The 60,948-nt window shown below is 40.3% G+C and overlaps 1 protein-coding gene across 12 annotated transcripts; it reads right to left on the reverse strand.

The window, feature by feature from the left end:
- Positions 1-12,733: 12,733 nt before the first annotated feature.
- nsun3 (NOP2/Sun RNA methyltransferase 3) lies at positions 12,734-60,632 on the reverse strand. Of its 12 annotated transcripts, none has more exons than XR_012098938.1 (8): positions 60,371-60,632; positions 57,114-57,235; positions 48,746-49,089; positions 43,027-43,181; positions 35,063-35,184; positions 26,993-27,266; positions 20,651-20,727; positions 12,734-13,000 (listed from the first exon to the last, which is right to left on the reverse strand). XR_012098938.1 is itself a non-coding variant. In XM_073045592.1 (7 exons), the coding sequence occupies exons 1-6, from the start codon at positions 60,539-60,541 to the stop codon at positions 27,005-27,007; spliced, it is 1,176 nt and encodes a 391-aa protein (XP_072901693.1). In that variant the 5' UTR covers positions 60,542-60,632; the 3' UTR covers positions 12,734-13,000; positions 26,993-27,004. The 12 variants fall into 12 exon arrangements, 4 of the variants coding, with proteins under 4 accessions (XP_072901693.1, XP_072901691.1, XP_072901692.1 ...); XR_012098937.1 differs by having other exon boundaries at positions 12,734-13,174; XR_012098934.1 differs by having other exon boundaries at positions 12,734-13,359.
- Between the last annotated feature and the right edge of the window lie 316 nt (positions 60,633-60,948).

Genomic DNA, 60,948 nt, shown 5'->3' on the forward strand with positions numbered 1-60,948 from the left:
GCAGATAGTTCAACCCAGATAAATGTGAGGTGGTTCATTTTGGTAGGTCAAATATGATGACAGAATATAGCATTAATGGTAAGATTCTTGGCAGCATGAAGGATCAGAGGGATCTTGGGGTCCAAATCCATAGCACGCTCAAAGCTGCTGCACAGGTTGACTCTGTGGTTAAGGAGGCATACGGTGCATTGGCCTTCATCAACCGTGGGATTGAGTTTAGGAGCTGAGAGGTAATGTTGCAGCTATATAGGACCCTGTCAGATCCCACTTGGGAATACTGTGCTTAGTTCTGGTTGCCTCACTACATGACGGATGTGGAAACCATAGAAAGGGTGCAGAGGAGATTTACAAGGATGTTGCCTGGATTGGGGAGCATGCCTTATGAGTATAGGTTGAGTGAACTTGGCCTTTTCTCCTTGGAGCGACGGAGGATAAGAGGTGACCTGATAGAGTTTTAAAAGATGATGGGAGGCATTGATCGTCTGGATAGTCAGAGGCTTTTTCCCAGGGCTGAAATGGCTAACACAAGAGGGCACAGTTTTAAGGTGCTTGGAAGGAGATACAGAGGAGATGTCAGGGGTAAGTTGTTTTTACGCAGAGTGGTGAGTGCTTGATATGGGCCACCAGCAGTGAAGGCAGATACAATGGGAGTTTATTTATGCAGAGAGTGGTGAGTGCATGGAATGGGCTGCCAGTGATAGCGGGTGGTGGAGGTGGATACAATAGGGTCTTTTAAGGGACTTCTGGATAGGTACATGGAGCTTAGGAAAATAAGAGGGCTATAGGTAAACCTAGGTAATTTCTAAAGTAAGTACATGCTTAACACAGCATTGTGGGCTGAAGGGCCTGTATTGTACTGTAGGATTTCTGTGTTCTATATTTAAGACAGAGGTTGATAGATTCCTGATTAGCCAGGGCATGAAGGGACATGGGGGGAAGGCAGGAGATTAGGGCTGAGAGGAGAATTGGAGCAGCCATGATGAAATGATGGAGTAGACTCAATGGGCCAAATGGGCTAATTCTGCTCCTATATCTATGATCTTATGTTCTTATTGTTTGGATTTTAGTAAAAACTTTGACGAAGTCTCACATAGTAGCCTAGATTAGATATCACTGCAAGGTTTGATCAGTAGATTTGTGAATGGCATAAAATTATGTGGTGGTGTTGAGAATGAAGAAAGTTATAGTAAATTACAGAAGGATCTAGATTAGTTATAGAAATGAGCTAAAGAATTCCTAATGGATTTCAATACAGACAAGTGTGAGGTGATGTATTTTGTAAAGTCAGACCAACGTAGTACACCAGTGGTGTTCCGCAGGGATCTGTTCTGGAACCCCTCCTTTTTGTGTTTTTCATAAATAACCTGGATGAAGAAATAGAAAGATAGGTTAGTAACTTTGCTGACACAAAGGTTGGGGGTGTTGTGGATAGTTTGAAGGATTGTCAGAGGTTATAGCGGGACATCGACAGGATGCTGAAACAAAGTACACTGCAGATGCTGTGGTCAAATCAAGACATACAAAAATGCTAGATGAACTCTGCAGGTCGGGCAGCATCCATTGAAAGGAGCAGTCAACAGATGCTGCCCGACTTGCTGAGTTCATCTAGCTTTTTTGTACATCTTGACAGGATGCTGAACTGGGCTGAGAAGTGGCAGATGGACTTCAACCCAGATAAGTGTGAAGTGGTTCATTTTGGTAGGTCCAATTTAAAGACAGAATATAAGTGGTAATGGGGTCCGTGTTGATAGGACACTCAAAGCTGCTGCAGGTTGACAGTGTTGTTAAGAAGGCGTATGGTGTGTTGGCATTCATCAACCGTGGGACTGAGTTCAAGAGCCCTGAGGTAATGTTACAGCTAAATAAGACCTTGGACAGACCCCACTTGGAGTACTGTGCTCAGTTCTGGTCACCTCTGTACAGGAAGGATGTGGAAACTATAGAAAGGGTGCAGAGGAGATTTACAAGGATGTTGCCTGGATTGGGGAGCATGCCTTATGAGAATAGGTTGAATGTACAAACCCTGTTTCCATAAAAGTTGGGATATTTTCCAAAATGCAATAAAAACAAAAATCTGTGATATTGTGGCGACCCACTTCCCAGCGCACTCGAACCGGCTCACAAATCGGCGCGCGCCGGCATTGAGGCCAGTTCCAAAAAGGGTGCCAAGTCTGCTTCACCAGCAAGGGGAAAAGCCCGCACGCGGGACGGGACTGTGAGTACGTGCCCCCTACAGTATTCCCGCCCGGGGAGGGCGGGATCAGGAAGGCTTTAAACCGAGGCCGCGAAGTTCGAATAAATCTCTTTTGCAACAGCAGCTCATCGACTACGTGGCATTATTTCAGCGCTGCGTGTAGCACACTGCTACAATTGGTGACCCCGACGGCCCAAACGATATTTGGGCCGAAGATGAACGACGCCGCATCTGTTCATGCAGTTTCGTTAAAACTGCCAAGCTTCTGGACGCTGCGACCTCACCTATGGTTCCAGCAAGCAGAAGCCCAATTCCACATTCGGCAGATAACCTCGGAGGACACACGTTACTACTACGTGGTGAGCTCCCTCGACCAGGAAACAGCGGCCCAGGTTGAGGAGTTCATACAGTCTCCCCCAGCGGACGGCAAATACACGGAATTCAAAGCCCTGCTCATAAGGACTTTCGGACTCTCACGGCGCAAGCGAGCTGCCCGCTTACTGCACCTGGATGGTTTGGGAGACGGACCGCCATTGGCTTTGATGAACGAGATGCTGTCCCTGGCCGGAGGACACAAGCCCTGCCTCATGTTTGAGCAGGCATTCCTGGAGCAGCTGCCTGAGGACATACGCCTGCTGCTGTTCGACACGGATTTCTGCGACCCCTGGAAGGTGGCAGCCCGGGCGGACTTGCTGTGGAACGACAAGGAGAGTGGGGTGTCCGTCACACAGATCACCAGGCCACGCTCCCAGCAGCAAACCAGACCAGGCCCGGCAGCAGAGTCCACTAACCCCAGAGGCAGGGGTGAGGAGACCAACAAACGATGGTGCTTCTACCACCAGCGGTGGAGCACAGAAGCCCGCGCGCTGTAGCCCGCCCTGCAAGTTCCCGGGAAATGCCAAGGCCAGCCGCTGCTGATGGCCACGGCGGCTGGCCATCGGGATAGCCTCCTGTATGTGTGGGACAAGCGGTCGGGACGCCACTTTTTGGTCGACAATGGAGCAGAGAGCAGCGTCTTACCTCCAACGAGTTACGACACCCGCAACAGGGCACCGGGTCCCACCCTGAGGGCCGCAAACGGCAGCACAGTAAGGACCTATGGCACCCGTATGGTGCGGCTACAGTTCGGCTCCAGCCAGTTCTTGTGGGACTTCACACTGGCCGCTGTAGCCCAATCGCTCCTGGGCGCGGATTTTTTGCGAGCTCACAGCCTACTGGTCGACCTGCCACGGAAGAGACTGGTCCGCCGAGACCTTTCAAACGTTCTCCCTGGGTGAAGCCCAGTTGCCAGCCCCACACCTAGACTCCATCACGCTGTCCGACAACGACTTCACCAGAGTCCTGGCCGATTTCCCATCAGTTCTGGCACCGCAGTTTGCGGCAGACATGCCCAGACACGGTGTACAGCACCACATCCCGACACAGGGACCACCCCTCCTAGCCTGTGCTCGATGGCTTCCCCTGGACAAGCTCTGACTGGCGAAGGAGGAGTTCAAGAGGATGGAGGAATTGGAGATCATACGGCGGTCCGACAGCCCATGGGCCTCCCCCCTGCACATGGTGCCCAAAGCGACAGGGGGCTGGAGACCATGCGGCGACTACCGCAGGCTGAACGAGGCTACAACACCGGACCGCTACCCTGTGCCGCACATACAGGATTTTGCAGCAAACCTGCACGGCGCACGGATCTTCTCCAAGGTGGACCTAGTCCGGGGATACTATCAAATCCTGATGCATCCGGACAACGTCCCCAAAAGGGCACTCATCACCCCTTTCGGCCTTTTCGAGTTCCTCCGCATGCCGTTCGGCCTAAAGAATGCCGCACAGACCTGGACTTCGCTTTCATCTATTTGGATGACGTCCTCATAGCCAGCAGTAGTCGTCAGGAGCATCTGTCCCACCTCCGTCAACTCTACGCCCGACTGATTGAATACGGCCTGACAATCAACCCGGTCAAATGCCAGTTCGGGCTTGACACCATCAACTTCCTGGGCCACAGGATTACTAAAGACGGGGCAACCCCTCTGCCTGCTAAGGTAGATGCAGTCTGCCACTTCCCCCGACCCAACACAATCAAAGGCCTTCAGGAATTCATGGGAATGGTAAATTTCTACCACCGCTTCCTCCCTTCAGCTGCCCGAATCATGTTCGCCCTGATGACGGGTAAGGGCAAGGACATTACCTGGGATGAGGAGTCCGCCGCCGCTTTCATTAAAACGAAAGAAGCCTTGGCAAACGCCGTGATGCTAGTGCACCCCAGAATGGGTGTCCCTACCGCCCTCACAGTGGACGCATCCAACACGGCAGTTGGTGGAGTGCTGGAACAACTCATCGAGGGTCGCTGGCAACCCCTGGCGTTTTTCAGCAAACACCTACGACCACCCGAGCTCAAATACAGCGCTTTCGACAGGGAACTGTTGGCGCTATACCTGGCAATCCGGCATTTCAGGTACTTCTTGGAAGGTAGACCCTTCACCGCGTTCACGGACCACAAACCGCTTACCTTTGCGTTCACGAAAATGTCCGATCCCTGGTCGTCCCACCAGCAGCGACATCTGTCCTACATCTCTGAATACACGACGGATGTCCGGCATGTCTCGGGAAAGGACAATGTCGTGGCAGACACTCTCTCTCGCCCTACCATTCAAGCCCTGTCCCAAGGGGTAGACTATGAAGCACTGGTGGAGGCACAGCAGGCAAACGAGGAGATCCCAAGTTACAGAACCGCAGTCTCCAGTTTGCAGCTCCAGGACCTCCCCGTAGGCCCAGGTGAGAGGACCCTACTCTGTGACGTCACCACTGGCCAACCCCGCCCCGTTGTTCCGGCAGCCTGGTGGCGGCGTGTTTTCGACTCCATTCACAACTTAGCGCACCCCTCCATCAGGACAGCCGTCCGGATGGTAGCCAAGAGGTTCGTCTGGCACAGACTCCGCAAGCAGGTCAGTGAATGGGCCAAAACGTGCATGCACTGCTAGACGGCCAAGGTGCAGCGGCACACCAAAGCTCTGCCGCAGCAGTTCCACCCCACCCACTAGCGTTTCGACCACATTCATGTGGATATCGTGGGCCCCCTGCCAGTGTTGCGCGGAGCACGGCACCTCCTCACTATAGTGGACCGGTTCACAAGATGGCCAGAGGTGGTCCCGCTCACTGACACCACGTCCGAATCTTGCGCCCGGGCACTGATCGCCACCTGGGTATCTCGCTTTGGTGTACCGGCCCACATTACCTCCGACAGAGGCGCCCAGTTCACCTCCAGCCTGTGGTCAGCTATAGCCAGCCTTTTGGGGACACAGCTGCACCACACAACTGCCTACCACCCACAGTCGAACGGAGTAGTGGAACGCTTCCACTGTCACTTGAAGTCGGCTCTCATGGCCCGCCTGAGCGGACCTAACTGGGTGGACGAGCTTCCCTGGGTCCTGCTCGGAATGCGCACGGCGCCCAAAGAAGATCTGCACACCTCGTCGGCTGAGTTGGTGTACGGCGCACCCCTGGTCGTCCCAGGGGAGTTCATACCAGCCCCAAGGGGGTAAGAGGAAGAACCCGCAGCAGTCCTGGACAGACTACGCGAGAGGCTCGGCGCCCTGGCCCCCGTACCCACTTCGCAGCATGGGCAGAACCCGACCTGCGTACCCAAAGACCTGCTAAACTGAAAGTTCGTTTTTGTACGACGGGGCGGACATCGGGCACCGCTACAGCGGCCCTACGAGGGGCCGTTTACGCTGATCAGAAACAACGGGTCCACATTCGTGCTGGACATTGGGGGGAGAGAGGAGGTTTTCACGGTGGACCGACTCAAACCGGCCCATATGGACTTGGCTCAGCCGGTCGAGGTTCAGGCACCGCGGCGCAGAGGCAGACCTCCCAAACAGAGGCTGATCCAGACTGTGGACATTGGGGGATGTATCGCCGGTTCTGGGAGGGGGTTATGTGGCGACCCACTTCCCAGCGCACTCGAACCAGCTCACAAATCGGCGCGCACCGGCATTGAGGCCAGTTCCAAAAATGGCGCCAAGCCTGCTTCACCAGCAAGGGGAAAAGCCCGCGCGCGGGACGGGACTGTGAATACGTCCCCCCTACAGCATTCCTGCCCGGGGAGGGCGGGATCAGGAAGGCTTTAAAGTGAGGCCGCGAAGTTTGAATAAATCTCTTTTGCAACTGCAGCTCATTGACTACGTGCCGTTATTTCAGCGCTGCGTGTAGCACACCGCTACAATATGTTAATCCACGGGAACCCTTATTTAACTGACAAAAGTACAAAGAAAAGATTTTCAATAGTTTTACTGACCAACTTAATTGTATTTTGTAAATATACACAAATTTAGAATTTGATGGCTGCAACACTCAAAAAAAGTTGGGACAGAGTTAAAATAAGATTGAAAAGTGCACAGAATATTCAAGTAACACCAGTTTGGAAGACTCCACATTAAGCAGGCTAATTGGTAGCAGGTGAGGTATCATGACTGGGTATAAAAGTAGAGTCCATCAAAAGTTCAGTCTTTGCAAGCAAGGATGGGTCGTGGCTCACCCCTTTGTGCCAAAATTCATGAGAAAATTGTTAGTCAGTTCAAAAGGACCATTTCCCAACACAAGATTGCAGAGAATTTAGGTCTTTCAACATCTACAGTACATAATATTGTGAAAAGATTCAGAGAATTCAGAGACATCTCAGTGCGTAAAGGGCAAGGTCGGAAACCACTGTTGAATGCGCGTGATCTTCGAGCCCTCAGGCGGCACTGCACAAGAAACCGTCGTGCTACTGTGACAAATACAGCCACCTGGGCTTGGGAGTACTTCGGAAAACCATTGTCACTTAACACAGTCCGTCACTGCATCCAGAAATGCAACTTGAAACTGTATTACGCAAGGAGGAAGCCATACATCAACTCTATGCAGAAACGCCAGCGAGTTCTCTGGGCCCGAGCTCATCTCAGATGGACCGAAAGACTGTGGAACCGTGTGCTGTGGTCAGATGAGTCCACATTTCAGTTAGTTTTCGGAAAAAACGGGCATCGAGTTCTCCGTGCCAAAGATGAAAACGCCCATCCTAATTGTTATCAGCGAAAGGTGCAAAAGCCAGCATCTGTGATGGTATGGGGGTGCATCAGTGCCCATGGCATGGGTGAATTGCATGTATGTGAAGGTACCATTGACTCTGAGGCGTATGTTAGTATTTTAGAGAGACATATGTTGCCATCAAGAGACATATGTTGCCATCAAGGCGATGTCTCTTCCTGGGACGTCCATGCTTATTTCAGCAGGACAATGCCAGACCACATTCTGCACGGGCTACAACAGCATGGCTTTTTAGACACAGAGTGTGTGTGCTTGACTGGCCTGCTGCCAGTCCAGATCTATCTCCTATTGAAAATGTATGGCGCATCATGAAGAGGAGAATCAGACAACGGAGACCACAGACTGTTGAGCAACTGAAGTCTTATATCAAGCAAGAATGGACAAAATTTCCAATTGCAAATCTACTACAATTAGTATCCTCAGTTCCAAAATGATTAAAAAGTGTTATTAAAAGGAAAGGTGATGTAACACAATGGTAAACAATGCCTCTGTCCCAACTTTTGTTAAGTGTGTTGCAGCCATCAAATTCTAAATTTGTGTATATTTACAAAATACAACTAAGTTGGTCAGTAAAACTATTGAAAATCCTTTCTTTGTACTTTATCAGTTAAATAAAGGTTCACATGAATTAACATATCACAGATTTTTGTTTTTATTGCATTTTGGAAAATATCCCAACTTTCTGGAAATGGGGTTTGTACTTGCCCTTTTCTCCATGGAGCGACGGAGGTTGAGAGGTGACCTGATAGACGTGTTTAAGATAAGAGGCATTGATCGTGTGGATAGTCATAGGCTATTTCCCAGGGCTGAAATGGCTAACACAAGGGGGCACAGTTTTAAGGTGCTTGGAAATCAGTACCGAGGGGATGTCTGGAGTAAGTTTTTCTCACTGAGAATGCGTGGAATGCACTGCCGGTGGCGACGGTGGAAGCGGATACAATAGGGCTTTTTCAGAGCCTCTTAGACAGGTAATGGAGCTTAGAAAATTAGAGGACTATGTACTAGGGAAATTCTAGGCAGTAGTCTCTAGAGTAGGTTACATGGTTGGCACAACATTGTGGGCCAAAGGGCCTGTAATGTGTTGTAAATTTCTAAGTTTTAGGAGTTATACTATGAATTGTAGGGCACTAGGGAGTGTAATGGATTACAGGGACTTAGGGGTACAAGTGCATAGTTCATTGCAAGTGGCATCAGTGGAAGAAAGGGTGGTGAACAAGCTGTTTAGTCTGCTGGCTTTCGTCTTTCAGGGGATTGAGTACTAGAGTTTGGACATTACGTTGCAGTTGTATAAGTCGAAGGTGAGGACACACTTGGAGTACTGTGTACAGTTTTGGACACCCTGTTCTAGAAAGGATGCAGTTAAACTGGAAAGGCTGCAGAAAATATTTATGAAGGTACTGCCAGGACCTGTGCAATAGGAGAGGTTGGCTAAGTCTCTATTCCTTGAAGTATAGGAGAATAAGGTGTAATCTTATAGAACTTTATAAAATCATGAGGGGCACAGATACAGTAGATATTAGTAGTCTTTTGCCCAGGATAGGGGATTCCAAGATTAGGAGATATATCAATTCAGGGTGAGAGAGTAAAGATTTAAAAGGGACCTGACAGGCAACTTTTTCCAGGCAGAGGGTGATGACTATATGGAACAAGATGCAAGAGGAAGTCGTTGAGATGTGACAAAGTTGAAATCTGTTCAATTTAGTTATACATAATGGTTCAAATAATTTTTAAAAGGAGTTAAAATAATTTATTGTGAATATAATTTGATGTTGAGAAAAAAGAGATATTACTTTAAAACATGCAAATATGTTTAGTTGAAAATTCTGAGAATCTGTGTGCAAGGTATTCTTTTAGAATATTGAGCATTAAATCTGCCATTGACTTGTAAGGGCTTGCATTCAATCTTCAGCATGTGATTAATTTCTTATGCCTCCCAGAATGCCTGGGAGAGTAGTACATGTTGTATTCATTCACCCTAAAGCCATTAAGTACTTGAACATTACAGCGTTTATGTTTCATTTGTCCCCCCCTTCTTAGGGGTACTACAAAATTTTGGAGGCACCATGAGGTGAGATTGAGTGTGCAAGGGAACCATCTCCTTGCTGGATTGGGTTCATCCAAGCCACACCCAGCCTATTTAGTTGCCAAGAGTAGCAGTAGAGTGAGGCCAAGAGCTGATGGAGCAGTACATGCACTTGAGGCACAGTGATTGCTCGGCTGCAGAATCCAGTCAACAGCAGGTAGTCTTACAGTCATCACAATAACTCGCACCACTGCCAAGGGGAAAAGAAAATGGATGTGTTTGGGAATCTCCAAGAAGAAATGAATGAGAAAGTGTGTGAATTATCTAAAGACAAGCTGGTAGAACTCAGTAGCTTCCTTCAGCTCCCAGGAGAGGACATAGTTGAGAAAACACGTTTGTCTCTCGTATCCCTAATGTCACCATCAGGGAAGAGAGGAGCTGAGTAATCCAGAAGACAATGGCATGTCTGAACTTAAGCAGATTAGACAAGTTAAATGAGTTAGTGGTTGCTACAACTGTTGTGGCCGATGAAACAGAGGAAGAAAATGAGGAAATTGCAGAAACCCACAATTCATACAAAGGTCAGCTCCTAACAGGATGAACTCGAATGATCCGAATCAGTTAGTTCAGAGGGATATTGTCCCACCAGCATGGTGCAGACTTTAAAGTATCTGGGCAGGTGTTGATCTCAGTCAGAAAGACAAGTTGTCATTTTCTAGCCTTCTTTGCCAGATAGAAATAGAGGCCATCCAGAGGAGGTAATTGATACAGTGATCAGAGTGATTATGCCTGGGCTCCAGGTGTGCAGTTACCTTGAGGGTAAATCACACTTACAATACCGAGTTTCATGAGAATGATTCCAAGAATGAAAGGGTTAACAGAGGAGGAACATAGGAGGCTCTGGTGTTTAGAAGAATGAGGGGAGATCTCATTGAAACCTACGGAATATTGAAAGCCCTGGAGTGGGTGCAGAGAGGATATTTCTTGTAGTGGGTGAGTCTAGGACCAGAGGACACAGCCTCAAAATAGAGGTAGGTTCATTTAGAACAGAGATGATAAGAAATTTCTTTAACTAGATGGTAGTGAATCTGTGGAATTCATTGCCACAGATGGCTGTGGAGGCCAAGTCACTGGGTATATTTAAAGTGGAGGTTGATAAGATTCTTGATGAGTCAGGTCATCAAAGTTTATGGGAAAAGGCTGGAGAATGGAGTTGAGAGGGATAATAAATCAGCCATGATGGAATGGCAGAGAAGACTCAATAGGCCAAATGGAATGATTCTACTTCTAAGTCTTATTGTCTTAATAATGCAAAAGTAAAACTTTAATACAAAAGAAACAAAAACAATAATCAGAAGTACATTGTGTCTCAGCAACCAGAGGATGGCGAAATCACAAAATAAGTAGACCTCTTAAGTTCATTCAATTCTGTTGCATTCATTAGTTCAGCTTCTATTACACTAACCTTTCACAACTATTTACAATAAGATCTGTATTTAGAACATTTGCACAACAATCAACTGAACCAAATACAAAAAGACTGTCTCCATGGTGATAAGTTGTTTCATACTGTTCTTTCTGGACATCTTACCATATTCTCTCAGATGCTAGCAGTATTTCATGGGAAATGCCACTTATCAGTCTTCTTCAAAATTCAGTAAGTTTTCTTGATTATCAGACCTTGTCAGGGTATCTTCAAGTACAGCAATCTAAACAAGCTGATCCCATTTAGCTAAGTAAGTATCCATTATTCCCAGCATAAGAAACTTTATTCATAAAGTGAAATTAACTTTCTGCTTAAATAAAAACACAGCAACAAAATACAACCTGTTTTTGTACTATGCATTATTAGGGCCTACGTATGTCTAGTAAAGCAGTTACATCGTTGTTGAACTCCAATTGCAGAAGTATGGTATCTTAAAAAAAATACATGACTATTCCTGTTCAGTTTCCACTTTTGAAGTGAATGCAATTCCGTAACTAATGTAAAGAAAATTCCTTTATGTTGTTCTTAATCAAATATTTTTTGAAAATCTTGATACACTACATTCACTGATTCCCTCATAAATAACATGCTGGTAACATTTAATTAGATTTGTCAAACATGATTTTTCTTTTGCAAAACCACACAGGCTCTGCCAAATCCATTATGCTTTTCTAAATGCCCGATTACAGCATCCTTAAGAATGGATTCCAGCATTTCCCTGACAACAAGACATGGCAAATAAACTGGATAACGAAGAGAGACTAATATGGAAAAGAACAACAAAGCACATGGGAAAGGTCAGGCACAAAATGAAGACAGAATTAGAGCATTTTAGAAATAGATTTATGATAAAGATTAGCTTTATTTGTCACACGTATATTGAAATACAGTGCAAGGCATCGTTTTGCATCAACAACCAATACAGTCTGGTCCCAACAATGCATGCCCACAACATGCTAACCCTAGCCCAAGTGTATTTGGTATATGAGGGGACACTGGAACTCTGAGAAAATGTACAAACAGAGAGTGATGGGAATTGGACTCTGATCACCGATTGCTAGCACTGTAAAGCGTCGCGCCAACCACAATGCTATTGTATCACCCAGGTACAGATGGGTCAGGATGATAAAAGGTTAGAGATAAACAACAAAAATGGAACCCAAAAATCTTCACAAGTATATAAAAAGGAAGTATGTAAGACCAACTAGCTACAAAAAAGAAATCATGTGTTGGCAGAGACTACGAAACTGAAGAATTTGTTTGCCTCTCTTTTAAAAGAGGATGAAGTTAAGGTTGCAGCATAGGAGAAAGGGATGAAGATAACAAAAGCTCAAAAAGAGATTGAAAGCTGTTGCCTGGAGACTTGAGATTAATAAATCAGCTTTCCCTGATAGGATGAATTCTTATTCACCGCCAGAAAGTGTCTCTATCTGAAAGTATGGTGGGAAACTTAAGGCAGGTATGTATGTGCAGGGAAATAATTTGCAGTGTTAGCGGATAAAAGAAGAGGTTTAAAATAAACAAGGTAGCTTTTTAAAATATGCAGTGGAGACATCACAAACTAAATGGTAATTTACTGGAATATAAATTTCTACTGGGATTAGTCCTTGAAGACAAGTTTTGGAATCATAATGTGAGATTAACCTCTGCTGTTAAAATTGAGAGGGCAAAAATAACAACTTTGTGTTATCTTGATTTACAAACCTGCAACTGCATCACAATGTTTCCAAGAAATTATGCGGGTGCACTTTCTCTCTGTAGAGAGGTTTTAAGAAGAGTAGTGCAACCAAGTAGTGCTTGCCTTTCACAGAATGGGGTGCCCTGATTCAGCAGCAAATGAACAGTGTGGTTAGCACGAACAGATGAAAATAAACCCATGTTACGATAGACAAATCATGACCAAAGATAAGGAGAACTTGGAGATTATCTGTAGAACAAAATGAGAATATAACAAAGTCAAAGTTGAGTTTATTGTCATTTGCATAAGTACATGCATGCACAGGTATAATGAAAATTTTACTTGTAGCAGCATCACAGGAACAGTTAGCCTCATTTACTGTAAGTAGCATTCACAGGGAAAAAATAAATTATACATATTTTTACAAGGTGATTAGGTTTGTGCGAATTAATTCAAGAACCAAATGTTTGAAGGAAAATAGCTGTTCTTCTATCTGCTGGTGTGGGTCTTCAGGCTTTTGTAGCTTCTGCCCAAAGGTAGCTGCAAAAGATGACATGGCCTGAATGGTGAAGATCTTTGATGATGAATATTGATTTCTTCATGCACTGCCTCTTGTATATACTACCGAGATGGGAGGGATATGACCATGATGTACAAATGAAAAATGCAGGACTGTTTTAATGAAGTACATACAGTGGTGACTTGCATTTAGATCTAGATCCAAAAATAGGCAAAGTTGGAATAGCACTGAAAATAACAGAAGGGTAGCAAGAGAAATGACATTCTATGTTGGAATCAGGTTCTTTTGGAGGACTGTGAGTTCTCACAGTTCTCTAATACAATCTAATAAAATAAAAACAAAAAAAAATGCTGGAAATACTCAGCATGCCAGGCTGCATCTGTTGAAAGAGAGAAAATGTGTTAAGTTTTCAGGTCAAAATTTTTCTTTTTTTTGATTTAAATTCACAGCTAATTATTTGCAAGAATCTGGCAGTTTTAATAATTGGTGGAGAGGTGAACTTCCTGTTCATTTGATGGCCACAATGCAACAGTCCAGAAGATCTTTAAAGGAATTTGTCCAAAACATTTATTAAACGTGTGCACACATGCTAAATGGGGTTGGAGGATGATTGCACAATACAGGTCTATATAGACAGAATTTAAACTGGGATGACTCCACATTATAATACCAGATTTTACAATGAAAAGGTCTTAAAAGAAGCTGTTATTTTTTGAAAGGTCCAGGAATTTTTCTCTGTGACACACATACAAAATGCTGGAGGAACTCAGAAGCTCAGCATCAAAGGAGGGAAATAAACAACCAACATTTTGGTCAAACTATAGTTTAAAGCAGTATGGACTATAGCAGTATGTTTTCTGGCTTTTGCCCTGATGAAGGGTCTCAACCTGAAATTCTATTTTTCTGAAGCTGCCTGACTTCTGAGTTCCTTCAGCATTTTGTGTGCGTTGCTCAAGATTTCCAGCATCTGCAGAATCTTGTGCCTATGCATCTCTGTGGGGTCGTTTCATGAAGATATCACCTCACACTCACTTGCTTCGCCACTGTGAGATGGGCAGGCTCCGCCTCAACCTGGAGGGGTCTCCTTGGAAGCAGAGTATCAAAGCCGCAGGCCAGCACAGACCTGTACAACTGCTTCCAACAGTAATACTGTTCCAACAATATCTCAGGGGTTTGATATAAATAGAGATACTTACTGTGAGTAAAAGGTCAGGCCAGGTGCTACCAATGCAATTTTAAGCAAGCTTGACCGTGTTCAGGGGGGAAAAAGACAACTGCAGCAGAAATCTTAGCCACTCTTAAAAATAAACCAATAGAGGCAGCTGTTGAAATGAATTTCAATTTGTTGAGATGATGGGTGAAGAGAGAGCATGTCTGACAAACAAATATATATTGGTCAAGAAATGAACACAGTAAAAGGGAAAGAGATTGTGGTGGAGTAACTGCTGCCCTCACACCGCCAATCATTTGTGCCCTGGACCATACGTTTTATTCCAGTGGGGACCATAGTGCAGTCTTTTCATAGGTTCAAGGCAGCACAGAGCCTGTTCAAAAGAAGTGGCTGGCTTTACTGTCAGAACAGCCTTGAGATCCTGCCCCCAGACTCATTCACTTTTCATTTGAATGCTAGTGAATGTCGCTGGCATTTACAGTGCCTTCTGAAAGTATTCCACCCAACTGTTCGTTCACATAAATGAGTACTACAACCAGGGATTTTTATTCATTTACTGTACCTGAGAAGTTTTATTTGTGAATCACATGTTCCTTTTTACCCCACAGTACTGCCCAAAAACAGGGAAAATTGTAAAGCATGAAAATCTAACAGTTCAAAAACTGAAAGGTATTTCAAAAGTATTCATTCCCCTTTTCTCAGTACTAAGTTGAACCACCTCTTGCAGCTATTATAACCAGTATTCTTTTTGGATAAGCCTCTATTATATTTGCATATGTGAGGGAGCAAAATTTGCCCATTCCTCTTTGCTAAATTCCACAGTGGTTAAGGGCAGGACTCTGATTGGGCGACTCAAGAAAATCAATTTTCTTCATTTGAAGCCACTCTGGTAGTGTGCTATGGGTCACTGTTCTGCTGAAAGATGAACTTCCTCCCCAGTTTAAGCTTTTCTGGCGGAGACTAACAGGTTTTATATCCAGGTTCTCTCCGTATTTACCAGCATTCACCTTCCCATCAAGCCTGAACAGATGCTCAGTCCCTGCTGCTGACAAGCTCAGAATCAGAATCAGTATCAGGTTTATTATCACTGGCATGTGTCATGCAATGTATAATATAGTCATGACCAACCTCTCAAAGCATTTCATCATTGTAGATGTAAGTGCTACCGGGCGATAAGTCATTAAGACAGTCCACATTATACTTCTTAGGGACTGGTATAATTGTTGCCTTTTTGAAGCAAGTGGGAACTTCTGCCTGTAGCAGTGAGAGGTTGAGCAAGTGGGAAATTACGCCCGAGTCAGTGAGAGGTTGCTTCCCCGCAGCATGATGCAACCTCCACCATACTTTACAGTAGGGATGGTGTTACCTGGCTGAAACACAGTATTCGATTAGTGTTAAGGCCAAAATGTTCCACGTAGGTCTCAACTGAGCACATGATCTTCTTCCATATCATTACAGTATCTTTGAAGTAATGCACTGAATATGCTTTTTTTTTTGGTCCAGGCTTCTACCTTGCCACTTTTCCATAAATATCCTTTTTGTGCAAGGATTTAGAGATAGTGGCACCATGAACTTCACCTCCATTTGCAGCCACCGACTTTTGCAGTTCACTCAGAGCGACTGTTGTTGACATAGTAGCCTCTCTTCTCCAGTGACTGTTTAGAAGGGAGGGAGCCTGACCTAAGTAGTGTGGCCGTGGTTTCATGTTTTTTCCATGAAGGACTGCAATGTGCTCTGAGGTATGTTCAGTGCCTTTAAGATGATTTTGTACCCTTTCCTGGACCTGTGTTTCTTTATTATCATTTCCCTGACTTATATGTCCTTTTTTCTTCATTTTGGTTTGGTCTGTTGAAAATCTACCATACTACTGAACCTTACAGAGAGAGGGGGTATTTACTCATGTGATCCTCCAATTTTCTACATCAACAAACTGGGTGAGTTGGTAATATACAGTATTGCATTTGAGGAAAGTTAGCATAGTAATTGCAAAGGGGATGAATACTTTTTCAACCTCTCAAGTTTGGTGTTCAAGCTTTAGTAAATCGTTGGCAGGTCTTCAATTGTTTCTTTTGATTTGACATGATGCACAATGTTTTGTAGTTTGGCTCAAAAATCCCACTTCAATATAGTAGTTGTGGGAGCTGAATACTTTTTCAAGACATTGTATATTCGTTCAAAATCACTCAAAAACATTAAAATTATTTTAAAGTGCTTCAGAATTAGATTATACACCTAAAAATGTTAAAACATTTAAGTCAAATAAAAAGCTCTACAAATATTTTCACTAGGTGCCCAGAACAGTCATTAATCAAACTTGACTGGTTGAAGGGAATACAGGATCATTTGGGTTAGTTACTAAGGAACATCTTCTCACTCTTAACACTCTAGCCTACATGGAAAGTTGAAATTAGCCACAGATTTTCATTGATCTGTGAACCAACAGTGGATTCAAGCAGAATTCAGCAATGTGGTACATATACACTGTAGCCATTTACTGGCTAGATCATCACTCTTTCATTCCTGATGGCAAAAGGCTGAAAAGAAAGTAGGCGGAGAAGGGCAGCCTTGCACGACTGCAGATGTACTGGATAGCTTTCCTTCTCCACTCCTTCATTTGGAGTGCAGTACTGATGTCTTTGTAAGGCAACTGTATCCAGTTCTGGATTCCCTCCTTAAAGCCTATTATATACATGTGATATATTCTATCCAAGGCTTCTCCTGTCCAAGCTAATCAGACATGTCCACTAGTTTAGGCAGGTATCCCTGAATGACGCAAGGAAATTAAGAGATTTTCTTTCTGGATAAGGCACACGTTCTGTCAGGATGGATCAACTACCTCAGTACACAATGCCTTGTGCATAATTTATAATTCTCATTCAACAGTGAGGTGGATTACCGGTGCAAGGAGCTGACCGATCACCCATTTCAGAAGGAAAACATAAGCTAACTATATTGCTGTGAGTTTGAAGATCAACTTGGCCGGGTGGAGCAAGCATTACTTCCTTACGGGCATTGGTAAAATAAGTGCTATTTTATGATAAAATGATAGTCACGTTACTGATAATAGGCTTTAATACCAAAATTAACTAAATACAGTTCTTCCAGTTGGTATGATCCGATTCAAATTCATGCCTCCAGATCAGTAGTTTTTCTCCACAATTAAAAGTCCAGCTATATAATCTATAATATTCTGAATCAAAGATACATAAACTAAATCCTGTGTACTGACAGAGACTTAGTAAACTGGTGTTTCTAAAGCAGAGACCAAAATTACTCCAGGGCTCTATAAAAGTCCATTTGTAAATTAATAAAAATTAAGGCACTCAATGCTATGAAAAGATAAGGAATCTTCATGAAAATAAGAACATTGTACTTAATGATGGAGGTCCTCATGAGTATAAATTGACAACATTTAACCAGGTCAGAAATCAAAGTTGGTGAATATAATGTACTCATGTTTTATGACCCAATGTATCAATGAAATGGAAAACAGCTCAGCTTGATTTGATTATATGACCTTGCAGGCATACAAGTGAAAGTTGTAACACCCCCAGACAATTTAATATAGTTTGTCATGTGCTCTTGAATGCAAACTGTTGAGGACAACTACTGTATGAACTTTATTAAACTACATCTAACAACATCCTGGGTCTTAGAAGAGCATTTATATCAGTTGTCCTAACTTCTGTAGATGGCTGCAGCATTCTGGCCCAGCTTCATGCTCAAAGTCATGATACCTATGTATCATTACATTCCCATCTCTCAACACATAGTAGATCCCAAAATAGCACAGTTATTCCGCTAGAACAATACTCCTCACCCAACTCTCCATTACAAGCTGGGTATTCACTGGTTGTGGACTTCACCAACATGGCTAGATTGAATGCCCTGTGAACTGAGTGGTTTACTAATTGATTTCAGAGGGGAGCTAAGAGTTAACAGCATTATACTAGGTCTTGAGGTGGGATGACTTTTAGTCTGGACAAAGTGAAGATGGCAGATTTCTTCCCTGACAGACATTAGTGAACTAGCTGGGTTTAAAATAAAATGTAAACAGTCGTTTAAGGTAAATTAACAATGGCCATAGGCTAAACATATGGTATGAGTTGGGTGCTATGCTAGAATGGTGTTAGCATTTGTGCTGAGTTTCTATTGGCAGAATTTGAGGAAAGAATGTTATAAATGTGCATTGAAAGTGTAAAAATATCTATTATTGAAGCCTAGAGGTCTAATGACACAATATATAGACGACACAAGAGGTGTATTCCTTCAACAGCATCACTGTTGAAGCTGAGTGTTTGTGCATTATCGCAGACTTTCCTTGGAGAATTACATGATGTAGTGGACAGTTCAACGCTGAAAAATAGTCTAACAGTGCAACAGCCCACAACGTGATTGGTAACTCCACAGCTATAACCAACTATGTAATAAATAACAGGTTCTACTCATTATAGATTTAATACAAAAAGTACTAGGCCCAGAAAAATCATTAAGGATATTAATTTTGCAAAGGAGGCTTTAAATCCATTAAAAATATTTTGAATATCTTTGCCTTTAAGTATGCCGATAAACGTATTGCTTAAATCTTTAATCCAGAATTCCTGCTGGCAAGGTTTTCCTTTTATCTAACTTTACTATTAAATCACTTAACTAAGGTTACAGATGAGAGGGTCAGTCTGAGTCATTGTATCATTATCCCACTCCATCATACATAAATAGATCTAATCACCTAAGATTGAGGTACTCATAACACAAAGGGCAAAGCAAAATGTGAGCTTTTATCAGATCTCAACTGAAAGAGATCATTTTGTAATACATCATTTTAAACATGGTGCAGCTGCAATTTTGGAAAAAGTTCTTGCTTTTTTAACATTATTCAATTATTAAATTTTCAAGCAGCAACGTCAAGGGTCTTGACTGATAGTAGCACCCAAAAAGATAATAGATGATGGACAGAATTTCACTTAAGACTATTTATTTTGTGCCAAAAAATTAGCAGACAGGAGTTGAATTACATTAAGATTAAGATTCCTGATGTCGCTTCAATATTGTTGGCTATAAGCCATATGGGCAATTGACTCATTACAACTTCAGAAATAGCTCAATGATTTAAAGCCAGAATCATCTCAGCAATCTTATTCCGTCCACATCAGATTTCATTTATTTGCACAAAAACCCTCAAATCTAACAACATCCCACTGGTCAACAATTTACTCTATTGTTTTCAAATGTTTGTACTTCCTACTGTGGATTAAGTGGAATTTTTGTACAAAATTAATGTATTTGAGATAGGCGGGGTATTGAAATATTGCAAGCATTTACCACAGTTGAATATTGAGGTGGGAGAAATGGCAAGAAGCAGTGATCGTTTTGTTGGAATGATGTAGCTCTCAGACTTGTATAAGTGCTCCATTTGGAAATTTTAAGGCATTGTTAAAGAACTTCATAAAGTGAGAGATCTAATAGTTGTATAGAAGCAGAAAACAATAAAACTTTCTGCAAGATATGTGGCAAAGAAAATGTGAAGTGCAAGGTTCTCTTTGACTATCAGTGTGTGTATTGTCTGGAAATATATTCCGCTGCACTGACATTGATATCAATATAGCTGAGTATACTGGAAATGCATGTGTAGAGGTTAGGACAACCATTAGTGAACAGCTGTATGTGTCCAACAAAAATTAGTCTCAAGTGCTGGAGGAAGGAGGTGTTAGTGGATCTAAATGCAATGCACCTCTTTCTTTTAAGCGCAGACCAATGCCAAAATAAATTCATCAGCCTAAAGTGGGTAAACAGTGAAACACACTAGTTATGTGATTTTTTTCCTTGAGCACCTTGGACAGCAACACACAATTCACCATACTAAAAGCAACGGACAGTCCGAATCGTAAGTGGATAAAGCACATATAGCTGATGAGTATAAGAGATGCATTAGGAGAATCTGAGGACAGGGTGGGGAAGAGCTAGTCAAAAGTCAGGTTTATTGTTAAATGCACAAGTACATATATGCAGAGGGGCAAAAAAAATTCTTACTTGCAGAAGCATCAAAGGCAAATAGCATCATATAAGCAGTATTCACAGAAAAAACTCAACGTAATTGTACATAACTTTTTCAAGGAAATAATAACAAAAGCATGTCCATTTTAGTACAAAATGGTAAAGTAGTCAGTGTTTGCTAAACTATAGTGATAATGATACAGCATGTTAATGCTGAGTGTACCTACTGATGCAGATTAGTAGGCCTGACCAGTTTGCTTCTGATTGCCAGATTTTATCTAAATCTGCATTGTTTAACACCTCTACAGTTTGGAGTGATTTGCACTCTTTATTTGGTCACTACTGAAGATGATAGTTTGGGTCAATCTATATGGAAGAAAAAAGGATACAGTACAGCTTTCGGGAAGGAATATAACAGTTGTAAATGCAGTTTCTTACAAAGTATAAAATACTTCATGAATGAACAGAGTGTAAAAATGAAAATCATGGTTTTCCAAGGTTTTACCTGTTAAATTTGATGATCTTTTTAGGTTTCTTTTTCTCTTTAGAAAAACCCTGGTAAGTTTTAATGAATGGCTCTCGCTGTTGTTAAGAATCCAGAGAAACAGACATATTAGTTAAATAATTCTATCATAACTGCAGGTTTACACCACAAAAGAAGCCAGACATATTCCTGTCTCACATTGAAGGCTATTCTTTCTCATATCCATCAAAAGTATTCTGTGTTGAGGCAGCTTATCATTGCTTTGTATAGCATGCCCATTACTTGTGCTCCCTAGATGGCCTGCGCTGTCCCAGAAATGAATTGAAGTGCTAATATCAGCTGAAGATGACAAGTTGCTGAGGCCCATCACATACTATGAAAACTAGGCTATCGGAATGTTATTAGAATTCAATAGCAATAAGGCTATTCCTCCCATAATCTGTTCAGAATGAATCATAGTGTAAGCCAGGACTAATGCATGTCAAATGAGATATATTCCAATGATGAATTGAAATACAGCTTGTGCTCACAAATATGGAAAATATTGTCCTATAAAACACCCTTAATGGATCATCTAGTAAGCAACTGAACCATGTTTCTTAGATTTGCCCCGGAACTGTGTGCAGTGAGCTGATCTGCATCAGTGTAACAATGACATTACTAAAACATGACCTGCTGAATTTGATCTTAAGAACTTTTTAAAAGCTATTATTAATGCTTTTTGAGATAGTGATTTAGATGCATATCATATTTTTTACTGAGTTAAGTATTGTATGTAATTAGTTTTGCTACAACAAGTGTATGGGACATTGGAAAAAAAGTTGAATTTCCCCATGGGGATGAATAAAGTATCTATCTATTTCTTTCCAGAGCAACATCATTATTAAGAATGCTTTTTTTTAAAAAAAGCAGCCTACTGGATACAATAAATTTCTTCGTCAAATTTTAACGTACAGAATACAACTACTTTTCAAGAATCAAATGATTTACCCTTTGTCAAGTCAAGACAAGATTATGTACATTTACTTATTTATTAAGACACACAGTGTGGAATAGGCACTTCTGGCCCTTCAAGCCATGCTGCCAGCAACTTACCAATTTAACCCTAGCCTAATCATGGGACAATTTACAATGTCCAATTAACCTACTAACTGGTACATCTTTGGACTGTGGGAGGGAACTGGAGCACATGCTTTGCATGGGGAGGACGTACAAATTCCTTACAGAGGACGCCAGGATTGAATGCCAAACTCCAACACCACAAGCACCCCACTAACTGCTATGCTACCATGGCACCCTGTGCACAGGTATGGTGAGGTGCAGGTACCATGAAAAGCTTGTAGGACAGGCACATAGGCTCAGATATAGGTTCCTTGTCTCTCCAATGCCATTTTAGTGTTTGTTATAACCTGTAAGCTGATTGAAAAAGTTTCTTTTAGTGAACAAACATTTAATCTGATCAATTAAGGGTAAAAAATTCACCTTGAATAACTCTTTATGATTTTTTGTAATTTTAATCCCCAAGTATATAAAAAAGTCATTAACTAATTTAAAAGGTAAATTTCCATAAATTGGAACCTGTCTATTTAAGGGGAACAATTAACTCTTATTAAGATTCAATTTATATCCGGAAAAATTACTAAACTGAGCCAACAATGATATTACTGCAGGAATGGATTTCTCAGGATCAGAAATGTATAATAACAAGTCATCTGCGTATAGTGATAACTTATGTATATCCATCCCGCGAGTAATGCCAGAAATGTTAGGTGATTCTCTAATAGCAATTGCCAAAGGTTCCAAAGCAATATCAAATAATAATGGACTAAGAGGACAGCCTTGCCTGGTACCCCGAAATAAATGAAAAAATGGTCACCATTGTCTTTATCTCTGATAGGTCGGATTAATGCTATTAAGATGATTATTTTACCCAAGTTCTTATATATATTTCAAGCGGTACCAATTTTTATTCTGAAATCCTTTTTTGACAATGTTGATTCAAAAATTTCCTCATATATAGGCAGAATAAAAATCCTAGATTAGGTAAAAGATACTTACAGAAGTCAAAGAAGGAAGGTGGATTGGCATTGCCTAATTTTAGATTTTATTATTGGGCAATTAATATTCGATATTTGAAATGTTGGTTAAGAGATTGGGATTTATCTCCTAGCCCTCATTGGGTAAATCTGTAAACTAAATCTGTACAAGGGTTTTCATTGGGTTCTATTTTAGGGACCTCTCTTCCCTTTGCTCTTTCTAAATTGCCGAAACGAATTGACAATCCGATAGTCAAACACACTTTACGTATATGGTTTCAATTTCAGAAATTTTTTGGGTTGAATGAATTTGTTTTAACTATTCCTATTGTATCCAATTTCTTTTTTCATTTATGGACCAAGCTTATTCAGCTTGGAAGACTAAAGGTATACTACGATTTTCTGATTAATTTTTGGATAACTGTTTTATGTCTTTTGAACAATTATCTAATAAATATAATTTGCCTAGATCTCATTTTTTTTTTAGATATTTACAGATTAGGAATTTCTTAAACACTGTACTTCCTATCTTTCCAAATCTTGATTCTTTGGGTATTTTGGAGAAATTGTTAGAATTTAATCCTTTTCAGAAAGATGTAATATCAAATGTTTACAATATAATTATGAAAATACGTTCAGAGGCCTTTTAAAAGATTAAAAATGATTGGGAAAGAGAACTTAACTTTACTATCCCTATTGAGAATTGGGATAAAATTCTTCATTTAGTTAATTTATCCTCTATATGTGCTAAACATTCATTGATACGGTTTAAAGTTGTGCACAGGACTCATATGTCCAAGGATAAATTGGCTCGTTTTTATTCCCATATAAATCCTATATGTGACAGATGTCATTCTGAGATAGCTTCTTTAACTCATATGCTTTGGTCATGTCCGCTTTTGAAAAAATATTGGAAAGACATTTTTGATATTATTTCTACGGTATTGAACATTGATTTACAACCTCATCCTATTACTGCAATCTTTGGTTTACCAATGATGGAATCAATCCGTTTATCTTCTTCTGCTTGTCGGATGATTGCATTTCTTACATTAATGGCTAGAAGATCTATTTTGTTGAATTGGAAATAAATTAATCCCCCTACCATATTTCATTGGTTCCTGCAGTCATAGAATTAGTATTATTATTTCCAATGCAACATTAAACCTTCATATTTGATGCTAACCCCTACTACCATCAATGTATCTGGGGTTGAGAAGGTAAACAGCTTCAAGTTCCTTGGCATCCACATCATCGAGGACCTCACGTGGTCTGTACACACCAGCTGTGTGGTGAAAAAGGCACCGCAGTGCTTCTTTCACCTCAGACGATTGAGTAAATTTGGTATGGGCCCCAAATCCTCAGAACTTTCTACAGGGGCACAATTGAGAGCATCCTGACTGGCTGCATCACTGCCTGGTATGGGAACTGTACCTCCCTTAATCGCAGGACTACGCAGAGTGTGGTGTGGACGGCCCAGCGCTTCTGTAGTTGTGAACGTCCCATGATTCAGGACATTTACAAGGACAGGTGTGTAAAAAGGACCTGTAGGATCACTGGGGACCCAAGCCATCCCAACCACAATCTATTCCAGCTGCTACCATCCGGGAAGCAGTACCACAGCATAAAAGCCAGGACCAATAGGCTCCGGGACAGCTTCTTCCACCAGGCCATCAGACAGATTAACTCACGGTGATTTGAGTGTACTCTGTATTACATTGACAGTTCTATTTATTATAAATTACTATGACTGCACATGGCACATTTAGATGGAGACGTAACATAAAGATTTTTACTCATGTATGTGAAGGATGTAAGAAATAAAGTCAATTCAATTCTAGTTCAACTGCAAGACCCAGATTAAAAGAGGTCAGTATAAATCCAGTGGTATTGTTTCCTCAGATACAGGATTTGAAAAGGGTGGGACATAACAACCTCCTGGAAAAAATCTGAAGTTATTGATATCTTCTGTCTGCATCAATAAATAGGGGTCTTTACTATTTGTTAATGAAATGTACAAAAGTAATTGTGTGGAGAAACTGTATAAAATTTATTATGATTATATTTTCCTTTCGCTAAATGGTGAAGATAGGACAAGCATATTGAGTAGTAACAGAATCATCTCTCCTTCATGCCCAAAGTAAATCACCAGTTCAAAAAATGAATGCTGTAGTATTACAACAGAGAAAAGAAACCTTTTCTCCAGATATGGCAAAGTGTGTGTTCTTGCTTTTTTCTCTCTAAGAAATTGATGATATTTTGTCACTTCAGGTGGTTAACTAAATGCATTGCTGGTGGTATGAAAACTAAGAGTTAAAAAAAGAAATTAAAGGTTAACCTAATTTACACCTTTTCTTCTTACTAGATAACATTGACATGGCATTTAGCACTAACAAAAAGAACTGCTCAAATTAATAGCAATACTTAAGATGTTTATTCAGAGCCTCTTCCTCAATTTGAATAATGATTCATTATTTCCAGAATGTATTGTTAGTGATTTTGAGATTTGTAAATTGAAATTCAAACTGAAAAAAAATTCTCATACACACATAACCTATTTAGTCTTTTCTAAGTATTCTTTGTAGATGCGCTCAGCTTTCTTTGAATTACCAAATTATTTGCAACTGTAAAATAATGCACAAAATCCTTCCTCTTTTGCTAGTTGTGTTTCTTTGCTAACATGAATTTATTACCATTAATGTTTATGAATATAAATATATTAAATATTCACAGATTTCCTTTAAATTGTTTTCACATTTACACAAAATTATCAAAATTCAAAATAGCAACTTACTTTAAAATATTGAATACTGGTTTACAAGGTATCGTTGGCAGACTTTTAGGTTTGATGTTAGTTGTATTTAATTAAATTTGTGACTTAATAGGCACAATGACATAAAACTGAAGCTACATGCAGTAGTAACCCCTCGACCACCTGAGTTTGCTCTACCATTCGATACAATCATGGCTGAGCATCCAATTTCAGTATCCTGTTCCTAGTTTTCTCTCCATATTTCTCAATCGTTTAACTCTAAGAAATACAGTACTGTATATCCAATTCCTCCTTAAATATTTAATTATTTTCTTTCAACAGCTTTTTCTGATGTAGACTTCCATAGGTTTACCAACCTCATGGTGAAGTAAATTGTCCTCAGCTCAGTCTTGCATAGTTTACCTATTAGCTCTACATTGTGACTCCTGGTCCTGGACTACCCTGCCATCAGCAACATCCTTCCTGCATATAATCTGTCTAGTCCTGTTCGTATTTGTAAAAATTTCCCTCTCAAACATCTAAAGTCTGAGAATGTAAGCCCATTTGACCACCTCTCTTCATACATCAATCCTGCCATCCCAGGCATTAGTCTGGCGACTTTTGCTAAAACTCCCTCCACAGCAAAAACAACCTTCTTCAGATACTGAAGAAGTCTGAACTCAATACTCAAGGTACTTACTTACCGAAGCCCTGTATAAATGAAACAAGATATCCACGCTACTCTCTTCTTTTTAAATATTGGGGGTGGGGGGGAAGGGTGTGTGTTTCCGTCCATCCGGGTGGAGTCATCAGTCGCCATCATCACAAGCTTTTTGCACCGATGTTTTTGGTGATTGCTCATCGTATGGCATGTCTTGGGCACCTGAAACCTGGCGGAGCCCACTCCTCTCCAGGTTATTTTTTACGAGGTCGAGTTGCTAGCTCGACATTCAACCCAGGCACGGATGGAGAGCGTGGAAGGGAGCCAGCCGGATTCGAACTCGGGACCTCTTGCCCCGAAGTCCAGCGCTGATGCCAGTACACCACCAGCTAGCCAAATATTAGGATAGTGTCAGCTTTTTCTCCAATAACTCCAAAGTTTAAAAAATGTTGGAAAATACCCACAATTTTTAGGACTACGCCTTTAAGTACCATGGGATGCAGAATATTAGGCTTCAGGAAATTACTGATCTTTGTATTACCTAGAATCTCATTAACTGTAAATGACAATTCTGGTATTCCACACAATCTCTATCATGATTTTCAGCAAAATAACACCAGAACTATTTCAGTCACAAAACACCATATTTTACAAAATAGTAAAATAGTACCATATTCTGTAAAGTATTAAAGTTAACTTAATCTTTCCTTTTTAAGTAATTACAAAAAAGTAATTATTAATAATTCTGTAAATCTTTCACATCTGAAAATTTGAACTTTATAAATGTATATAATTACTTGATGTGCAAGGCAAATTAAAAAATTTCTGCAAGTTAACTTAAATATTTACAAAAGTCTTAAATTAGCTCAGCCTATTATGTTATTATCATGCATATCCATCTTCTGAGCTCGTACCTTGATTTCAAGTCAATGTGTCTTCCATAATTTGCTGACATACATTGGGCCCCAAGTTTTATCCTTTTCAGGCACAACTAACAGTCCATGCTGTACACCTTCAGCAAATGTAAAGCTATGAACAAGGGAACATGCCAAGTCTGTTAAATCCACAGTTTGAACGTTGTCACAAGAATTCAGAAGAGAGGCCACAACATCATCATTTTCTGCTCGAGATAGTGTACATGTAGAATAAACCATTGTCCCTCCAGGACACAACGCCCCAAGAGCTGACCTGCAAGTCACCAGTAAAAGGTTAAGTCACATAAGTTATGTCAAATACATAACAGAAATTAAAAAAACACATTATTTTTGTAATTATACAATATCTTTAGATAAAGAATTCTCTCTGTTGGGGCATTCTAAAATGTGTTTCAAGTCATGCCCTTGTACATCTCAATAATTCTGGCTCTATCAATATTAAACCACAGGTAGATATACTGAAACAGTTTGGAAGTAAATATATATATATTTTAAAATCAAGTGAAATTAGAGTTTGTGTCAGTAATAAACCAGAAAATTTAGAAGAAATCTCATTTTAAAGTTTCTTCCCAAATGAAGTTAACATTGCAAGCCTATGTCATATACAAGTTTCACAACTGTGCATTGCTAGCCGCTGTCTAATGAAAGTAATCTATCAAGAAGAAAATTGTGGTTTCAGTTCTTCTGGATTATTTTTAGAACATCTTTTTTATATTCGCATAATTTTTACCATGCATTGCTTTAATAAGAGGCTTAACAATTTAAAATAAACAGATTAATTTAAACTGCTGATCAATGTGAAAAATGTAGACTTATGGAAATGAAATGTGTTAAATAACACAAGAAACATTAACAGTACTTTCAGAGTTATATACTGCACGTTTACAATTTTAGGTCAACCTTTTAATAAACATGCATGAGCTTTTTAATAGCATTTTTCAATCCAGTTTATGCATTCCAATTGTGGAGCCTGAATAACCATTGTTGCTTGGACGTAATTGAAACAAACCTTTAAATCTTATTTGACTTTTGAAGCAATGGCTGTGTTACTAACTCTGTTAGATACACATCAGTTTAGAATACAAAATTAATTACCATTAAAGTACTTCAGCATGCTAAAGACACAGGACTTGACACGTAATGACGTAATATATCAACCAATGGAAAAAGTTTATATGCAATTAATTCCATTATTAATATTAACAATAAAATGGCAATCATCTGAAACAAATCTCAAAGTTAACTATTCTACCAGACAGTGTGGTATTTGGAATTTTGCAGTATGCAGCTCTCCACATAAATCTCCTTCTAAATTAGTTTCTGGAATTGTGAGTTCCTGAAAAACAACCAATTAAGTAAAAAAGAGATGATTCAATAAGAATGGAATTGTTATTTCCACTGATTACAAAACACTTTTAAAGAATTGGTATTTGCACTTTAGCTATTACATTTTATCTTTTCAGGTTCCTGGTTGGCAACAAACATATTGGAGAAAGCAGCTTCTGTAACAATGTGATGTATTATTACAGAGTTGATATCCAAAGTATACCAAACAATACTGTCAGAATAGTGCCAATTCAATGTAATTGAATGGTTGATCTATTGTTTGGTTCATAAGAGCATTCAGCCAAAATGGAATTATTTATAGTTGAGGGTGCCATCCTTCAATAGTCAAATAATCAGTCACTGCCTGGACCTCCAAGATTCTTTCCCCGCTCTCAAATTGTTGACTGCTATATCTGACCAACCATTCTTTTCAGATACACAAGTGAAAAAATTCTACTTTTGATGGTTAGTGTCAATCATTGTCACAGCAGTGGACCAATCAACTGTCATGATTTTTGGCAACAGATCTTCAAATATAACTGTAATTGACAGCAGACAGCATCCAATTTGCCATAAAGTTGGATATACATTCCTTCAAAAGAGTATTATTCCAACAGTCATACTTCATATGTAAAAACTAATGCTATCATTGAGTATCTGCTATTCCTAAGCATTTATTGTTTTAAAATGATTATGAACTAAGTTGGTTTTGGTTTTTTATCGTTAGAATTATTGGTCAGAAAATCTCTCTGATCAACAGCGCCACCTAATGGAAATGTGCAGAATTTGGATACAAACTCAAAGCAATTAAAATTTGATCCCTAAAAGCCCAAATTCAGAGTATCACACCTCTAGCATAACCAAGTATTACATTTTGCCTGTACAGATTTTCAAATCTTCTGCAGAATAGATTTAATTTTACTGGGGAAAAAACTGAAATGGTAATTTCAAGGCCATTGTTTCAACCTTTACATGTGACGTGCAGGAGAGCGAGAGTAAGTTCTACTAGCAGTCATTAGATAAAGTTTATTGTAATCTTTCAGCCCCAAGTTCAGGTAGGTCACACCAGAATGTTATCCATTTGTTTTAACTGCAGGCAAGGCTTGCATAACCAGTGGTAGTTCAATTATAGCCCATAACAACACAGGTGGGAAGGACAAGTCAGCAACTGTATATTGCTCAATATACATTTTAATCAAAAATAAACCATTCTGATTGTGCTTAACAATCAACCATTAAAAATATAGGTAAGTGCAGATGACTAGGAACATTATTATATTCAGAACTCCCCAACAAATGACAAAAGTACTGGGCAGTAAAACTACACTTCAGATGGCATGGGTTTATTTGCAACAGTAAACACCAATTATTAAGGATAGATTTTAGATATTTTGCCAAATATACAAAGCTTGAGGCAGAGAATGAGACAGCCTACTTGGCTGAATGTTTAAGAGGAGAAACTTAAACATGAAATCTTACTCAGTTGTGTTTCATCTTACATCACTCCAGTCAAGTTCCTCCAGTTTCGTATTAGTCACCTCAATCTGTTAACTAATCATGTACTTATGAATGATTATCTTATCACATTACTCAAGTAAAAGGAAATAATTTTGTAAGGAAATGTAAGGAAACGTAAGGAAATGATTCAAATTCCTTGTTAATAAAACAAAAAGTTGAATTTCTCTTTCAGCAATGAGATAAATATTCTGTAATGATGGCACATTAAATACTTTGTATACAGAAGATCATCTTTTTTTCTTTATCATGGGATGAAAAACTCCAATCACAATTGTGAAATAATTAGCCTCCCTTGCAGGACATATGGATATTAAAAAGGAAAACACTGGAAAAATTCAAGATGTGGCAGCATCTGTTCAATTAGGAACAAAATAAATGATTCAGAATGATGATATTAATTCTACACTGATTGACTTGTTGAGAATTTCCAGTGTAGATTTTTGGACACTAGTGAATTTAAGGATGAAGTGTAAATGTGGAATTAGGACAAAAAATCATCTGGAACAATGAATGACAGAAAAGACTCATGAGGCTGAATGACCTACCACAAACTCCTATTTGTTATGCTCTTCAAAGCCTCCGGAATACTTGCTGTTCAGAGATTCTACTTTATTTCATCAAACAATATTGATAGCTTTGAACACAACAATTATTATCCACTATATAATCTTTAATCATCCTAATCAGCCATTTCTGATGATGGTAGGAAGTTAAAATGGAAGCCTAGATTTTGCATCTCTGGGCTATGATTGAGAAGACCACCAGTGAGATATACAAAGTTGAACTTCAGATTCTTATATGAACTGATAGGGGCAGTTTTCATATAGTCAACATTTAGTTGGCCTATTTAAATAATAGTTAAAGAGTAACTTTCAATGTTATATTTCAGATAACTTGCCAATCTAGCACCAAAATCCTGAACATGCTGAATTATCAGAAATATAATCTAGGACAAGAGGACATGACTTCAGGATTGAAGGACATCCATTTAGAACAGAGATGCGGAGAAATTACTTTAGTCAGAGGGTGGTAAATCTGTGGGATTTGTTGCCACGAGTGGCTATGGAGACCAAGTCATTGGATGCATTTAAGGCAGAGATAGATAGGTTCTTGATTAGCCAGGGCTTCAAAAGGTATGGGGTGAAAACAGGGGAGTGGGAATGACTGGAAGAATTGGATCAGCCCAGTGACTGAATAGCGGAGCAGACTCGATGGGCCAAATGGCCTACTTCTGCTCCTATATCTTATGGTCTTATACTGCAGGCGCATGATACAATCCATTTATTCTTGTACAAAAATGGCACTAATGTTGCAAAATGAAATAGAATGCAAATGAAAGTTCTATTCCAATTCCATTGAGACTAAATGATTAGCAAAAGATGACAAGAAGTAAATAATTAATACATAATTAGATCTAAAAGTGGACCAAGAAGAAAAGGAAACATAACTGAATAAGATTGTTCAGAAGTTGTTTGGAAGAAACAAAGTAGCATCAAAAGGAATGAATCAGGGTTCTACTCCCTTTGCTAAGATGTAAACTAACAGGACTATGACATTATGGGTTGACAGAATCTCCTATCAAAGATAGAATATACTACTCAGGTTGTAAAAGTAGCAATTTAATATGGAGCTGATGCTGTAAAAGGGAGGGTTAGAGCAAACTGCCAGTGTGATGCACCACCAGCTCAGTCCTCACGATGCACATGGAGAAAGGCCCTGCACTTACTCATTTCAGTATTTTTCTTTGAATGCACTGGCAAATGTGAGTAGAAACAGGCCAGTGGTGAAACACAATAGATTCAGATGTATAGGACAGTGCAAAAGTCATAGGCACATATATATAGCTAATAAACCCAAGACTTCTGCACAGTACTGTAGTAATTTTATGTGTTGCTCTGTACTGCTGCCACAAAAAACACGACATACGTGAATGATTATAATTCTGACATGGTTCTCTATTGTGGACTGGAAGTGGGAAGGGGGCAGGGAGAGGGGAATCACGGTTGAGAAAAGTGGAAGCAGCAGAGTGGGAAACAGCAGAGAGATATTAGGTAATCTTCAATAAACCAATTATTTGGAAATAAGTGACCTTGCCTGCTGTCACAGTGCTGGGTCTATCACTCGCGCCATCCTCCGCCCATGGCACAGTCACCTGTCCCGAACCCCTCCTGCGATGCTCCATCCTCGCCATTCCCACCAGATTTACAAATACAGTACTGTGCAAAAGTCTTACATACCCTAGCTATATACCTATATCTACAGTATTTATCTATATATCGATACTGTAGATATAGGTATATAGATATATATGCACACACATACATATACATATAGATATACACACAAACATACATACATACATGTGTGCCTAAGACTTGCTGTAAGTTGTGTGTCATACTCAGTTGGCGTAAGTAATGTAGGCGTCAAGGTGGTATATGTTCCAATCAAAAGCAGGTGAAAGCAGCTAAAGTAGTCAGCTATTATCAATACCAGTTTTCATCCATTTTGCATAAAGTATGGGAAAAAATCACTTAATAAAATTAACACATACGTATTATTTGAAAAATAATTGTTTCAAAAAAGCAACATTACTACCAAGACTATAAAGAAATCCTCATGATTAATCTATCACAAAGATTATTCCCAATAAATTTATTAGTCACATTATTGATAGCTAAATGGTGCAATGTTTGATTTTATACATAAGTAACCAAAAATACATACTTTGGTATCTAATTGCCTCTAACATACTTCAATTATTTAAGCCACATCTTTAAAACCATTAAACAAAACAATAAAGTTAAGATTTTTTAAACCTTTGAACATTTAACCATATTTAAAATCAGAAAGTTGTAAATTTAATAACTTTACTCACAATATTGCAAATAACCAAAAGCTTACACTTTTCTAATATTGCTTCCCTAATTTTTTTTTAATAAATTCAAGTTCAGTAAATAATGACAGGCACATAAAGAAGTAACAATTCAACAATCAGTACCGGTACCCTCTGACATGTCCATATTGAAAATGCACATGTGGATCCCTGTAACAAAATCACCATTCTCTAATCTGAAAGGATTTAAGGATTTCGTTCCATAAAAAAAAAACTGGCTGGATATTGTTCTCATTAGCAATAATTTGTATTCCACTTAACCACACTTTTTCAGAGAATTTATATCGACACACTGTAAATTTGAGCCTGTACACTGCACGTGGAACTTGCATTAATCAATTACTGTGGAAGATTATTGATGATTGCATTGTCCAGTCCAGAAGATGCAGGTTAGAATATGTTGTCAATGTCAAGTCAGGTTAAAACAAAAAATCAAAAAAAGAAAATACTGAGTTAGTTAACAGTGAGAAAGGAAACAAGACTGTTTGGAAATAGTTAAGACCTATTGCAACTTAAAACAGTGTTCTTCTGGAATAGATGAGGCCCAAACCTATTTTGGTGTGTATAATCGAGATTGAACACAGCACTTTCATGTTGTACTGATGAAAGTAAGATATGTGCTTTTCCCAGCATTTGGAGGATCTGGATGCCTCAAGCAGCAATTTTCTAATGTTGGTATTAACTGCAAGTTTGAGAACTCTAGAAGTTGCAATACATCTCCATTGTTTAACCTCTTACAATATTTATTACAAAATTCAGCTCGCTTACATTTCTTGTAACTAAAGACCTTACAAATTACTTTACATGTTGCTGCTAGGTCTTTTCTTATTTAACCTAATTCTAATTACAAAATTTAAACTGCACATTATGGTTGTTTTATAATTAATAACTGATTAAAACAAGCTTGATGCTGTAATTAAAATAAAACTACTTAAAATCTGCGTCTCCCTAGAAATTGCATGGCTTTGGATAGATAAGAAAGGTGGCACTGCTTTGCAAAACCCATCACCACAACTTAGGTTATATACACATAAAAGGCAGGAAATTACTATCACAGGTGGTCAGGTAAGCAGTACATGAAATGCTAAGCAAATAACAAAATCAGAGAGAGAGAGATTTGTAATAATATTCACCTTTGCTCATGAAAAAACAGCTGAAATTAAAATTGTGGTATAATTACACAGCATCTATAATGTAATGACAATTAAATAAATTGTCTTATTAATCATCTTCTTGCAAATGTTTTGAAACGCCAGTTATTTGAATTAAAAATCTCTGTAAAAATCAAACTTCAAAATTGCACAACTTGACAAAAAGGAAAAAGGAGGCATGAAAAATGAATGTAATACACCTGATAAGAACTGCATAGTTTATAGAAAGTAAAGGACGATGGCACATTGCCATCTTCTGAACTCAATTCTGAATTCGCCAATTTTAAGTAATTTGTACTTTCCCCTAAAAATGACTATTTCTAGCATTTTTTTTTCTATTCATATAGTATAGCCTGATAGGCTTGTTCACAGCCTCCGTTGTGTGCACGTTACACAAAGCACTTTATACTTGTAACTGCATACATTACTGCATATGGATTTACCACATCAAGTATATTCCCTTTGTTCTACCAATCTCCCCTCCTTAGTTATTGAAAACTAACTTGTTTTGCTATCATTCCCAATTTTAACAAATGGTCCTGTATCTGAAATGTTAACTCTCTTCATGGATGCTGTTTGACCTGCTGAGTGTGTCCAAAATTTTTTGTCTTTATTTAAGACAAATATATTGTTAAAAAACAAACACTAGTTCATGCACAAAAAGCAAACTTAAACTTAAGCAAAAAGAAAGAACACAGCCTCTTGCAGTATGCTCTCAGTTAAGGTTAAGATCTATTTCTGATTTATCATAAGAATTGCTAGAAGGAAAAAGAAAACTGAGATCGATGTAGTTCACCTATCATGTTGGCAGTTACATGATACATGAAAGTGGCTATGTCAACTAATTAATAATCAGTCTATCAATTTGTCTACATCAAACCCAGAAATGATGAAAGGAAAATCTGAGTGGCGACAAGTTTGGGGAGCCACATATCCAAGGTCACCTTTTTTCTTTAAGACTCTATGCTTACCAGAAAACACATCTCAAATGTCATTTTCTGAAAGGAATCCATCCAACTTACATTTGAACAAATCAATATTCATCTCTCAGGAGAATATCTTTCATAGACTGACCACTTGCTCATTGAAAGCATTGGACAATTATTCCATTTAAAATGTCAAAACATGAACAGATGAGCTTTAAGATTTTTCTTCCCATACCTCAGTAATTGCTTCTGTAAAACAGGTAGATTAGGCGCGTGCGCAATCCTTTGGCAAGCTTTAAGGCTGTCAGACGAGAACAACCAACTTCTGTCATTTGAACACGGTGCATCCACTAGCACCTAAGAGAATGATAAATAATTTTATTGGAAAAAATTGTACAAGTCCAGGTGACAAAATGCTATTTTATTCAAAATGCCCTCCTATTCCCACTCCAGAGATTAACTGGAAGGCGAACTATCCAAGAATCATGCTTTAACCAACAGCTCTGAAATTAAATATTCTATTTGTTTATTGTTTATGAGGTTTTGCAGTGCACAAATTCTCTGTACTGTACACCTAACAGTAACTGGACTTTAAAGGATAATACAAGGTTTTGAAAAACAGCTAAAAATAAGTATACTGCAGAATTGGTATCATTCCACTCCACAACCTTCACAAAATATGGTAATGTAAACTGATAATCAGAAAACTGAGAGGTGAAAGAGGCTGTACAGATCAACAGTGAAGTCCTCAATTTTTATATTTTTGCACTCCAATGTGTCCTAGGATTAAATGCACCAGGAGATTTCTCAAAAAGTGAATATAGTGACCTCGTCAGAAAGCAACTTCTCAAGCAAAGTTGACCACCAAAGGAAAGCAAAACAAATCTGTTAATATAACACTGATAAATTCTAAGATCTACTTGTGCGCCAAGACATTTGGGAAACTCATTATTTAGTTAATTACATCATTGACTTGCTCTTGTTGATAGGCTGCCTGTTGGGAAAATTATGGAAATTTTATTCTCCTGGCAATAATACACGAGAATAGTTATTATAAAATTTAATTCCTTGTAAATTACAAATGAATAACTGGGAAGAAATCATCTGAAAAAAAGAAAAATTATTATTGAAAGTAAATTTACGATACCCCTTTCTACTTCGTCTCTTGTAAAAATGTTGTTCACTTTTCTCAGTTCCTTTGTCTCCACCGCATCTGTTCTCAGGGTGAGGATTATCATTCCACAACAACTTAGATGTCTTCTTTATCCAAAGAAAGGGGCTTCCCTTCCTCCATCAATACTACCCTCACGTACATTCCCTCCATTTGGCTCACGTCTGCCCTCACTTCATCCTTCTGCCGCCACACTAGGGATAGGATTCCTCTTGTCTTCACCCACCACCCCACCAGCCTCCATGTCCAGCATATAATTGTCTGTAACTTCTGACATCTCCAACGGGACCCCACCACCAAGCAAGTTTTTTACCTCCCCTCCACTTTCGGCAGGGATTGTTCCCTATGCAACGCCCCTGTTCACTCTTCCCTTCTGGTACTTATCCTTAGAAGTGGAACAAGTGCCACACCTGCCCCTACACCACCTCCCTCACCTCTGTTTGGGGCCCTGAACAGTCCTTCCACCAGGTGAGGTGACATTTCACCTACAAATCTGTTGGGGGTCATCTATTGTATTTGGTGCTCCCAGCGTTGCCTCCTACATACCAGTAAGACCCGACGACTGCTTCGTTGAGCACCTTTGCTCCATCCACCACAAAAAGCAGGATTTCCTGGTGGTCACCCATTTCAATAGGGTGAAGTCGGGAACTTTCACGCCGTGACCTTGTTAATCCGAAAGGAGACCAATCTTGACATTACGCGCCAGACCAAGTGATCCAGTGGGTGGTAAAGGGATAAACCCTCGGCCCACTGGAAATCATGAAAATCGTTAACCACAACATCGAAGGCTTCAGGCACAGTAAAGCAGAGATCCTGGCAGACTTAAAACCGGACAACTTGTGCATAGAAGAAACTCATATGCTGAACAACCAACCCTATATGCCAGGAATGCACTTGGCTATTGACACCCCTAGCCAAACTTATGGATGTGCAATCTTTGTTCAAGATAAATCTATAGTAATGAGCACAACAAACATCCAGGCTGACTCAATGGAACTTCCAAAAGTTGAAACAAAACACAAATATCATCTCGGTCTACAAACCCCCTAATGAACCATTCGTGTGGCCATCTAACCTAGATCTCCAGGACAAAATGTACCTCATTATTGGTGACTTTAATAGCCATAGCACCAACTGGGGATACGAAGATGACAATGCAAATGGAGAAGTTGGATCATGGGCTTTGAACAACAGCCTTGAGCTACTATATGAGTCAAAGGACACTCCTACCTTCACAAGTGCCAGATGGAGAAAAGGATACAACCTAGACCTTGCCTTTGTTACCTCGGCAAGCTCCAAGCTCTTCGCGGTAACAGTCCTCCAATATATACCCAAATCCCAACACTGTCCAGTCCAGGTAGAATCCCTTCCAGTTCTGAGACCTGTACCATTGAAGTACCTACCAAGATTTAACCTGAGAGAAGTGAATTGGACATCTTTTGCAGAATCCCTTGGTCAACTTATCGATACCATACCACCAGAACCTGATCATCATGATGAATTTGTCCGACTAATCTGATTTAGCTCACACTGACCAGCATCAACCAAACAACACTAGAGTGGCTGGCTGTCTGGTGTGTCAAGCTATGAATGAACCCATTTCAATTCTACTTCCCATTCCGACATGCTGGTCCATGGCCTCCTCCACTGAGGCCACGCTCAGGGTGCAAGACCAACACATTATATACTCCACCTGGGTAGCCTCCAGCCTGATGGCATGAAGGTCGATTCCTTGAACTTACGGGAATTACCCCCTCCCCTCCTTCACCATTCCCCATTCTTCTTTCCCTCACACCTTCTCTTCTTATTTGCCCATCACCTCCCCCGGTTCTCCTCCCCCTTCCCTTTCCTCCATGTTCTTCTGTCCTCACCTATTGGATTCCCTCTTCTCCGGCCCTTAATCTCTTCCACCAACTAATTTCCTAGTTCTTTGCTTCACCCCCTTACCCATTCTGGCTTCATCTATCACCTGCCAGCTTGTACTTCTTCCTTCATTCCCTCCACCTTCGTGTTCTGGCTTCTTCCCCCTTCCTTTCCAGTCCTGACAAAAGGTCTTGGCTTGGATATTCCCAACATAGATACTGCCCAACCAGCTGAGCTTCCCCAGCACATCCCCAGCTTTAGATTTCCAGCACCTGCAGTACGTCACTGAAAGTAAATTGTTACTTTTAGGGAAACTACAAAGAAAACCTACAACTCACTTGCATTATATTCTGATTGTCCTTACGCAAGGCACAAAGGTCTAAAACGATACACAATGGATTCCGGTTAATTGGACCATCAGTTAATTGGGGCAGCCACTTACTTGAGGCAACTCTGAAAGAACAAAAACTAATTGAAAAAACTGTCGGGATTTCCTTTGTTTTTTTGAGATACTGTGCTGCTTAACCTTGAGTATTGTGCACAGTTTTGGGTTCCTCATCCACGAAAAGATGTGCTGGCATAAAAGAGGGTTCAGAGGAGGTTCACAAGGGTGATTCCAGGAGTGAAAGAGTTATCATACGAGGAACGTTTGATGGCTCTGTGTCTGTACTAGCTGGAAGTTAGAAGGATTGGGGGAGGGGGGGGATCTCACTGAAACCTTTCAAATGTTGAAAGGTCTAGACCAAGTAGATATGGAAAGGGCATTTCCCATGGTGGGGTGTCTAGGACAAGAGAGCACAGCCTCAGGATAGATGAGCATCCATTGAAAACAGAGATGCAGAGAAATCTCTTCAGCCAGAGGGTGGTGAATTTGTGAAATCTGTAACCACAGGCAGCTGTGGAGGCCAGGTCATTGGGTGAATTTAAGGCAGAGATTGATAGGGGTTCTTGATTGGACATGGCATCAAATATTATGGGGAGAAGGCCAGGAACTGGGGTTGAGGAGGAGTTAGAAAAAAGGATCAGCCATGATTGAATGGCAGAGCAGACTTGATAGGCCAAATGGCCTAATTCTGCTCCTATGGCTTACGGTCTGGGACAAGAGACTGTTGCTGAACAGTTTCTAACCAGCAACAGTCATGTTCACCTGTAGGCTATTAGACACTACATGGTGTTTAGAGTGCACAGTTTTTAAAGTGTCAGTTATGTGTGCTTGTGTTATGATATCCATTTAGGGTGATGGACACCGATTCAAAAAGCAACAATTTTTGATAATTTGCTTTATTACTTTGACTTTACAAAGTGATGAAGTTCATATCTGAACTTGAGCTAGTGACTATACAGGATGCCAGGAAATTTATTGTTGGAATGAAGGCAGTCCATTATCTGCATTAGGCCTTTGTGCTGATTTTGTTCAGTTACAGTTAATCAAAAGAACATGGTGGCGTACACCGGATGAATTCCTCCATCAATAACTATCAGGAACTAATAGACAGTTTTATATTACTGTAGTAGCATTGGTAGTCTAATTTGTTCTGTATTTCATTTAAGTACATAATTTGTTACTTAATTAAATAGTAGTTTGTCTTTATTATACTGCACCTTTTTAACTATTTTCATGAAACCTCAGCTAATTGGAGCAGCCTTTTAATTGGGCCAACATGTACTGGTCCCAATGTGTTCCATTTAACCAGAATCCACTGTATTTGCAGACTAACATAGGCTGATTTCACCTGAATGGAAATTTTTAGTCAAAACTTGCATCTTGATACCCCCATGTGGCTTGTGTCAGTACTACATGGATGTTCCAAAATTCAAGAGCACAACAGAAGCAGAACCAGAAACACAAGAGATTCTGCAAATGCGGGAAATCTTGAACAACACACTCAAAATGCTGGAGGAACTCAGCAGGCCAGGCAGCATCTAAAGATGGAAATAAACTGTTGATGTTTCTGGCCAAGACTTCCTGATGAACGGCCCCTTCCTGAAATGTCAACTATTTTTCCTCCATTGATGCTACCTGGCCTGCTGACATTTTGTGTGAGAAGTAGAAACAGAACCAGGCTACCTGTCTGCACCAAGATTCAATATGATCCCAGCTAATCTATTCCAGGCCACAATTCATTGATTCTCATTCTGATAATCTTCAGTCCCCAAATCTTTCAAAGCAATTTGTCTACGTCCACTTTAAATACCTAAAATGATCTAATCTCCAAAATCTCCAAGAGAATTCCAAAGATTCACTGCCCTCTGCAAAAAGAAATGTCTAGGTATCTTTTAAATGACCAACCCGTTGAAACTCTACACCCACAATAGAGATAAGGCAGAATTAATCACTCTATTTATAAACAGACGAGGGTGTAGCACTTCATCCCATCTGAATAATGTCACCCAGTTCCGAAAGTAATTATTTCAGTTTTAAATGAGACATTATTGAGCCTCTATTGAAGATACAGTGGGAGTTTAAAGGAGTTCTAGATTGCCACACAAAAGTAAGCCAAGTTTTACAGAGCTGCAACATTACCTCGTGGCCCTTTAACACCAATCTGATGACTAATCAAAATCAATCATACAGCTTCTTAACCACCCTATTAACTTGCACAACTTTGAGAATCATAGGGCGTGAACCCAAGATGTTACCATTCACCCTGTACACTGTCTTCAAGTACATCCTTCCAAAGTGTATCATTTCACATTTTTCTGGATTAAATTTATCTCCAGGTACTGAAGACCAGTTCTGGAGTGTGCACTGACACCTTTGGCAGTCTCAGATAGCCACCTTCTTCAAGCAGGCTTCAGTTATACCAGCGTCCAAGAAGAATGCAGCAGCACTTAAGTCCACGGTGATGAAATGCTTTGAGAGGCTGGTGATGAAACATATCAACTCCTGCCTGAGGGGCGACTTGGATCTACACTAATTTGCCTACCGTTCCAACAAGTCGCAAGGTGATGACATCTGGACAGCGAAGGTGCATACATCAGAATGTCCTTCATTGGCTACAGCTCTGCATTCAGCACAACACTTGGGGCAGCACGGTAGCAGAGTAGTTAGCACAATGCTTTAAAGTAGCAGAAACCCGCAGCTGTCTATAAGGAGTTTGTATGTTCTCCCTGTTACTGCATGGGTTTTCTGTGGGTGTTCCGGTTTCCTCCCCCAGTCCAAAGACATACCAGTTGGTAGGTTAATTGGTCATTGTAAATTACCTTATGATTAGGCTTGGGTTAAATTGGGGGTTGCTAGGTGGCATGGCTCGAAGGGCCAGTAGGGCCTATTCTGTGCTGTATATAAATAAATACAAATAAACGATCATCCTTTCAAAACTAATCAACAAACTCCAAGACCTAGGCCTCAACACCTCTTTGTTCAACTAGATCCTCGATTTCCTCACTTGCAGACCTCAGTCAGTTCACATCGACAACAATATCTCCTCCACAATCACCATCAGCACAGGTGCACCAGAAGGCTGTGTGTTTAGCCCCCCTGCTCTTCTTGCTTTATACTTATGACTGTGAGGCAAAGTACAGTTCCAATGCCATAGTTAAATTTGCTGTTGGGACTTGTTGGCCGAATTAAAGGTGGTGATGAAACAGCATATAAGACGGAAGACTGAAAATCTGGCTGAGTAGTGCCACAACAACCTCTCACTCAATGTCAGTAACCAAGCAGCTAATTATTTACTACAGGAGGAGGAAACAGGAGGTCCATGGGCCGGTCTTCATCAGGGGATCAGAGGTGGAGAGGGTCAAGAATGTTAAATTCCTTGGTGTTATCATTTTAGAGGATTGCCCTGAGTCCAGCACATAATCATCATTACAAAGAAGGCACAGCAGTGACTCTACTTTCTTATAAGTTTGAAGATTTGGCATATCATCTGAAATTTTTGAGACTTCTATAAATGCATAGTGCCTGGTAAGGAAGCACCAATGCCCTCGAACAGAAAAGCCTTTAAGAAGGAGTGGATATAGGCCAGTTCAGCACGGGTACAGCCTTCTCATTGAGCACGTCTACAAGAGGTAGAATGCAGGAGAACAGCATTCAACACCAGGGACTCCCACCATCCTGGCACACAATCTTCTTGTACAAGAGCTTCAGGTCCCACACCATCAGGCTTAGGAACATTTATTACACCTCAACCACTGTGCTCTTGAAACAATGGTGATAACTTCACTTAACTGTCCCACACAACATATGGACTCAACTTCAAGAACTCTACAGCTTAGTTTCTTGATATTATTTATTTATTATTTGGTTTATTTTGCACAATTTGTTGTCTTTTGTATACTGATTGTTTATCTGTCTTTGTTGAGTTTGGTTTTTCATTGATTCTATTGTTATGTTGTATTTACTGTGAATGCCTGCAAGAAAATGTTATCTCAGGGTAGTATATGGTGACACATATATGTACTTCGATAATACATTTACTTTGAATCATCCTACTTCTTAGGCTAGCTCTGCATCCTATCAACGTGCTGTTGTAACCTATGGCAACCTTCTACAATATCTACATCACCATCAACCTTCATATCATCTGCAAAATTACTAAATAGCCCTCCACCCCAGCTAAGTCACTGGGCCACCATGTTAGATGCTGCCTGACCTGCTGCATTCCACCAGCATTTTGTGTGTGTTACTGGGCACCAACCTCCAGGCAGAATACCCTCCATCTATTACCATCCTCTGCCTTCTGTGGTTCTAGTCAATTCTGAATCCATGCAGCAAAGTTTCTCTGGATCTGCCACCTGACTTTCTGAATCAGCCTACTAAGGGGAATATTGCTGATTAAATATGGCTCTCTCCACATTACACTCTGTTTTGTCTGTTAAATACAACTTTTCAAATGCTACTTTGTTAAAAAAGTGTACAGTAAGCATCATGTCCCTCTGATTTCATTTTCAATTATTTCTGTAGCATTACAGAACTCTTACAGGAGTTGTTTCATTCCAATGTGGAGTACATAATACATCTTTCTTTCTACATTCTTCACCACGTCATTGCAGTTTTATCACCTGCAACCTACTCCAAAGCAGGACACTAAAATCTACTCAGCATAGTATGGTCTATGGCCATAAGCGCAAGTCTCAGTTACACAGGAACACACCTTGAAATTCTGATAAGCAGCACATTCACCATAGTCTGACAAAGCCAGGTCAAAATACAGACTCACCTTGTTAAATATTTGTGGCTGTTGTGGGCCAATAACTCTTCCATCCAGGTTCGTCACAGATATCACCCCCCTTATGGCATCAGGTACAAAAGACTCAAGTGTTTGCTTCAGCCACTTATGACGCAAATTGTCATGTTCATTGCAAAGAAAGTGACCTTTTAAAGAAAGAGAAACCATTCTGAGGCTGTGTGATCGCCCATACATCCCCCAGTGACATAAGGAAGAAATTCTATTAGATTATACACATATAAAATGCTGGTCAGGCAGCATTTATGGAAGTTAATAAACATATTTAAATGTATTTTTTATGATCGCAAGACCTGCTGGACATTAAGAACTAAAGTTACTCAGTTCTACCCCATCAGCTAGTTGCTCGTTAGTGAAGAACTGAAGGAGCTGGACTTGATGTGTATCATGCTGCTGCCTGCGTCAGAGTGCAAAGGAGGTGTGCAGTCTAACAGTGAGTGAATGTCTTAGTCACTTATCTTGTGATTGCAAGACCCCGTTAGGCATTTTTAATGCAGAATACTGCAAATCTGATTCACTAGTTTATTGGCGAAGGGCAAGGGCAGACAGTGGGGGGACTGCATGGCCTAGGTCGTCTCAAGGACTGGGTTTCAAGCCAACGTGTCCCATGTTTGCAGCTGCCCAGGAGAGAGGAGGAGTTGTTGCACTCCACCGGAGTGCCAGAGGCGATCTAGTGCAGTGTAAATGGAGTTGGCACTGCTTTTCAGTGTTCCCTGAGTCGAAGACAAGATGTATTGTACTCAACTGCAGCTGCTGCAACGTTCATGAACTCGAACATGGATATTTATTTCTGTGACTGTATTTTACTGCTGTCTTATATGAGCTATGTGTGATTTGTGCTGTGTATGACTGTTGGTACTGTGTTTTGCACCTTGGTCCCAGAGTAACGCTGATACTGTGTTTTGCACCTGGGTCCTAGGGTAACGCTGTATCCATAGATATTCATGTATGGTTGAATGACAATTAAACTTGAACTTGAATAAACAGTTGATGTCTCAGGCCAAGACCCTTATTCAGCATTCAGCTCAAAATGTCAACTGTTTATTCATTTCCAGAGATGCTGCCTAACCTGCTGAGTTCCTCCAGCATTTTGTGCGTGTTGCTCTGGATTCCCAGCATCTGCAGAATCTCTTGTGTTTACTATTAGATTACTATGTGTTTTCTACATGTTTCACTGAATCAACTTCAGCAGAAGTATCACCTGGCCCTGAAGCCTTATTAGAACTTAACTCTCATAACACTAATTCCAGACTTCACTGCAGTATGGCACTATCAAAAATTTTAAATCAAGAATTCATTTGTGCTCTTAGGTAAACACAAAAAAGTCAATGCTCTATTATTCAATGAGTGTGAGAGCTCACTTAATGCCCTAGATGATACTCATCTCTTAACCAAAACTGGCAAATAGATTATTTGATTGGGTACCCAAATATAGTTTACTGTACTTAAATGAGTGTAACTAGCTCACCATGCTTCCGGACAACAATGACTAAGCTTCAAGTGGAACTTCACAGATTTCATGTTCTCTGTCAAAAGTATATTAGACCTTCTACTTTATCTTTTAATTGTATTTAATAAACCAGGTCTCTATAAGTCACTTATATTTGTTAAAAAGTGTTTTAACTATTTTATCAAGGACCTATTTTGAATTGTTTATATGCCTAATTGTCATGGTCCCTTCTGGCACCTGGCTATCTTCCTCAGGAATTGGGCCTTAACCACCTCGTTTAGTTCCCAATCATTCCCAGGGTCCAATAACTACCAACACCTGTATCCCATCAACCAAGGCAGCATAAGAATCCTGTGACCACAACTAGAAGGTGCCAGTTCGTTGGTCGACTCGTGTACAAGCAACCTCATTCCATGGGACTGAGGACTATCAGTTCGAAGTCTAACCTTGTTCCTGAATTATCTACTAGAACCAAGACTCCGGGCAAAGACTCCCTTGGAACCCTTCCCACGCTCGCTACGACAGCAACGCATCCCGACTTGGCCTCCGTGCCTGTGTTCCGCATTTGGGTTCGTTCCACCACCACATCCTTTCATTCTCAATTGCAGATCAAATAAATGCAAGGGAATTCAAAGCTTGTTTTCACTTTCTACCAGTCCTCTAATTCTTCCTTCTAATACATACATTCCCGCATTGGGAATTTCTACCATAGAAAAATATCATTAAATAGATTCGGTATTTCCTTGAAAAATTTGAGCGTAACCTCTCTCCAGAAATTGGGAAACATTTAAAGCTCAGTGCTAAAAAGACATTCCTAATCTTTTGTTCATAGAATTAATATTGTTTTGCTGTGATAATGAAACCAAATTAATTAACAGATCTGAGGAATATTATTGAAAAGTAAATAAATAAAAGCCAAATGGCAATAATGGTTTGGAATGAACAAATGTACCCCAAATGCAAAAGCCAAGAGATGTGATAGAAATGCAATTATCTTGACATCACTCCTTTAGAATCTGTTACACTTTCTATGGGTATTGGGGAGCTTTCCACAAAGAGGGCTATAGTTAATATTAAATCTTCTTTATTCTTTTTGAGAGCAGTTGTCACAATAGCAATAGCATGTGGTGAAAATCTGAAGGATAAATTATGGGATGTACTCACTGCAGGTCTATCCAGCAGAGATTATGAAAAAATAATTGTCAGGTTGTATGATACATGTAGCATCCTAATTGTACATATTGATGGAAATAATAGTAATGCAGAAGAGTGTCTAAGTGTGTAAGTATTCCCATCAGGCTATAAGCTAAGTTCAATCACTAGGTTGAAAAAATGATATAGAATAAAACTGCTTTGAAGAAAACAACCATAAAGATGAGATCTAAAATGAGAATGTTCCTACTGTAACAAAAATAGACATTTCATAACATGCTGCAAGATGGATTATGATCAACTTCACTGAACATAGTTAAATGAAATGTATTTCAATTAAAAGTTGCTATATATCGTAACAATATTCTGTTTCAAAATGTTAAACATCACTAAATAAACAAGCTACTACCTCATTCCTACAAATTCTCCTTACACGACCTAATCTGCAACTAATCATGTTTTACTAATATAAAACACTGGTAAAATTGAATAGAAAATTCAAAAGCATTTCAGTAAAGCACTCTACCTGGAAAAGTCTGAATCTACTTATAAAAGTGAGCTTTTGAGTCACTCGCAGTCATGTCTATTAGAAAATTAATGGAGCCATCGAAATGGATTCTAAATTTGCATATGCTATCTGAAGCTAACTGCTCATGTAGAAAATGTCTGTGACAGTATGCGGAAGTATTTATTTTAAAAGAAAAATGTCAAATCCACCATATCAGAGGTTCCAGGAAAGATCAAGAATAACACTGACATTTTCCATTGAAACATGTGATGAAAAATATACTGAAAGTTATACTTCATATATAGACATAAATGATAAAATATTTTAATGTTTATCTACAAAATTACAACCTATAAAAAATTTTGGTATGAAATAAGAATAAACTATACCTGCTGTCCAATCATATTTAATGAAATGCAAGTACCACTAACTATACTGTTTTAGTATAAAGTTCTTCCTTTAAGTTGGGCAAAATTAAAGAATAAATTGGTCTCAACATCCAGCAACTGCAAAGGGGCAGTTACAGATTGAATCCAGAAGTGGTTTTTCAACGGAAGCTTTGAAATATTATTAATTTGCCACAAGTTTCAGCGTTCATACAAAAAAGCAAATATTAGATATCAACTAGACACACCAGAATATGCTAAAGCACTTTATTAAGTATAAATAATTTTTTAAATGGCATGAAAATTCTGAATTATTGACCATCACCTTACCGGCAGTGATAATTCAAGGAATTATTACTTGCAACTATAATTTGATGAATAAATTGAAAATAAAAATCATTCTTTTCTTTTACTTGCTGCCTTTTAATTTTCTTGAACTCAAACATCTTCCAACCCCATTAACTCTGTAACATGAGAATATGTTCAATTTATGCTTCAATGTGATACCTCAACAAAGTTTCATCAGGATGATTAGTGGAAGAGGCACGCTACTCCAAGCCAAGTAATAAAGGCCCTAGATTCCCTGTGGAAGCACCATGCTATTTGAGGTTCCAAACAAAGACAAGTTGTCACGCCACCCCAATAGACTCATGGCAGGTCTAAACACAAGGAGCAATGAGCCACGTTTGCTTCTTACTGACCAAATATGGGACAACAACCACAGTGTAACTTGTACTCATTGCATAAAATTTATACAGTACTTGTGAAAAAATAAACTGCATTATGGAGAATCAGATATGCATTCATAGGTCCAACAGAATAGCCACAACCCGAAACATTGACTGTTTATTTCCCTCCACAGATGTTGCCTGACCTGCTGAGTTCTTCCAGTATTTTGTGTAAGCAGAACATGATGCCTGAAGGAGGCTATGAAATACTAAGGAGATGTCAAATGTCCTCAGCGATATCACAATCCTGACCATCTTCAAGAAAACGAGCTCAAATGGAAATGACAGATCACCTTGATGTCAACTACGGAGAAAAAGATCCATCGAGATGCCTTTCAGGTCACCAGGGACAATAATTCTCAATGTATTGCCTTCTTTGATCTTACAACGGCCTCATCCCTGCTAATAACCACTCTGAGTAGTTCTTCTGAGTTATGATTACTCCCCAAATATGTCACCACTTTACTCAAGCTCAACAACAATATTAAGGCATTAATACAGTGTCAGCCTCAGCATAAACTGGACTGGGGTTAAGAGAGGACATCAAAGGGTGGCCTCAAAATTTCTTACTGCAATAGCTTATCAGGCACTAATAGGCCCCCACCAAGCAAATGGATGGACAGAAAGCCAATTAACCTCATTGACACTAATCCAGAACATCTTGATTTCAGTCACCGAACAATAGGGCTGCAATAAATGTTCTAATAAAAAAAATGGGATGTTCAGGCAATCTTCAGCATGTTTACCAAAGATATTGGAAAATAAAAATGTCGCTTAATACTAAGTCTAAAATCCTCCATCAAGGAGTTCTCAGTGGACATTCCCCAGTTCTTGCTGTGCCAATCCAGAGGAGATTCTGAGAATGATGAGCACCACACACCTTGGAAGCAAGCTCACACAAACAGCTATATATCGATAGCGAAATCTAATATTAAAAGTGTAGGAAGGCAATTGACCCTCTAATTTGCATAGCTCTGAATGTGGGATGAAACTGGGTATTGAGAAAATGTGCAAATTCCATGCAGATAGCACCAGAGGCCAGAATTAAGCTCATGTCACTGGAGCTGAGGTTGTAGCTCTACAAATGAGTCACTCAGCTGCCTGATCAAGGGCATCCTATTCCTATGCAGTTTAATAAAAGCTTTCCTTTTGTTATCTCTGGCTCTTTTGCCAGGCATAAGGCATGGAAACAGGCCATTCCACCCACCATGTGCAAACTGATCACTGACCCATTCATAGTTAATCCCATCTTCCAGCACTTGTCCCACAGTCTTCTATGCCTGAGCGATCCCAGTTCTCATTTAGGCACTTAAGTTATGTCATCTTAAATTTGTATCTTATTCCAGAAAGAAACCAAGAGCCAGGAAACCCAGATGTAACCATAAAAATGATGGCAATTACAGAGTAGAAGAAAGAAAATAAGTTATTTCTGTATCCTGCAAGTAACATGGAATAGTACAGTACTTACGTGGAGTGGCAGACTGCAATATTGCCACAGATTTCCCTCCAGGAGCAGCACACATATCTAACACACACTCTCCATCTTGGACACCTAATGCAAGGACAGGCAGTAAAGAAGCCGCATTCAGTAAGTAATATTCCTTTAACCTTTCAGCATGATGTAATAGTCTTGGGAACCGGTTCTGGGTCCTGCTGATGTAACATCGTAATGAATGCTGGGAAAATGGTAACACATCTTCTACAAAATTCCAATATCCCTGTGATTGAAGAAGTTGTTCCAATGCTATACAGTGGCTGAACTTGTTCACCAGCACGCCATACTGCCAACTGGAGGGAAGCAGCAGCACTTCTCTGAAAGACAAGCAAATAAAAAATAGTAAAAATTAAGCTCTGCCAAAACTAGAATCTTTTTGTAGCTACCTGAAAAGAAACAGCTTAGTGGTATTAGAGCATACAATTCATACTACCTTATCTACTGAGCAATGGCTTGTAAGGTTATATTGAGGCAATGGAAAGAATATAAGGCCTCCAGTGCAGACAAGCTGGCCAGTCACTGAAGTGGAAGAATTGCCTGGCTCAGTTGCTTAACTACTAACATTGCCATGAAAAATTAAACTCCAAATAGATGAATTCACCCTCTTCATCCCCAAGTAGCAGCAATTCTTCCTCAGAAAATAATACACTTGACTTTAAGCCCTAATTATAGACAAATACCTGAAGATGGCGACCTGGTCTAAAAGGAAGCATGCCACTAAATCAAGTCAGCTGAACTACAAGGTGACACAAATAAAGACCAAGCATTTTAACTTTATTTTCAACAGTTCTAATCTTATCAGCTGCTCTGATATTCATGCTGCAACTATAATATACTGTCCTCATGAACTAATGACTTCTACACACAACTGCTTGGGAATTTATATTAGGCCCTGCTGTACGACCATATAAATTGTAGTGTTCAGGAAAAAAAATCCAAATACTGGCAACCCAGTTGAAAACTACTATAGATATGATCCTGGCATATACAGTAGCTTAAATACTTAATAGCAAAAAGAATGATAAATATTAATATCTACATGGTATTGTTTCTGCAGTAATCCATATAATTTACAATTTTAGATTTAAGCCACACGTACTACTTAGTGCTGAGGCCAAAATGTTCCACTTCAGTCTCATCTGACTACAAGACCTTCTTCCACATCTTTATAGTATCTTCTAAATTATGCTTTGCAAAACCTTTATGGGTAAGGATATGCTTTTCTTAAGCAGTACATGTGGTGTAAATCCAACACTGCATATTAGCCTGGTAAAACCACCTCTATTAAAAGTATGGTGGAGTTCACACCAAGGTACAGGGAAACTTTTCAGCAGTGGGGATTGGAAATCTGATCAGAACTGATGGGAAGATGAATGTTGCTAAACACAAAAAGATCCTGGATAAAAATGTGCTAACCACTGCCAGAAAGCTCAAACTGAGGAGGAAGTTAGTCTTTCAACAGGACAATGATCCAAAGCGCACTGCCAGAGTGGCCATGGAGAAAAAAAAAAATCGATATCCTTGAGTGGTCCATAATCTGATCAAACATCTCTGAAAGCAAGTTTGCAAGGAGGAACGACAAATCTTGCTGCAGCACGTTGTGCAAAGAGACTGATCCACAAAGTCTATTGGCTGTAATATCTGGTTCAACTAAGTACTGAGCAAAGGGGGATGAATATTTTTGAAATACTGAGATTTCAGTTTTTGAATTTTTAGATTTTCCATTCTTTACAACGTTCCCTGTTTTTTGCAGTTTCACGAACAAAAAATCTCAGTTAAATTGATTCAAATCCCTGGTGGTAATTCTCCTTTATGTGAACAAAGGGGTGGGGCTGAATACTTTTTCAAGGCACTCTAGATACCATACTATCTGCTTACAGGCTCATATCTTTAATCAAGCTTTCTTCATACTGCTGGACTACAGAACCATTCTAAATCTTGGGAAGTCCATTGCTTATTGTCCTTTAGCAGAATGAGTTCTGAAGACATTTAAGAGTTTAAGTTTTTTTTTAAATGCAAGAAACCATTGGAACTTCAGTTCTACCTCGTGCACTACTGACATGTGGTATTTCATTGTGTTTGTGTATGAGGAGTGATGGATTGGTCTCCTAGCCTGTTCAAGGAACCAGCACAACAAATGGAATAGAAAAGAGGGACTCTGCCCCACTTTATATCAGGATCAATGGAGTTTTAAATTATATCTGATCATTGCAAAAGCCATCTGTCTACATGCCTCAAGTCTGGATAGAAAGCTTACACAAATAATAATCCCAAAACTGAATTCCCTAAAAGTCTAGCACTTTAACTTATGCTGCTCCTGAAATTAGTCTTGAGATAAAGTTGATAAACTTGACATTATTGCCTTTTACATAAACACACTGTTGATTCAGTTTGCCCAATGCTATGATAGAAATAAAAAAAGCAAATGCAAGTAATTAGTTCGGAATACACAGGACATGCAATGTATGATGTTAAACTATCTAAGCAAATCTAACCATGTTTCCATTCAACCAAACTAAATTGTTTCACTTGCTGATTGGAAATTTATTGCAAAAAAACATGTCTGCTCCCTTATTAATTAGCTTTTCAAAATTTTATGACAGAGCTATTCTACTGAATGGCCACTGACTAGTATGATGAATAATCTTTCCTTCAGAAATAATCCAAGTCACTATGGTATTCACCCAGTTCAGCTCCTGCAGAGTGTCTGCAATACTAATTAGACAGAGGGAAGTCAACTCCGGTGATGCTCATTAAATACAGGCCCAACAATTTTTCTGTGCTAATTAATTGCAGGTGCTCCAAATGTAGCACTAATTAGATACAGGTAGAAGAAAGACCAGAAGTAGTCTCCAAAATATACAGCCACTATTATTCCAGAGTTCAAGTATTGGATATTAACCTCCATGAAATTTGAAGTGGCATACTGTAAGCACTCTAAAACACAGGTCAATGATCATCTCCAACTATAGAATTGATATACGCACACTTGCTATCAATAGCACTATCATCAGCAGAGTCTCACTTTTACTTACAAACAACTGGGCCAACCACATAAATACTACAGTATCAAGAAAATTCACAGGCTGGGAGCACTGCAGTAAATGAATCATCTCCTAATATCCAGAGCTCTCTCATCTTTTAAAAGGCACTTGCTACGAGCATGATTAATTGTAATTTCAACACCAATAGCTGGATGCCATTCAGAAGAAAACACTCCAATTGACAGAACTCCCACCCACCCCCCCATCCAAAACCTTAAACTTGAATTCCCTTGCCAGAGTTGAACAATTCACCACCTTACTTGTTGAGACTTATTTAATCAATTTTTGTTTGAGTGTAGGATGGTCAACATCTGTTTAGTTTCCTTAAATGCCCTCACAGAGGTGGTGGCCAGTTACATTTCTGACTGCAGCAATAATTCTGGTGAAGGTGCTCTCACACAGAGAGTTCCACAATCCACAGTTCCTGCAATGATGAAGGAACCGCAATATACCTCCTATTCAGGAAGGTAAGCAACTTGCTGGCATTGTGCAGGTGCTGACATTCCCATATGGTGCCATGCCCTTCTTGCCGGCTGAGGTTGCAAGATGTTATTAGAGTAAGCTGGGTAAGTAACTGCAGAGCATTTTGTAGATAATTTTGCAATTGGATCCTTGACTTCCTAACCGGAAGACCACAATTTGTGCGGACTGGTGATAATATCTCCTGCTTGCTGACGATCAACACTGGTGCACCTCAGGGGTGTGTGCTTAGCCCACTGCTCTACTCTTTATATACCCATGACTGTGTGGCTAGGCATAGCTCAAATACCATCTATAAATTTGCTGATGATGCAACTATTGTTGGTAGAATCTCAGATGGAGACGAGAGGATGTACAGGAGTGAGATATGCCAACTAGTGGAGTGGTGTCGCAGCACCAACCTAGCACTCAACATCAGTAAGACGAAAGAGCTGATTGTGGACTTCAGGAAGGGTAAGACGAAGGAACACATACCAATCCTCATAGAGGGATCAGAAATGGAGTGAGTGAGCAGTTTCAAGTTCCTGGGTGTCAAGATCACTGAGGACCTAACCTGGTCCCAATATATTGATGCAGCTACGAAGAATCTGACACCTGGGTTTCTGGGTTCCTGGGTGTCAAGATCACTGAGGACCTAACCTGGTCCCAATATATTGATGCAGCTACAAAGAAGGCAAGACGGCAACTATACTTCATTAGGAGTTTGAAGAGATTTGGTATGTCAACAAGAACACTCAAAAACCTCTTTAAATATACCATGGGGAGCATTCTGACAGGCTGAATCACTGTCTGGTATGGAGGGGCTACTGCTCAGGATCGAAAGAAGCTGGAGAAGGTCGTAAATTTAGTTGGCTCAATCTTGGGTACTAGCCTACAAAGTACCCAGGACATCTTCCAGAAGCAGTGTCTCAGAAAGGCAGTGTCCATTATTAAGGACTCCCAGCACCTAGGGCATGCCCTTTACTCACTGTTACCATCAGGTAGGAGGTACAGAAGCCTGAAGGCACACACTCAGCAATTCAGGAACAGCTTCTTCCCCTCTGCCATCCAATTCGTAAATGGACATTGATCCTGTGAATATTATCTCACTTTTTAAAATAGTTATTATTTCTGTTTTTGCCCGATTTTTAATCTATTCATTATACGTATACTGTAATTGAGTTACTTATTTATTTTTGTTATTCTTCTTCTTCTATATTATGTATTGCATTGAACTGCTGCTGCTAAGTTAACAAATTTCACATCACATGCCAGTGATAATAAACCTGATTCTGAGATGGTACATATTGCAGCCTGTGTCCCAGTGAAGAACAGAATGAATGTGTAAGATGGTGAATGGGATATCAATCATAAATAAAAGAACACAGCAAATAGAAGTAGGAGTAGGCCATTCACCTCCTTGTGCTCGTGTCACCATTTAGTACAATCATGGCTGATCTTTTAACCCAGCACCACTTTCCTGCACTGACCCTGTACCGCTTGACTCCACTAATATTTAAAAATATATTGATCTCTGTCTTCAACAAAAGCAGTGACAAAGCTTCCAGTCTTATAAGCTGTAGAATTCCAAAGGTTTACTACTTAGGAGGAGACAATGGCGCCTAACGGCGACTCCTTTGTTTCCACCGGAAACATCTCTATTTCCATTTTTAGTATCTCGGTCTTTCCCTTTCAGGGTTCTTTTGAAGACACTGACCTGGAGTTACACGCTGACTTTGGTTCTTTGCGGGAATGGGACACGCTCTCGAGGTTTCACGACTGGCCGTTATTCGAAATGCCAAGGATGCTGCCTAAGAGATTAGCTTGACTTCAGAGTTCTGGGATCTCACGGACCTGGAGACAGGCAGACCGAAGGTCGGTGTCCCGGCAGGAAATGGGTGTGTCGTGGGAGATGGAAGATCTCTGGCTGTGTGCCCAGAGACCCAAGATATTTGGGCACAGAGCTCAGAAACAGTGACGCAACAGACTTTTAACATCGTAAATAGGTGAGTTATTTGTTATGCCTCCCCTCTCGCTGTGAAATGGAGACACCTCTTTCTCCTGTATTAGGGCGAGAGAGAGCCTGTGGTATGTCAAATACCAGGTGAACGAGTAGTCTTTGGGGTACTGCAGGTCTGTGTCTTTGCTGCACACCTGAGTGCTCAGTGGTGGGTGCCAATGCTTTTTCTTAAATTGGTGGGGGAGGGGGGAATCGTTGCTTTGCTGCTGCTTACACGTGGGAGGGGGGAGCTGGGGGGACTTCAGGGTTCTAACATTTAACTGTCATTCATTCTTTGGGGTCACTCCTCTGTTTTTGTGGATGTTTGCGAAGAAAAAGCACTTCAGGATGTACATTGTATACATTTCTCTGATATTAAATGTACCTTTGAACCCTTTGAAACTTTCTGGGTGAAGGAATTTTATTCCACCTCAGCTGTGAAATGCCAACTCCTTTTTCCAACAGTGAATCCTGGCTCTAGCCATCTTAACCAGGAAGAAACTTTAACAGCTCAACCTTGCCTCTCCGACCTAAAATTGAATTATATACTGTAGTCACATTTCTGTAATGGGAATTATAATGTGTACATTTATACTGATTTACTTTATTGATCTGTCCACCTTTTTTTTTTACAAATAATTACAAATAAGCACAAATCCTTTCCAAGCACAGCCATGACCTTTGTGTGCTGATGCCAATGCTGCAAAGAGAAGAGCCACATGGCCAGAGTTTAAGCTAGCAAGGACTTGCCTAGCAAAAATGCCATTGCTGTACTTAAACAAAAAGAGAGATATAAAACAGCTGTTGCTCTAGAAGGCTAATACACCTTTTTGTTCAGGCTTTTCTGAGCACGCAGGGTGGATTTCCCAAGAATGAGTGCTAAAAGATGTCACCAGAGTACTTTACATACACAGTAATATATTACTGATAGCACTGATATTACTGATAGGAACCTTGGGCAAACCCCTGCCCCCTTCATGCTGTCTGCTGATTTGCTGACAATCTGGCACAATGATTGTCCCCACAGCTTGGTATGGAGAGAATCGTGCTGGTAAGTAGTGAGGCCAGTCAGTGCTGAGATACAGACCTCAGTGTGCACCCTGCTGGGCACAGTGTGGGTGAGATTTCGCTGGGGAGTACCAGCAGTTGCTTTGTGTGTTGTCAGACCATTCAAATCCTACAGTCTCCCTATTCACCACCTGTTGAACGTGGTGGAAACTGCTGGCTCTCAAACTCTCTGCTTGGTTGCACAGCGCACCCCACACCAGAATTTCAGTCTTTTGCAAACTCACCAGCTGGCTTGTGCATTGTGTAGACCACAAACATCCAGGTTTGATCTAAACAGGAACCAAATTGTTCAATTTGAGAAGTGAGATGAAAATGACTGTTCTGGTCACAAGGGAAACATTTGACCAAGTGCAACAGGGCATCCTAGCAAAATTAGTCAATGGGTACCAAAAGGGAAAATACTCCAATGATTGTAATCAATGCCACAAAAGGAGGCTGTTACTGTTTTACATCAATTTTCTGAGCCCCAGGATAATATGTCAGGAGCATCTTTACAGTGATCAAACACCTTCATCAATTAGCTTCATCAAAAGCTAGGGTGTCCCATTTGAAAGCACCACCCTGCAAATGAAGTAGTCCACGCATCGACACCAAGGCAATATTCAAGCAGAAGCTGATGAGTGGGAGGTACTTTCATGCCACAGTGGTTTCGGGCAATTATCACTACCTACCCTTGTCATTACTTTTGGATTCCCTCAACTAGACTTGCAACATAAATCCTCCAACTGTAAGTGTAGATAAGAGGCAGGGCACTCTACAAGTGACTCAATGTCTTTCCACCATCTGTAAGGCCCAAGTTAGGAGAGTCATGAAACAGTCCCCACTTACTTGGCTTCAATACATCCCAAGAAACGTCCAGGCCAAGGTAACACATTTACTTAAATGCCATCCCATCAACCACCCTAAACATTCATTCCCTCCACTACTCACAGTACAGAAGCTGCAAGTGTGCATCACCAACAAAATGCTGCAAAGTAATGTTCCTCTTACAAACTACTGGACAGCAGCTCCTGAACTTATGACTTTTTATGATGGGAACACCACCACATCACACACCATCATCACTTGGAAATTTTTTTTGCCATTGCTTCACTGTCACTCAGTCTAAGTTCAGGAGCTCCACGTGCAAAATTGCTATGGGAATACATTCCCTAAAAGGACTACACCAGTTCAAAGTCACAGCTTAACACCATCATATCAGAATCAGGTTTAGTATCACCAGCAAATGTTATGAAATGTGTTAACATTATAGCAGCAGTACAATGAAATACATGATAAATAAATATAAAGAAAACTGAATTACAGTAACTAATTAGTTACATTAAAATAAGATTGCAAAAAAAAGTGAGGTAGTGTAGTGCACTACCTACAATTAGAAGGAACAATCAGAGATGCGCAATAAATGCTAGCTTTGCCAGTGACACCTAAAATATGAAGTTGAAAGAAATAGCTCCAGAATCAGTTTATGGCCTAAAACTTAACATTAAACTATGCCAGTACACAAGTTTTAAAAATCTGTCCATACATTTAACATTCTTCCTAAAGATCAAGGTGCTTTGTTTGTAGACTACATTTCTTTCAATGGGCCAAGACCCATTCTAGTGACTTCAGCACATAACCTGTTTGAATGCAGTATTAAACAGACATTACAATGATACAGATACAAAGCTACAGAAATACGATAAATTGAGATTAGAATCATTTCTATATAATTTAATCAGAACATCTTATTTTCTTTATTCGCTAAGAAGGAAATAATTTCTTTTATTACCTGACTTTGTCCCACAATTTTCCATGTTCATGCCCGTATTTTTTATCAAAATATTCCAAAGCTGGTATACAAATTTGTTTCTGTGACTTCTGTCTGATATGAGACTTTTTATTCTTATTGTTCTAAAAAGACAAAATTCAAAACAACAAATGATTCCTTCATCATTTATTACCTCACTATTTATTTTTTTTCTTTATTACATCTGACTCCACCACCTTTTCTGGTTCTCCAGCTTTATCATATTAGTTTTAACTATAATTCCATTTTAGTTTGCTCTGCTTACTGGTCACAAATCTCTATTAGACTCACAGTAATATGGATTTTACTATCTATCCATATCTCTCATAATCTTACTTACTTCTGTCAGATTAACCCTTAGACTCCTTCACTCCATAGAAATCAAGCCCAGCTTATCCAAACACTCCCCAAAACTAAGCCTCCCCAAGTTTGCTTCTTCTCATAGACAAACATATTACATTTATAAAGACTTTGGATGAGGAATTGGAAGGGCAAGTTAGTAAGTTTGCAGATGGCACCAAGTTTGGTAGTGTTGAGGATAGTGTGGGCTGTCATGGGCTATAATGAGACATTGGTACGATGCAGAGCTGGGCTGAGAAGTGGCAGATGGAGTCAATCTAGAAAAATGTGAGGTGTACACTTTGGAAGGTCAAATTTGAATACAGGGTTAATGGCAGGATTCTTAGTAGTGTGGAGGAATGGAGGTATCCTGAGGTCCATGTCCATAGATCCCTCAAAATTGGCGCACAAGTTGTTAGGGTGGTTAAGAAGGCTTGGGGTGCATTGGCCTTCATTATTCGAAAGATTGAGTTCAAGAGATGCAAAGTAATGATAAAGCTCTATAAGACTATGGTTACACCACACTTGGGAGTATTGTGTTCAGTTCTGGTTGCCTCATTATAGAAAGGATGTGGAAGTGTCAGAGGAGATTTACCACGTTGCTGGCTGGATTAGAGAGAATAGTGTTATAAGGATATGCTAAACAAGATAAGGGCTTTCTCTTTGGAGTAAAGGAGGATGAAATGTGACTTAGAGATGTATAGTATGATAAAAGGCATCAGTAGAGTGGACAGCCTGCGCCATTTCCCAAGGTAGAATAAGCTAAAATGAGGTGGTTAGGTTTTTTTTACACAGAGAGTGGTGGTGCATGGAACACGCTTCCATGGTGGTGGTAGAGGCAGATACATTCCAGATATTTAAGAGACTCTTAGATATCCACATGGTATGCATGAAACAAAAATGGGAAGCTATCATTGCGTACTTAATATTTCAGTAATATTTGAGTATTATTGTAAATTGTTTAAATAAGTCATTACTGGTTATATGCAAAAGTATGTGAAAGAAATATGACATTACGTCACCACATCGTCTCACTTGGAGTGGAAATGAAGCTTACACACATCTCTCAGGTTCCCTTGTTTTCCTTTTTGGAGTTATACATAACAGCAACGTAGGAAGAAAGCATTACAGTTGGCCAACCTTATCCACGGGGGATTGGTTCCAGGACACCCGGCGGATACCAAAAAATGCAGATGCTCAAGTCCCTTATTTAACCTGTCCCAGTGTGGTGGTCTTTAGGACCCAGTGGAACCCCGGACCTTATTTAACCTGTCTTAGTGCGGTGGACATTAGGACCTGGCAGCACAGCTCTAAATCCGCAGTGTTTCTGTTCACGAAAATAATCACGATCATGATTGAAAATAAAGTAAGTAATAAAGCGATCGGAAAGAGGCGAAACACCATCGGTCATTGGAAAAGTATTAGGCTAGTCGGTCAACGATCAGAACAATTTTAATGGAGCATGTGAAAGGCCCTGCCCCGATGAAAGCTACAATTATTACTAAGTAATGCAGTGGTTTAATTATTGAAATATGCATGTTTCTTAAGTGTTTTATATGCATTGAAAGTTAAAATATGTACTATATACTAAGAAAAACAGTTGACTGATGCTAAATAATACCGGATGAACCTGTTCCGACTTCAAAGACGGACTCAGGAATGGAATTCATTCATAACCTGGGGACTGCCTGTACTTTTAAGTCATTCTAGATTACTTATAATACCTAATACAATATAAATACTATGTAAATAGTTGTTATACTGTATTGTTTAGGGAATAATGACAAGAAAAAATAGTCTGTACATGCTCAAACAAGTGCTGGAGAGAGAACTTCCGGGTTTTGGTTGAATCCACAGATAAGGGCGGCCGACTGTATTTATTTAATGAGATACAGCACTTAACAGGCCCTTCTGGCCCTTTCAGCAAAACTGCCCAGCAATCCCCCGATTTAATCCGAGCCTAATCACAGGACAATTAACCTACGAATCCGTATGTCTTTGGACTGTGGGAGGAAACCAGAGCACTGAGAGAAAACCTATGCGGTCACGGGAACAACATATAAAGTACTTATAGGCAGTAGTGGGAATTTAACCTGGGCCATTGGTCCTGTAAAGCGTTGTGCTATCTATCCACTAAACTAGATTGATCTTGGAGTAGGTTAAAAGGTTGGCACAACATCATGGGCCAAAGGCCATGTAATGTGGTGTACTTTTCTATGTCCAAACATGCCCAGCATATAAATGCCATGAAATCAGTTTTTTGCAGCTTCAGCACATTACAGATATGCAAACATAATATGAAATAAACTGAATATCCAGGCAACATTCCGGAGAATCTTCCTTGCACACTGTGCAGTACAGTGTGAAGGCTAGAACTAAATGGGTTCTAAACCTATAAACTAACACCCCAAATGTTACATTCCATTTCCCTTTCCACGGAGGCAAGCACGCCAGGTATCTTCTCCACCATCCTCATGGGTTGCTCAGTCAATGTAGTTTGTCTCATGAGCAGTTTTAGAAATGTATTTTGAATCTCAATTTCTGGTTTTTAGTCATGAGTCTAAAAGTTACAATAATTTGCTGGAACTCAGAGGGTGAATCAACATCTGTGCAAGGAACTGTCGATGTTTCCGGCCAAAATCCTGCATAAAGCCAACCTGGATAATTTCTCATCGAACAGAGACTGCTCCGCCTGTTGAGTTCCCGCGGCAGATCGTTTGTTCTCCAGATTCCAGTATTTACATTTCTTGTGTGTCTAATAGTAATGTTTAGCCTGAATTTTTTTCACAGACGAATAATGGCATTTGTTTATAAAGTTGTAGTGCAACCGAGGTTTTAAGTTCCTCCAGAATTCGAAAGATCTCCCCTCTCCAACTTTTTTCCACCAGAAAGCTCCTTACCCCCAGTCTCATTTCCAGTCCTCCCCCAGTTCCCTCTTGGCGTCTCAGCAGCGGTCTATCCCGCCTCTGTACCTGTGCCTGGGTTCCGAATGCAAGGCCGCGCGTCCGACCCAGCCACCGAGGAAGTGAAGCTAATGGGGCGCCCTTCACAGCGACGGCAGAGCCTCGCATGGCGGCGGACCGCGGCCTCCGGCGCCCCCGGCTGCCCGCCCACGGAGCCTCGCATGGCGGCGGGCCGCGGCCTCTGGCGCCCCCACCTGGACGGCCCGGCTGCCCGCCGGCCTCGCATGGCGGCGGGCCGCGGCCTCTGGCGCCCCCACCTGGACGGCCCGGCTGCCCGCCCACGGAGCCTCGCATGGCGGCGGGCCGCGGCCTCTGGCGCCCCCGCCTGGACGGCCCGGCTGCCCGCCCACGGAGCCTCGCATGGCGGCGGGCCGCGGCCTCTGGCGCCCCCGCCTGGACGGCCCGGCTGCCCGCCGGCGGAGCCTCGCATGGCGGCGGGCCGCGGCCTCTGGCGCCCCCGCCTGAACGGCCCGGCTGCCCGCCGACGGAGCCTCGCATAGCGGCGGGCCGTGGCC

Source organism: Hemitrygon akajei, chromosome 5 (genome assembly GCF_048418815.1).
Source record: "Hemitrygon akajei chromosome 5, sHemAka1.3, whole genome shotgun sequence".
NCBI lineage: Eukaryota > Metazoa > Chordata > Chondrichthyes > Myliobatiformes > Dasyatidae > Hemitrygon > Hemitrygon akajei.

What these genes read in the sequence shown, in the direction of transcription:
- nsun3 (XM_073045592.1), bottom strand. Translation starts at nt 60,541, where the DNA reads ATGCGAGGCTCTGCCGTCGCTGTGAAGGGCGCCCCATTAGCTTCACTT. An exon ending in AAATTGTGGGACAAAGTCAG is followed by an intron (nt 49,090 to 57,113) that starts GTAATAAAAGAA and finishes CTTGTCTTTCAG; the next exon opens with AGAAGTGCTGCTGCTTCCCT. An exon ending in TTACAGAAGCAATTACTGAG is followed by an intron (nt 27,267 to 35,062) that starts GTATGGGAAGAA and finishes GGTGACTTGCAG; the next exon opens with GTCAGCTCTTGGGGCGTTGT.